We start from the raw sequence: 72,089 nt of genomic DNA on the forward strand, positions 1-72,089 counted from the left end.
ATGTGTCTTTTGTTGAAAATCTGTTCGGGCTTACCCTTGTGCCTCTTGTTTTGTGTCTCTTGTTTAGAATCTGTTCGGGCTTACCCTTGTGCCTCATGTTATGTGCCTCTTGTTGAGAATATGTTCGGGCTTACCCTTGTGCCTCTTGTTTTGTGTCTCTTGTTTAGAATCTGTTCGGGCTTACCCTTGTGCCTCTTGTTATGTGTCTCTTGTTTAGAATCTGTTTGGGCTTACCCTTGTGCCTCTTAACAGGGTCTTTATTACTGGAGTTACAATAATATTGTAATATTGATAATGATAAACATATAAGTATGACTGGGAGTAAATGTTCCCCTTGTGTTCAAGTGGGTGAGGGTTGGAGTCGCCAAACTGAGTGCTTCCAAAATTTACCACAACAACCAGGCTTTTTGAAATGAAATGCTATTTCTGATCATATATGACATATGAACAATGTCTTTACTCATAATTAAAAACAGCATTTCATTCATGCTGTTTGGTGAAATATTATGTTATTTTCACTGCTGTTAAGGATTTTGTTTCTCAAATTGCTTAACCTTTACTATTCCGTGTTGATTTTTTATGACCACCAAAATTAGGTTTTGCTGTTTTTCGTCTCCAATTATACCGATTTGCTTCTCAAATTTTAGGATATGAAAGATCAAGGTTTATTTCATGGGTGTTTATAGAAAATTTTACTTTCACGAGTGTGAGTGTGTGTCACTTGGGAAAATATTGCTTTCTGTAATCACTTCGTTTAATAAATTTAGACTAAACAGCACATTTCACAAAAAAATAATTTATATTTCATTTAAATATTTCTAGTAACTTTGAGGTTTCCTTATAACATTTTTGGGGGTAAATGTTTGTGTTTCAAAAGGATTTTAGACCTAATTTAAATGAAATTTAAATGACATTCCTTCCAATCAGATAGAAATGACCTGCTGATGTCTAAGTGTTAGGACGTCAATAGCATATTAAACTAAAAGTACCAATGTACCCTAACATTTCTGCTTTTCTTTTATTTGGTACCTGAATGTTGATAGATATACATACATGTTTACTACAGTCTGCTCATTAACTTTAATAGTGTTTCAAGTATTTGAAGCACTAAATGATCGCGGCTTTGACTCCACACAAATCCATCTAGTGAATTTTAAATAAACGCAAAATCTACAGCCTGTCAATTGACTTCACACATCCAAGAACCAGCCGTTACCATCAGTTGGCATATTATTCTATGTATCCCTTGGAATTTACTACAAAAGAGGCACGCTCATACTGCCGAAAAGAATCCATACATTTACAGTTTGCATTGGTTTCTCTTTAATCAACCAATTGAATGGTAGATTTAAAGTATACAGGCTAAGTCCTACCAGCACGAAGTTGTACCATTAAAGTAATTTTATAATTGGAGAAATCCTCTAATGTATACTCTATTGTTAAGATGCTAAGTGTACACTTCAATATGTTGAAAATAGCAGGCAATTTGACTATGTTTGGACTATGTAGTGATTACAATTATTTCACTTCTTGTTCTCAACCTTTTTATATTATCTTCGGTAATTAACTATGTTAGTTACATATTATATTGGTTAATTCTATTCTAAACCTGAGAAGAATTCATACTGATACCACGAGGCCAGTACAATTTTGTGCTGGTAGGAATCTATTTAAAGTCTGCTCACAATATTAAAATGGCATTATCACATACAAAACTCTTTGAAACTGTCTTTTCGAAGCTGCTGTTTAGCAGGTACAAATAAATTCCTGTCTCTTTGATGCAAAATGTCATTGTGATCATGGCATTCATGCTTTGTTTAATTAATTTGAGTGTACTATGCTTATTTCACGGCGGGTAATCATTGGAGCCATAACATTTTGTTATGTGTTGAAAATGTTTCAACACGTCTTCCGTTATAGTGCCAATGAGTGGAATATGGATGTAAACAGTAAGTATGGTTTCTTATTCTTCATTTTTAGAGGTTTATACGAGTAAATTAAAAAAATTGGAGAATGTAGTTCCACATAGGAATGGCCATGAGTTGTTCTAAAGGTAAAAGTTCTGAATACAATTTAATATCTGATTGTCTAGAACTTGCATAACTTGCTAGATGTTAGTGTTGACAACGTAAAAATCTGGATTTTCGTGAGAATTGTTTACATACCGTAGGTTTAAGCATTTTCTTTACATATGTGTGGCTTTTTTATTGACAAAAGGTTGCCGCGTTACAAATTTTAGATTTTCTGAACGTTGTGGTGCCAATAAATAGGTTGTGATGCCCATGAATAGTAATTTAGTAGGAAACGAATTGTGAAAAAACTGTAGTAATTTCATAACATGAAAATTAACAATTTTATATTAATATCATTTTCGATCTTTTTAAGTATGACCTACTACCACACAGCTTCGCGGACTTTAAGGTTCATTTGGTGTCTAATAAATTAATACTTGATAGCAAATGGTCGTCGTAATTCTAATTATGTATTTCCAAGTATTTTAATTTTCAACACTTTCATCAGGTAAGGATTATTTGAAGTTAAATAACAAAAGTTTCAAGCTGCTTACAGAATTATAGTGAACTTCTGCTGGCTCTCCATAAAGCACCATTTTTTGTACACACAACTTAATAAAAAAAAAATATCAAAAAAAGCTAATTTCACAATTGATTTCATGCAACAAACAATGTACTTCAGCCTATATGAATGTCGTAATATGACAATGTATACATGCATATGTTTAAATGGTGATTAACATATTAAATATGAAAAACTCATGAAATTAATACAAGATTAACAAGCAAAAGCATTGATTTGATATCCCCCCCCCTGATTATGCCAAGTAGATGGAATGGAAATCTAGTGTTGGTGAAATAATCCAACTGAAGCATGCAATACAGCTGCAGAGTAATGGACTCTTATGAACATTTGATAGTAGATAGGAGTTTGTTTGAAATAAAATAATATTGTTTACAGTGATGCATTTAGATTTGAACTAGTTACATTTTTATTGACCCCACATTACCCAGTTTCAAACTAATAAAATATTTCATCAAGGCATATATTTTTCATCTCTCAAGTTTCATGAAGATTGGACCAGATGTAAAGGCGTACATATATCCACAATAATGCGCGTTTAGTGAACTTTTTAAAATTCGGATATTCATTTTGTTCCCTAAACGCCACAAGTCAACTGAGCGGTACCAATGTAAAATATATTCTTCAACTGTTACTCCACAATACTTAACACTTCACTGTTAAATTATAACACAAAAGTTACCCTTTAAATATTTTAGCCAATACCTTTTACTTTTTACACTCATGAGTTTTATGAAACACAAATAATTAGTTTAATTTAGGTCGACTTCAGTCATAAAGCATTGCATTTTTGAAACCAATTAGCAGGTGCCTGTTATCTTTCCGCTCAATATACTTAGCGCTGAGATCTGTCATCCTTAGCTAGGAAAACAACAAGTGGGATATGGATGCATAGAGTTGCCAATTCAAAAATCGTCAAAGACTCTGAAGCGGCTGTTTATATGGACTAGGCGTGCATATAGTCTAAAATAATAGAAGTGGTATATGGGATTCTTAGTTTGCCATATCAAAAATCGTAAAAAAAAAACGTCAACGTACAATTATTTGGACTAGGCTTAGATATTGCCAGTGTTTATATTGGCCCAACTGTACTCAACAAAAGATCAAATATCAAACTTTTACACTTATTTATATTAAAATGCTTCAGGACAGGATTCCTGTTTTTGTCTTTTATTTTAGAAACTGTCTGTAAAAAAGGAAAACCGAAATTGGACTCTTTTTAAACACATCATTCAGAGCAAAAGAAAAATAATTGAAAGTTAATTAATTTCACTTAATTTTCCTTTATTTTAACATTAGAACTGAAGTATACTATACAATAATATATTCAGATATCATCAAAAATGAGGAGAATATCTCGAAAAAAGTGTACCGGCATAGTTTACAGAACAGAGAAGGAAATTGACTTTTACAAAAATCTCAAGTCTTACTGGTAACGTTGAATTTTTTTTATTGAATTGTCAGGTACTGTATAACCAGATTATCAAATTAAATAAAGTACAATCACCATCACTTTACCGTTAAAAACAATGTCCAAAGCGTGTTCCTTTTCCTTGACAATGTCCGGGAATGAAATGTTAACAACATACATATACAACAGAACAATTGTGCAACAACAAACTTGTTGTGAAATTGCTACTTTCGATTTCACCCGGAAGTTACGCCAAGTTACAGGGTGTTTCAATTTATGTGCCAAAAAGTAAAGGTTACACACCACCATTATTTAAATGCTTTAAAGTTAGGCAACACTTCTCTGACACATCAACATTTACTGTATATAGATAGTCAAAAGGAAAGCTCACTGAAGGATATCATGACTTTTGCTGTATGGCAGAGACTATTGATTATGTATATGTACAGCAATAATATTATACCAGTATCAATTAACATTTTAGCCACATTCACCAAATGTTTATAAATGTTAGATAAAAATAAGTTAGTCACTATATGTATATTATGTATTTGGGCCGAATTTTTAGCTTGTACTTTGAGATCCCAACTGCATACCTATCTTCATGAAACTAAGCAAGTATGTTTATATAAATTGTAGGCCAATGCCCAATATGGGTTGATTTGGTCAAGTACATGTAGATCCCAGGGTGAAATGTTTAATCCAATCTTTTTGAATCTAAGAATATGTGTCTCAAAGAATTCTTCTTTAATTTTGATAACAGGTCATGTCTGGTAACAAATAACTATAGGTCAATACATTCTAACACACTTTAGAGACCGGTTTTTTACTCAAACTTGTGCATCTCATATGAAAATTTTCAAATATGAAAAAAGGGAGACAACCTAAATTTCCTTGTTCGGTTTGTGGAAAAGGTGTAACTGCTGTCAACTGTGATTTTTGTGAAATCCGGACACATATAAGATGCTCAGGTTATATAAGTGATTCTTTTTACTCAAACGTATGCAAATCTAATGGATCTTTCTATTTCACTTGTCGGATATGTACTTTTAAATTATTACCTTTTTATCTTTGTGATGATTTAAACGATATTCATGATAGAATTCTGCCAGATTTACATGACAATAGTTTTGCTGAATCTTGTAGTAATTTTAACTGCTTTGAACTTAAAGGACTTCATTTTATTCATTTCAACATACGATCTCTATTACCAAAGTTGCCAGAAGTGAGACATTTAATGTCAAAATATAGATTTGCAGCCATAGCGTTTTCAGAGACCTGGCTGGACAATTCAGTTATGGACTCGGAAATACAAATTCAAGGATACAATGTGATCAGAAAGGACCGGAACAGACAAGGTGGTGGAGTATGCTTATACGTTAATGAAGATCTGGCGTTCACCGAAAGACGGGACCTAGAAAATGACAATCTTGAAGCAGTGTGGGCTGATATTTTATTACCAAAAACCAAACCTATTTTAATAGGGTCATGTTATAGACCACCTAAACAAACAGATTTTGTTGATATTTTTGAAAATGTTTTATCTATGGTTAGATCTGACACAGAATGGTACATCCTTGGTGATTTTAACATTTGTTTTTTTTGCAAAGAAATCAGCTCTTTTTAAAAGGTTTGAACAAGTTCTTAATATCTTTAATCTAAAACAGATCATAAATGACCCTACCAGAATCTCAGAGTCCTCCTCTTCTGTGTTAGATCACATTTTATGTAGCCATCAAAACAAGATTGTTCAGTCTGGTACTCTTCCGATAGGTCTCAGTGATCATTTGCCTGTATTTTGTACGCGTAAAACACAGAAAGGAAAACGGGGGTGTTTTGAAAATATTGAAATTGTTTTAAGTGAAGTATTTTATGGTTGAAATTGATCATTAAGAGTTATATTCATATTTTACCATGTAAGTGAAATGTAATTTTGCACTAAACAAGCATTTAATGCATTAAAACAAGTTGTTTACCTTTCCAATAAAACGAAAGTTGACTGACACAGAAAACAATTATGCGAAGGGGAACAACTCGATACAATCGTAATAACTCGGCCTCCTCCAAAGCTTCGAGATAGACCTCGTTATACAATCGTAACAACTCGGCCATGGCCGAAATGTTCCGAGCGATTTAAAACTGTGCCCTGAAGCCTTGCAGGTGCCCTTCATGTATATATCGTTATGTTTTGACAGAATGAAATGAAAAAAAGCCGTCAAACTCATAATTATAAGTTGGATATTTATTTTTTGTGTATGGAACTAATATAAAATAACATTATCTGGTAATATTTCTTGTTTTTATGATATTTTATAGACTCTATATGCTTTAACCCGGAATCCTGATCGGAACAACTACCCACTTTTGATACTAAACAATTTGTACGTGAAGGATTTGCCATATCAAAAATCTAAAAAAAAATCCGCCAACGTACAATTATTTGGACTAAAGAATGTTGTTGTAAGGTCTTTGAAACATTACAATGTAGATCATTTTATTCACAAACTTAAACTTTGCGATTGGTCAAACATGTTTATTGCAAAAACTGTAGAAGATTCATGGCTGTCTTTTTAAGAAACATTTCTGTCAGTTTTGAACACTGTTGCTCCTGTTAAGGAAGTCAGACTAAAACAAAGAAGTGAACCATGGTTAGATTCTAACATTCTGGAACTCATCAGTCAAAGAGATGCTTTTTATTTCAAATTCAAAAAATACAAACAGAAGGAGATGTTAGATAAATATCGTTTTTACAGAAACCTTGTTCAGAAAGAAGTAATTAAGGCCAAATCGGAATATATGTCGAACAAGCTGGAAGAAAATAAAAATGATCCAAAAAAGCTGTGGTCAGATTTAAAAAATCTTGGATATAGTAGTAAAAGTAAATCTTCTCCAAATATTGTTTTGAACATTGATGATGAAAATTGTTTTGAACCATGTAAGATTGCAAATCACTTTAATACTTTTTTACTACTGTAGCCTCAACTTTAGTAAAAAACTACCTTTGCCCTTCAATTTGTTTAACTATGAGTCTGACTGTTTTAAACGATTTTATAAAGATAGAAATCCTGACTCTGTTAAATTTAAACTTCACACTGTTAGTGAAGAATACATTTACAAGGAACTATGTAAACTAAATTGTTCAAAAAGCACAGGGTTAGATAACATTCCTGCAAGATTTTTAAAAGATGCTGCACCATTTTTAAAGATACCAGTAACATTTCTGATAAACAGTTCTATCACAAGTAACATTGTACCATCTGAACTCAAAAAATGCTTAAGTTAAACCATTGTTTAAGAAAAACAACAGATTTGATGTTTCAAACTATCGACCTGTAAGCATACTATGTATAGTTTCAAAAATCTTAGAAAGAGTTGTATACAACCAACTAGAATCTTTTCTTGTTAAACATGGATTATTATACGAACTTCAGAGTGGTTTTAGATGTAACTATTCAACTGACTCCTGCCTAATTCATTTGACCGACCATATAAAAGAACAAAATTCCAAAGGTCTATATACAGGAATGATTATGCTGGATCTTCAAAAGGCGTTCGATACCGTAGATCACAAAATTCTATGTCAGAAGTTAAAAGAAATTGGTGTGGATTCAATTGAGTGGTTTCAATCATATTTATCTGGACGTAAACAAGTTGTCAATGTAAATAATACAACGTCTGAATTCATGAACATCTCTTGTGGCGTTCCTCAAGGAAGCATACTTGGACCGTTGCTGTTTTTATGCTATGTCAATGATATGAGTATAAGCATAAGTGAAAAATGTAAATTAATATTATATGCAGATGATAGTGCTATCCTTTTCTCACACAAAGATCCGTCTGTTATTAGTAATGTACTCGGCAAGGAACTTGAAAACTGTAGTAAGTGGTTAGTTGACAACAAACTGTCTTTGCATCTTGGAAAAACAGAATGTATTTTATTTGGGTCTAAAAGAAAACTAACAAAAGTTGATAGCTTTAATGTAAACTGCAATGGCCAGATCATAAAGCCTAAACAATATGTTAAATATCTTGGAAATATACTGGACAATGATCTCAGTGCTGCATCTATTGTTAACAATATTGTCAGTAAAGTTAATTCTAGGCTAAAATTTTTATATAGACAAAATCGTTTTTTAGATATGAATCTAAGAAGATTGTTATGTAACTCCTTAATACAATGCCATTTTGACTATGCATCGACATCTTGGTACAGTGGTATATCTAAACAATTCAAGAACAGATTACAGGTCACTCAGAACAAAGTTGTCAGATTTATTTATGGCTATGATTGTAGAACTTCCCTGAAAGTCTTGGCTTTCAGTGATATTGGATGGCTTAATATAGAAAATAGGATAAAGCAACTACGACTAAACCATGTACATAAAATATTTAATAGCAAATGCCCATCATACTTACATGAACATTTTACTTTAGTCTCATCCACACATTCTTACAACAGTAGACATAGTGCTGGAAATTTTAAAGTGCCACAGGCTGACAGTTTTATATTAAATACTTTCTTTTATCAAGCAATCCAGGACTGGAACAGTCTTCCAATAAAGTTAAAAGAATTGAAAAATAAGAATACTTTTAAAAAAGAAGTGAAATCACATCTCATTGTTGGTATGAAATGTGCAGAAATGGAAGATTTCCTTTTTTATTAATTGTTATTTTTAATCTTGCATATCAGTCCAAAGATTTTTGTCATATTATGCTAAAGTGTCATATGGTTTTAACAGTCGGTTGCATTATAACTGTAAAAGTTCGATATCAAACATTTAATCATTCTTTAACTGGTCAAGAGTACATGCATGTTATTTTTGTATAAGTAAACCTAATTTAAACAGCTTACAACTGAGATCTTGGCAAATAATTATATTTGTCATAAGGACCCCATTGGAAATAAGTTGAATAACTTTAATGGGTTATCCTGTGTAATATATTTGTCACATTGAATTAAATCTTTGTTAACGCACGTATGTATCCAAAGCATTCTAATGATGTTGTGCTTTAGTATAGATATCATCACTAATACTTTGTTAATCAGTCTGTGTTATAACTTTATGAGATATTTGGTTTTTACAATGACATATATATGCACGAATAAATCTATCTATCTCTGATTAATCTAGATCAGGTTTCATTATTAGGAAGTAATTTGGACAATGGTCACTTTGACCGCCCCTATGACCAAAGGTGGCAATCTACTCATCAAGACGAATCTTCTGTATTTGAAAATGAGTTGAATTTTTTAATGCAAACCATTTACAGTGTTAAAGGTCACTATTATTTTGACCTTTTGACTCGAAAAACAATATGGGTCATCTTCTTGTCATGACAAACCCTCTTCCGAAATTTGAGGATGCTGGCCTCTGTCATTTATTTTTCATTAGATTTTGATGATTTGATTAAGGGTCATGTCATGTTCTAACGAACATTGTAAACACTCAAGTGTCTGATATTTCTACTCAATCATTATGAAACTTGGATAACGTTTTGATCCCAAAAACCAACAGGGGTCTCGGCTAACATCTTGTGCTATTTAAGGAGCCTGGGCTCAGTCATTTTTTAGTTATTCCCAAGAAATCAGTGGACAGACATCAGTGCCACGCCATCATATGTCCCATTCATAAGAAATAATAGTTTGGAAGGGGAAACTACTCCACATGCAGTCATGGAAACTAAACCTTTCCAAAAATAGAAATAACTTATATGACTGTAAACAAATGTTGAATGTTTGAAGTCTTTAAATACTTCCATAATTAAGAAGCATACAAATTTTGATGCTACCATACAATAAATGATCTGTAGCTTTATTTCAATTTTTAAAATGTCCTGTGAGTTTCACCTAGTGACCTTCACATATTTTTTTCTCGTTACACCAAGAATGAAGACTACTATTCATAGTTTATAATAAATTTATTGCTTCATCCCTCAACAAAAACTAGGAAAAAACAGTTTTTGTGTGTTGTCGTGTATAACCCTGGCCAGGTCTTCAATGTTTTCATTCCTGGCTCCAGCAAGCACTTCCAGGACTTGACTGTAACCAAACAAAACATAATGAGTTTTATTGTGTAAAATACACTTGTCAAGTTTATATACATATGTGTTTTACAGAACATGGAAGACAAAAATCATAGCACAATAATTTATTTCACTACAATTGCAAAAGAAGTTATTACAACATTATATCCAAGACATATAGACCATATTTTATAGGTCCATGATTATATGAATCAATCTCATTGACAAGCTGTTAAGCGACACTGTGGTCTTGTATTGTGGGTGAGTGGGGAATTAGAGTATGGAGTAACTCACTTCAATGGTGATCACAAAACAAACTCACACATTCCCAGACCGCAAATCAAACCAGGCATGCTTTGGTGAGAAGTGGGGGCATTAACCACAATGCATACCAGACAATGAAAAAATATCAGGAGTAAACATTGGCGAATGAGGTCAAACTCTAGGAAAAAAATCCTGTAATTCTTACATGATGGTTGCAGGCTCATTTCTGCTCTTTACGAAGTTTCCTTTTTCCCACTTCTCCTTCTTCTTGGATGGAAACTGTGTTTGCACATATTTGCTGCTGGCATGGGTGTTACGGATATCACACCAAGGTGCATCTATAAAAACACAACCATTAGTACAATAACGCCATGGAGCAAACACCAGTGCTCGTCTGTTGTTTATTTTCAAAGTCAAACAAGGGACATAACTCAACAATTATTTAGGCGAGAGTTATTGGCCTTCCTATAAAAAGGTGTGTTTTGTTTCTGGCAACATGAGTACCAACTTATTTCAAGTATCATTAGAAAATCTCAAATGTTTTCTCAGGTAAATTTAACGACAGTGACTCCAAGGCTATGACATTACCTCAACTTTTTTATTTGTTACAGATGAGCTAAAAACAGTACATAAAAAGGTGAAGATACATGGACAGGGTTATTTAATTGCATTAACCAACAAGTAGGCTTTTAACCACACGAGAATAAAAAAATCATTCACTTAGAATGTCTCATTAGACGATCTCGATGAGATTCTTATGTAAAACATTCTTGTAAACTGCTGGTGTTGTACATTCATACTTGTAAACTGCTGTTGTTGTACACTCATTCTTAATTTCGGTTTAAATGTATTGAGTATAATTTTATTATAAATGTGCATTATTTTATTAAAAAAAAATAGCACCAGAAAAAGTCTAGTTATACAGTAGCACATTACAAAGTCCTACAACTATTATAAGAAAAAGTGTAAATGATGTAATATATTGAATCAAAGTCTGTATGATATGTTTATCCAGGGCTATCACATGACTAGTAAATATTTTCATTGGATTGTAACTTATAAACATTTATATCAGGGTAGATTGGCACCATGTTAATTGTATGAGTGCACCCATCACCTAAGGGATGGGTTTAAGCACCTCTAGGGACACATTCTCTTGACCTCGCAGGACACCAGTGCTGGTTTCCCTGTATGCTCACAAAACCAATTTGAGAAATATTGAAATCAACCTTATAGCTATAATCACAATCAAGCTAAGATGAAGTATGAACTTAATAATGTACCTGTTTCTTTTATAAGCCTGTCAGTCAAGCTGATATAAAGTTTGAATTTAACAAGAGCAGTCACATAGACAGCGTGCTCGACAATTCCGCCGCTATTAAGATAAGAATTGCAAAGTTTTAGTGAAACATGCATGGATCACTGTTAAATAAGATTAAATGCGAAACCTTAACCAGAATTTCTAAGTCAAATAATAAATGGGCAAAATTTGTATTATATGCAAGATAGAGTTATCGAACTTGATTGTTTAAAGTTTCAATGCAATACATCAAGTAGTTGCTGAGATATTAACCTTTGTGTGCTTACATGCAAAACCTTTACAAGAATAATAAAGGGCAATTATTTGTATAATATCCATGATAGAGTTATCTAACTTGAATAATTAAGTATGTTGGATAGTTGGAAACACATGTCTTAAGTTTCAATGCAATACATGTTGTTTATGCTGAGATGTTGACTTAAAGGTGGTTTCATGCAAAATCTTTACCAGAAAGTCAAATAATAATGGGCCATAATTTGCATTTTATGCAAAATAGGGTTATCTTAGTAGGTTGGATGGTTGAGTACCATTGTATAAAGTGACTAGTCCCAATGCAATACATCAAGTAGTTGCTGAGATGTTAACCTGTGTGCTTACATGCAAAACCTTATAAACCAGAATTTCTACGTCAAATAATAAAGGCCCATAATTTGCATCATATTCAAATTAGTGTTATCTAACTTGATGAATTAAGTAGGTTGGATAGTTGGGAATACATATCAAGTTTCAATGCAATACATGATGTATTTGCTGAGATAATGACCTAAACGTGCTTGCATGCAAAATCTCAACCAAGGTGTGATGCCGATGCCTACGCTTGGGTGAGTAGTATAGGTCTCCTTATTATTCGAATAGTCAAGCTTAAAATGTACCTGTTTTTTTAATAAGCCTGTCAGTCAAGCTTAGTAAAGTTTGAATTTAAGAATGTACCTGTTTTTATCACAAGCCTGTCATTCAAGCTAAAATAAAGTTTAAGTTTAAGAAAGTACCTGTCTCTATCATAAGCCTGTCTGTCGGTATTGAACACATGGCATCAATGTTCTCCTGGGTCTTCAGAGAACTGAAAGGGAAGAATCTTAAACATTATTGCTAAGAACTTAGGCCCCAATATCTCAAAACAATTTAAGCTTTACAGGCTTAAGTAGCTTATTTAAGTTATCTAAAATGCAAACAAAAATATGATTTGGATTAATGAAAAATGGTTTATTGTTATTATCATAAACAGTGTGTGTATGCCATGTAATAAATTACTTTATAAATGTCAAGTTGGAAGGCAACATTTTACTTCGACTAATAACTTTAAACAAAGATAACTTTGAAACCACCAGTTTTATTATTTTAACAAACCTGTTTCTGAAATAATGTTTTGACAGTACTCCATCAGGGGCATACTTCACTGGACATACTTCAAAGACACCTACATCAAAGGGGCTTACTTCAACGGGCATAACTTCAAAGGGGCATAACTTCAAAAGGGCATAACTTCAAAGGGGCATAACTTAAGACATCTACATAATATGTTTAGGACATTAGAAGCATACACACTAAGTTTCCTTCAAATATATTAAACAGTTTTGAGACGCCTAAAGTTTCAGGTTTTGCACAACTAAGGCTATGACAATAATTTTATATTTTTCTAGAAATAACAGACAAGCTAAAGGCATATGGCATCTAGGTGTGGACCTACCATCCATTTATTCCTATAAAAAGACCCTGGTCTAAAATGTCAGCAGCTTCTTCTTTTGTGCCTGTGAATGAGTGAACCTGAAACATAGAAAAGTTGTATTTCAAGTTTAAACAGGTCAGAACTATCAGAAATAGTGGTAATTTTCTAAAAAACCTTCATACTAAACTAAACTAGAGATATTACTGGTTGTGATTAATACCCCTACCACACCACCTTTTTGTAAGAAGTATCACTGGGAGTGATGTATGCTCATTGAATGCCCTATGTTGGTGAGAAGGCATCAATTAAGTTAATGGTCCTACTATATAAATAAAACATCTGTGAAATAAGGCATGATATTTTCTTTGTGTTTTTAAAAAAAATAATAGCACTATTCTTGAATTGAGTAGAGTGTTAGGATGACTATTGCTGTATTAATAGCAGGTCAATTGAGGGTCATATATTGACTATTTAGTATAACCTTCATTTAAGTTCAATAGTATTTGTACAATCAGTGTAAGGAGAGTGAAGGAAAATATAAAGAATAATGTTTATATAAAGAATAATGTTTCTTTTCTACTGTTTAAGTCAATACCTCGTAAACATATGAAATTATGGAGAAAAGTAGACTTGTCCTGATTCCCCCGGAAGGACAAATCGACAGATGGACGAAACAAGATGATTTCTATATAGCCCCCAAACACTGTATTCTGACCAACCCTATTTATGCATAGGCTTGTGGCAAATATCTACCTTTAATAAATTTAAATTACATATGAACAAAAGCAGTACTTGTTACTGACCACCCCTCCGCGGAACTTATCCCTGTGCCGCCTTATGATATCAGAGAAGTCACTAGCCGCATTTCTAGAGTGAAGGAACAACGGCAACTGTAGCTGCTCCACAAGCTCGAACTGCTTCTCAAAGTACCTGACAAACAAAAACTCAGATATATTCTAATAAAGTAGGAGCCATTTGTAGAAAACTGAATAAAATACCCACCAGCTTTTAGGGCTGAACTGGGTGAAAGATTTGGACAAGTCAGGCTCAGTCATTTTTTTACTTCTTTTTTATTTTGGATCAGGTGAACAACAACAATAATTTTACAATAATTCCTATTTTTTTTAAACATAATGCATGAACATCATCATACACTTGCTACGACATTCATAGATTAATGTCCATACCATATTTCTAACAAATAAAGTAGTGCTGTAGACTAACCATGAATTTTCCACAGAAAATGACTAGAATAAAATATTACCTATATTTCATAAACGTTAGTCCACCAAAAGTGACATAACTGAAGTGAGTTTTTTTAACATTTCTTTTCAAGAAGGAGTTAAGAGTTTCTAACAGGGAACTCATATTTAAAATGCTGAACTTCTAAAGAAATATCAGTCTATCATCACATTCACTTGAATGTTATGATGGACAAGTCTGAGCACCCAAAATACTGCCTGCTGTGAAAACAAGAGCTGCCGTAATACTGGCTATCTCTTATATTGTCAAAGAAACTTGCAAACAATCAAATCATATTGTATAAAACTGAACAAAACACCCAAAGGCCATAATTGCACACAGAGACATAAATACCCAGAGGCCATCATTGCATACAGAGACATAAATACCCAGAGGCCATCATTGCATACAGAGACATAAATACCCAGAGGCCATCATTGCATACAGAGACATAAATACCCAGAGGCCATCATTGCATACAGAGACATAAATACCCAGAGGCCATCATTGCATACAGAGATGAAAATACCCAGAGGCCATCATTGCATACAGAGATGTAAATACCCAGAGGCCATCATTGCATACAGAGACATAAATACCCAGAGGCCATCATTGCATACAGAGACATAAATACCCAGAGGCCATCATTGCATACAGAGACATAAATACCCAGAGGCCATCATTGCATACAAAGATGTAAATACCCAAAGGCCATCATTGCATACAGAGACATAATACCCAGAGGCCATCATTGCATACAGAGACATAAATACCCAGAGGCCATCATTGCATACAGAGACATAAATACCCAGAGGCCATCATTGCATACAGAGACATAAATACCCAGAGGCCATCATTGCATACAGAGACATAAATACCCAGAGGCCATCATTGCATACAGAGACATAAATACCCAGAGGCCATCATTGCATACAGAGACATAAATACCCAGAGGCCATCATTGCATACAGAGACATAAATACCCAGAGGCCATCTTGCATACAGAGACATAAATACCCAGAGGCCATCATTGCATACAGAGACATAAATACCCAGAGGCCATCATTGCATACAGAGACATAAATACCCAGAGGCCATCATTGCATACAGAGATGTAAATACCCAGAGGCCATCTTGCGTACAGAGACATAAATACCCAGAGGCCATCATTGCATACAGAGACATAAATACCCAGAGGCCATCTTGCGTACAGAGACATAAATACCCTGAGGCCATCTTGCATACAGAGACATAAATACCCAGAGGCCATCTTGCATACAGAGACATAAATACCCAGAGGCCATCATTGCATACAGAGACATAAATACCCAGAGGCCATCTTGCGTACAGAGACATAAATATGCAGAGGCCATCTTGCGTACAGAGACATAAATACCCAGAGGCCATCTTGCATACAGAGACATAAATACCCAGAGGCCATCTTGCGTACAGAGACATAAATACGCAGAGGCCATCTTGCGTACATAAATACCCAGAGGCCATCATTGCATACAGAGACATAAATACCCAGAGGCCATCATGCATACAGAGACATAAATACCCAGAGGCCATCTTGCATACAGAGACATAAATACCCAGAGGCCATCATGCGTACAGAGACATAAATACCCAGAGGCCATCTTGCATACAGAGACATAAATACCCAGAGGCCATCATGCGTACAGAGACATAAATACCCAGAGGCCATCATGCGTACAGAGACATAAATACCCAGAGGCCATCTTGCATACAGAGACATAAATACCCAGAGGCCATCTTGCGTACAGAGACATTAATATCCAGAGGCCATTTTGCGTACAGAGACATAAATACCCAGAGGCCATCTTGCATACAGAGATGTTGGGTATTTGAGGATTGAATGGGAAAATGTTTGAATTGACAATGAACTTGCATAAAACAACGGTCTTATTTTCATCCCTCATAATGCAAAATTGACTGGGGCCAATTGAATATATCTGGATGAAATTTAAATTAAATTATGTTGCAAAATAATTTTGAATCACACAGAATTTATCCATTTTTCATTAATCGCATCAGCAATACCAACTCATTCATGTTGCAGTTATTCATCATATATTTTAGTTTTTACCAAAAATTTCAAACAATTTTGAATACTCACTTCAGTTGCGTTTGTTTTGGACAAAATTGGAGTCTGTCATAATCTGCAATGAAAACGTATCTTTAATAAAAACGGTCAAAGTAACAAATCAGAACAAATTAAAAAAAATCTGGTAACCTATGAAGCAGAACTAAGGAAGCGCTTGAACTTCTTAATACAGGATATTCAATACTAACATGCTCTTTTTTTCAATGCTATAAATCAAGTCAGATACATAACACAAGGAGTTGAGTAATGCATAACACAAGGAGTTGAGTAATGCATAACACAAGGAGTTGAGTAATGCATAACACAAGGAGTTGAGTAATGCATAACACAAGGAGTTGAGTAATGCAAAACACAAGGAGTTGAGTAATGCATAACACAAGGAGTTGAGTAATGCTGGCTTTCACGTGACCAATAACAAAAAGTAGGGATATAAGTAGCAGGATTGTTTTGAAAAATTATGGTAAAATAGGGATAATAAGAGCAAAAAGCAGGGACAGTAGGGCTCTTTACTACCGTTTTGGATGCAAATAAATGACTACTAAACCTATTCATCAATTGTTATGTACATGTAGTTATCATTGCTTAGAAACCAGTGCTTCAAGAGGAAATCAGCCACAGGATGAGGAGATGCGCCTATAATGGGCGTCTCTGACTTGTCCCCATGCACCACTCATTCTCATCATAGAAACCCTCTTGCAGTACTGGAGACTAACAGCAACTAATCATACAAAAATACTAGAAATGGCTTCTTATTTAAATCAAGATTAAGATTATACCAATCAAGGCATCAAGTTAAATCTTTTTCTATTATTTTTCGAACTATTTTTACAAACAAGAGCTGTCGTAAGACAGCGCGATCGACTATGCCACTTTGACTTAGAAGTGAATAGGGGCCCAAAACACAATCTCATGAAAGGTCTCTAAAAACTCTTTATATATACCAAGTTTGCTCGCAATATGTCAACCCTTACTTAAGTTATTCAATACCAACCATTTTTCTATTAATAATAACTTTGACCTTGACCTTGATCATATGGGCTTCATACACAATCTCATGAAAGGTCTCTATTACCTCTTCCTATAAATATCCCAACCTGCCCTAAAACTTTAACCTAAGTTCCATAGTCAATCAGGGGCCATAATTTGTATAAAGGATAATATGGAGTTATCTAACCTCATTATGCAATGGTCCTGAACAACTGTGTGAAACATTGAGTCGATTGAATGAAGGGTATAGAAGTTATTATTAAATATCCCAACCTGCCCTAAAACTTTAACTTAAGTTCAAAAGTCAATCGGGGGCCATAATTTGTATAAAGGATAATATGGAGTTATCTAACCTCATTAAGTGATGGTCCTGAACAACTGTGTGAAGTATTAAGTCAATTGAATGAAGGGTATAGAAGTTATTATTAAATATCCCAACCTGCCCTAAAACTTTAACCTATGTTCAAAAGTCAATCAGGGGCCATAATTTGTATAAAGGATAATATGGAGTTATCTAAACTCATTATGTGATGACCCTGAACAACTTTAACCTGCCCTTAAACTTTAACCTAAGTTCCTAAGTCAATCAGGAGCCATAACTTGTATGAAGGATAATATGGAGTTATCTTACCTCATTGTGTGATGGTCCTGAACAGCTGTGTGAAGTATCAAGTCAATTGAATAAAGGGTATAGTAGCTATTAATAAAAAAGGTATTTAGGGAATTGGAGTATTAAGTGAAAATCCCAACTTGCCCTAAACTTTAACCCGACGCCAATGCTGGGGCGAGTAGTAAAGCCCTCCTTATTCTTCGAATAGTCGAGCTAAAAAAGTAGGGAAAGAAGGAGCCTAACTAAAAAGTAGGAAAAGAAGGGCCCGCTTGAAAGCCTGGTAATGTAGTTCAGTAATAACAGAAAATGCACATGTATGTCATTATAAACTGGCATCATAGTAATATCATCATTTTGAAGACTTGATGCCTCTAAAAAGTCTGAATAATTCTGAACAGGGTTCATCAGCAATCGTGAAAGCAAGCCAAAGGCCTTGAGTCATGCAAAAGTGACCTCATTTGTTCACAATCTGAGGGGATGCTTCATTAAGAATCCTACGAGCAATTCCATACTGCCCTGCTGAAGATCTCTACAATTCACTCCTAAGAGTCTTGCGCTCTCAATTTTAACTAACAAAGCTTGGTACATCATATTTAAGCCAATAAGTCTACTTATGATGACTATTGAATTATTTCAACATATACCTAGTCCAAACTCTCCCACTGCCACCACTTTGCCTTTATTCTGCGCCGCGATGTCCAACAGCTGGTTCATGTAGCCATCAGGGTCTCCTGACTTCTCAAATTCACTACAGCGCGTGGGGTGACATCCGATAGTTGTGTATAGGTGATCTGAAACACAAAAACTGTTAAAAATTGTCGCGAGTTTATATTTGGTTTTTCAAATGTCTGGGCAATCAGATAGAAGAAGTAGTACGTTATGTAGTTACATATGTTGAGAAAAGAAAATTGTCCAAATATTGTGATACTTCAAAAAATTACCTTATTATTATATATTGTGGTTATCAGTTCAGCTGTTTAAAGTGAAAATCATTTCAGAGCTTATATCAAATAGTGTTAAAGCAGAGTGGTTACATTAATCTTTATGTTAATAGAATAAGCAGTGAATGCACTTCAACTAATATATGTGGTTCCCACCTAGGCGACCCGAGTTCGATTCCAGGCCTAGCCACATCTGAGTTTGGTTTGTGGTCACCAAACTGGACAATGAGAGTGATTAATTTAAGGTTGAAATAACTTGTTTCACAATCGTTGTAAAAATAAATAAGTTTAAACTAATAAAACTTGGATGAAGCTTTTAAATCTTCACATAACAATTCTGTAATAGCATCAATCAGACCCATATGTTCCATTATTTATTAACAATATTGAACTGATTATATCATTATGCCATTTGAACATCTCAAGCAGATGGTCAAGAGTTCTACAAGCAGATGCCATTTTCATAGTGATCATGTGTACCAAGTTTCATCTACATATCTAGCCATTCTAAAGTAATAGATGCATGACAACAACTTCAAGGCTAGGACACAATTTTAATCTTCTTTTAAAAAATAATGAAGGGCTTAAGGTCATTGAACCTGAAATATACCATGACTTTTGACAAGTTCTGTTGCTTCTTTGACATCTTCCATGCAGCCAGCAGTGACCATAATCTGAATTATAATACAATATCCAGTTATTTTATTACATACAAAATGTATATGTAACAATGCATATCAATAAGAATAAAATAAACCACACAAACACGTAAAGTTCATTATCTTAAACGTTTTGGCGTAATGCCTTCATCAGTAGATATAAACAAACAATATAAAGAGGAAGTTACGTCAACGTCATATACCTGCAGCACATCGTTTGGTGGCAAAATAGGTGACATTGCTAAATATATATATATATGACAAAGAAACATACAAATAATCATAATATTATTATGGATCATTAAGTGATACAATAGCCTATTAGAAAGAGTGTTGTAAAAACAAGAGCTGTCACAAAAGTTTTGGCGAAACATGCATGGATCACTGTTAGATTAGATTTCAATGCAATACATGGTGTTCTGAGATATAAACATAAATGTGGTTCCATGCAAAATATTAACGAGAGTTTCTAAGTCTAATAATAAAGGGCCATTATTTGCAAAATACAGTTATCTAACTTGGTTATTCAATTAAGTTGGGTGGTTGAATACCATTGTATAAAGTCTCAATGCAATACATCAAATAGTTGCTGAGATATTATCCTATGTGTGCTAACATGCAAGACCTTAATCAGAATTTCTAAGTCGCATAATAAAGGGGCAAGAATTATATATTATAAAAGATAGAGTTATCTTACTTGATTAAATAAGAAGTTTAAATAGATGGGAGCCTGTGTGTAAAGTTTCAATGCAATACATGATGTATTCGCTGAGGTATGGACTTAAAAGTGGTTACATGCAAAACCTTAACCAGAATTTCTATGTCGAATAAAAAAGGGGCCATTATTTTAATTTAATGCAAACTGGAGTTATCTTACTTGGTTATTTAAGTAGATGGTTGAGTACCATTGTAGAAAGTCTCAATGCAATCCATCAAGTAATTGCTGAGATATTAACCTATGTGTGCTTACATGCAAAACCTTAACCAGAATTTCTAAGTCAAATAATAAAGGCCCATAATTTGCATTATATTCAATAAAGTGTTATCTGGGAATACATATCTAATGTTTCAATGCAATACATGATATATTTGCTGAGATATTGACTTAAATGTGGTTACATGCAAAACCTTAACCAGAATTTCTAAGTGGAATAATAAAGGGCAATTATTTTACATTAAATGCAAACTAGAGTTATCTAACTTGGTTAATTAAGTAGGTTGGATGGTTGACTACCATTGTATAAAGTCTCAATGCAATACCTCAAGTAGTTGCTGAGATATTAACCTATGTGTGCTTACACGCAAAACCTTAACCAGAATTTCTAAGTCGAATAATAAACGCCTATTATTTGCATTATATTCAAATAATTGTTATCTAACTTCATTAATTTAGTATGTAAGATAGTTGGGAATACATATCCAAAGTTTCAATGCAATAACTGATGAATTTACTGAGATAATGACTTAAAGGTGCTTACATGCAAAACCTTAACCAAGTTGTGACGCCAACGCCGACGCCAGGGTGAGTAGTATAGCTCTCCTTATTCTTCGAATAGTCGAGCTAAAAATGCAATGCATACATATCCAAATTAGTTATATCATTGCTTTTCATTATGTCATGGTATTTGATTTCTGGTTATAGTACAATTTTGATAAATAGTTATTCATAAAAGAACACAATGGAAATCGGCCAACTAGCATAATAAATGTATTATGCAACTTTAGAAAATAATGGAAAAGTGAATTTGATTCAGCTGTTTAATATTACTTAAATCCCAAGATGTTCAAGATAAGCATCCTTAAGTGTAACTATGAATATGAAACTGATAATGTATTAGATCAGAATATTTACATGAAAAACATTGCTGAATAAATATGTATGTACTAGCAAAATTAAATAACTGTGCATGCAACTTTCTCTCAAATATAAGTTACTCTGAAATTAACAAATTAAATTCAAAAAGTTATTTCAGAATTGCATTGATGTTTTATCTAATGAAGGTGAACAACATGTTATTTTAACCAAAGGTCATACGATCATTTTCGGTCAAATACTTTTCAAGCACAGCTACTTTTTCAGCTACAGTACATGTAGTATACAATGTAGCAAGCTGAATGATCTGACATCTCACCTTTTCTACTCCAACATCGGAGGCACGCTTCAAAACATCTAGGAAGTCATCTAGGAAGGTGAAAATGGGTAAATATAGTATACATACTGCTAACATATATAATTTAAATTACATAACAATAAGCATGATCAAAATACTACACATAGAGTCAGGTTAAAAAATAAAATGATCTATATTTGCAAATAGCAATACGCACCAACAATCAATACTTAAATAGAACCAAATATATTTTATGGACATTTTTTAAATTTTATCCATGATTTTAAATATTCATATAACATATCAAAGTAAAGCTACCGCTTGAAGTAGAGAAATTATTAATATCACTATTATAATTATTATCAAAAAAAGAAATTTGGTACCTTACACATTAAATGGCAATTGACCAATTTTACCAAAAAGGATTTCAAAAGGTCCAAGCATCAGTACCTTCATGGTGTGTCTTTCCTCTGTAAACACCCCTGAACACTGGGTCTATAAAAACATTTAATATGAGTGCATAATAATTGGCATTGTTTAAGTTATAAATAAACTGTATCAGCTCAGTATAGAATAAATTGGTGGTCGGAACTTTTGTTTAGCAAAATCATATTATCATGCCTTTCAAGCTTAGTCAAAATACTTGTATCTTACCATAGCCAGGCTTGTACAAGTTAAATATAAGGTCACTAGTTACACTAGATGTTAATGTAAATAAATGAATGAAACTTATTGACTGCTACAGGCCCATTCCAATCAGATTGTTTGTCAGACTCATGATAATTAGATATTGATCATACTAGCTACAACACATCGTAAGATACCCCCGATACACTTCTACGCTAGGCTTTGTTGTGTAGTTTGGGCAATTTGGCTAAGAAAATCTCGTAATCATGAATCTGGACAAAGCTTAAATTGAACTTGGTCCGCCTGATCACTACAATTTTAAACGAGCTGCTTAGACCACTTGCCTGCAGAGAAAACTGACAATAAATGTCTATATATTGAAGGGTATTTTATCGTAACGTATGATTTTATTGAAAGAAAAGCTGTCGCCCCTGCCTCATGCAATAATAGTTTTGACAATTAAGGGGTCATTGCTCTGGATTAAATAGAGCCATATGGTTGTTAAGTAAGTCAATTGACATTAAATGTCAATAAGCCTTGTGAATGAGTTGGTTTAAGATTGGATAATGCTTATGGTAGAGAGTGGACTGAAAGTGTGACACCGCAGATGCAGAGACAAAGTAGTCATACTGGTATGGTAGTCTAAAATAATAGACGTGTTATACGGGAGTCTTCCAATCCCTAACGCCTAAATGGGAATGTGCCAAAAATGGGGTAGTTCTGACTTCCATAACTTTAATGTTGATATTTATTTTTTTGATGTTTACAACACATTAAAGTTATGGTGTAACCCCCATAGTAAAGTCAACCAGAATCAATTGAGTGTGATGATGCAATGCAATCAAATGACCATGATGACGTCGATGGATTCTACTTATAGTATCGGTTCATTTAGTTGAATCCAATTGCAGTAAGGCTGAAAATACCTTTTGATAAGTAAAAACAATTGATTTATTTCAAATTTGTTATTAGTTATTTACTAATTATACAAAACAGAAAAAATAACAGTAAAATAAACACTACATTTTTGAGGTCAAATGTAGGTCACATGGGTATTTTCTGAAAATCTTGGTGTCACGTGATTAATTTGAACACAACTATGACCTAGTTAAGGAATGCTTATAATCGGATTTATTAAAATGATAAATTAACTATCTATAATGCGTTTTTTGGTTTTGAAAATGTGTTTTGTGAACTACATTTTACTTCATTTACCTAAGGATATAGTTATTTTGTCTGTACAATGCATACAAGTGAAATAACAGCGTGACATAAAAATGTCACGAATTCTGGTAGGGTTTGGATATGGTGTTCTCTTCAGCTAACACGTCGAAAAAGGTAATATATACGATAACGTGTTCGCTGAAGTTCTTTAGCTAAAAACGGGGGTGTTTTAAAAATATTGAAATTGTTTTAAGTGAAGTATTTTATGGTTGAAATTGATCATAAAGAGTTATATTCATATTTTACCATGTAAGTGAAATGTTATTTTGCACTAAACAAGCATTTAATGCATTAAAACAAGTTGTTTACCTTTCCAATAAAACGAAAGTTGACTGACACAGACAATAATTATGCAAAGGGGAACAACTCGATTCAATCGTAATAACTCGGCCTCCTCCGACAAAGCTTCGAGATAGACCTCATTATACAATCGTAACAACTCGGCCATGGCCGAAATGTTCCGAGCGATTTAAAACTGTGCCCTGAAGCCTTGCAAGTGCCCTTCATGTATATATCGTTATGTTTTGACGGAATGAAATGAAGAAAAGCCGTCAAACTCATAATTATAAGTTGGATATTTATTTTTTGTGTACGGAACTAATATAAAATAACATTATCTGGTAATATTTCTTGTTTTTATGATATTTTATAGACGCTATATGCTTTAACCCGGAATCCTGATCGGAACAACTTCCCACTTTTGATACTAAACAATTTGTACGATGGATTTGCCATATCAAAAATCTAAAAAAAATCTGAAAAAAAATCTGTCAATTATTTGGACTAACTTGTATGGTAAAAAAAAGTCATTTACCTGTCAGGTTAGCTCCAATATCTATAAAAACAATTATAAGAAATATGATTATAAAAAAATAAAAGATAACTGTATCTGTAAATTCACTGAATAAAAAATGATTGCTTAAATCGAAAAAATCACAGAAATCATCAGAATCCTGCTACTTTCTTGAAACTGTTGTGTGCTCCAACGAGACTGTCAAAATTACAAAAAAAATATTATTCAGTAGAATATGAAACAATAGTTATTCTCAAAATACAATTACTTAAATGAATGTTAAACTGACATTATGAAGTCACATTTCCTGAAATAAACGAGAAAAATACTTTCCTATCATTCGTAAACATCTTCTCATGGGCGCCGCCATCTTTATTTACCAGAAAGAAAAATGAGCAACAAGTGAAAATTAAAAATATCGCATAAGTGCAAATTTTGTTTCTTAGATCCAACCCTGGCATATCGACTGACGTTTCTAATACGAAATTAAATACCAACATGTCGGTGATGGTTCAAGCGATATCAACATTTACGGGCTGTTAAACCCGACCAAGTCTATATTATATATCTAGTCTGTCAAAGCCGACCGTTCGAGTGTCGCTCAATCTCCCGATGCTTTCTAACGAACCATGGTATCATTATCACAACTTACACCGCATTATAGGGCAAACTCTAATACAACTACATTTTGTTGTTTATTTACCATGATCTATATATACTGTTACTTAATAGCATACACACAGTTTAAACAAACGTTGGTACATGTACATGAATATACACCCGTTCATATATGATTTGAAAATAAAAATGTCGTGTTTATCAACTCATCGGTTTCGTCGCGTGGAAAATCCATCGCATGGATAAAAAATATATTTTCTGCTGGTAAACTAGAACAAGCCAGCAATCGATCTATATAATGCATATAAACCAGTTCTACATTTCACGGTAATGTCTTATGCACGTCTTCTTTCACAGAAGGCACCGGCGAATCCGTGTTGGCACTTGCACCGGTTTGGCAGCAGACATTTTCCACCATGTGCACAGGGCCGGTCACACACCGCTGTAAAAAGGAAAGAGAAAAATACTGTGCGGACTCTTCCCTTTCCCTTTTGTCACAAATGAACTGCGGAAACTTGACTGTGCAAATATAAATAAAATTATATAAAAATGAAAACCACAACCTAGTATAACAAATGTTTAATGATCAGAAAACGAATATAATAACGTAAATATCAATATCATCATAATCAAAGGGTAAGTGCATCTAACATACATTTATATATGTTTTTAAAAAGTTTTTACACATCAGCTCGGATAATATTATCCCATTAATTTGCTATCATCATATCGAAATACGAACCATTCTGGCAACGGACCCCTTCATAGCCACGTGGACATGAGCACATATAGGGGGCCGTACACCTACCGCCGTGAAGACATGGCAGGATGCATATGGCTGAAATGTAAGCCAATACATGGTATGATAATAACATTTACCCAATGATATTACGTTTATAGAGGTACAGTTTATAAAGTAATTATTTATCATTATAACATAACAATTTATTTCATTTACCTAATAATTCATTCACAGACAGACACCTGATCAATTACATCATACACAGTACATTGTTGTTATTTACATAATTATATGTCATAAATATATGTAACGGAATTACCACAGTGCAGTATTTAAAACATAAGTTTTATATTTATATTTAATTTTTTTAAACCTCTTCTCATTTCTTTTGTCATCATATCACCAAACTGCAGTAAGAAAATGAATCCTTAAACTCATTAGTTCGTGCTATTTCCGTTAAACATAAGTCATGTTTTGAAAGCGTTCTAAGTGAGTAATGTTTGCGAAAACAAGCACCTCTGCCATACAACAGGTGTCCGCACCATTACGCGTTTTATATAAAAGAGTAATTACATGAGATAAATTTGACGTGATAACGTGATCGTGTGCTATAGGGGGAACAAGAGTGTCCGGAGGAGACTCCTTTGGCTGGCTTGGTGACCAGCAACCAAACTGGAGCCTTTGTGGCAAGCAAGTACGCTAAACACAACTGTAAATGTATGTTCACTTTGAAACACGTGAGTACGTACCGTGTTCGCATATTTCTCCCACATAACCCGTGGGACACTTGCATCGGTTTAACCCCAGACAGATCCCTCCGTGTTGGCAAGACCGCTTACACGAAACTGCATTTCGAAATTAAATTAAATAGAACTGAATGAAAATGTTAATGTATAGAAGGCAAACATCAAAACGGATGTAACATGGCAAAAACGCCATTATCGCCTTCTGTACTTACTTTTCAATACTAATTAATTTGCTAAATGTTTAGTGAAAGATATATCAGATGTTTACACATTTCAAGTACCATATTATCATACTTCTAATATAATTATTTTTAAAACACTGAACTCATTTTTTTAATATTTACGTGTCGAAAGTGACCCTTTTCTTTATAATTATACTCGTCTGACGTACTAGTAAGTAGCGACTTGTAAAGCCCATAATGGAACGCAAGTTGCATTTAATATGAACGTTTCTATAATTTAGTACACTATATATACCTCCACATGCAATATCCCCATCCCACGTCCCATCCGCGAGGCACGTGATGGACGGAGGGTAGCGCGCAGGCTGAACGCCCGCGCGACAATGGTATGTAATAACGTCACCGTACGTATATGACGCCCCTGTGATGCGCACGACGTTCACAAAATCTCGCAGTCTAGGTTTGCCGCATACGACCTCTGTAATGATCACAAGTACATGTACTCCTTTAGTATAAGTTGTTTATCAACGTAAACACAATCTAATAGTGGTTATACTACCGAAGCGGGTAATAGTTTGTTTCAGTGTAAGATAGCAATATATTTTACCGAGTGAGCACCAAATGTTATATTTCACGAGTGGTTTTACCTTTCGGTGTATTTATTTATCAGGATATGTTATCAATAAAACACCAAAAATCATGAAATATTAGTCGGTGTTCGAATCCAAGTGAGCTACATTAGTTTTAAGGCTGCTTGAGCGTTCTAATAAAGAAAGAATGATTTCTGAAAGGAAAAAAGGTGAGCTTTTCAACTATTTGAAAGAAAATATTTACAAATTATATTAACTATACATCACCTCAATGGTTTTTAGGGGAACGGGAACAGTTTACGAGATGGACAAAATATTACATACTTGTGCAGCTACCACTTGGCGTTGACCACTGGTTGTACTGTCCGCATACGACTGTCAAGTTGGCTACGGAGGGCCGGTACCCTTCCTCACACTCCACTGTTGCCCGACCGCCAAACGGTACTCCCACCAACACTGGCAGCGAATGCTCAATATCCACGGCTGGCGGGCACGTCAGGCCGGTCGGCACTTAATAAAATTATTAAGAAAATAAGTTTGTGTTTATTTACTCATGGCTATTATAATAGCATAATCGTATACAAGAAAAACAACATCTTTTACGCAACTGTATTTAAAATTAAACTTATACCAAGACCACTGAATCATGCTTCTGTCCGATTAAAACATGTTTGTGGCGTCATCGACTGCGTTTCGTACTAACTGTCCAATATTTAAGAATGACCTGTCCAAATTTTAAAACGGATAGTCATTTATCAAGTAATGGACAGTCAGTATTAATAGTAGAACAGAACATAATAGTGATTCACATGATCAGTATCTGGCCAAAGAGTGGACAATAGCGCCATGAAATTAATGATTAGGACCTCGTTGTAAACATGTTTTAAGTAAGTGAAACGCCTCAAATTGTCAATTATGTCACCGAAAAAAAAAAAGCCTCGGCACTGCACTGCGAGCTCCGGACTGTTCTTTCTCTGACACAAGGGGCAGTTTTCGGCCACTCGCATTTACTAACATACAGACATATTTCTTAATAATTATGAGTCAAATGAGGTTGCGGCCGTTAATGATCAAAACTGCCATACCTTATCATATTTACAATTATATTTTACAAAGTAACTACCTACCTTAATAAAGAGCATATGTGCATAAAGTTACACACAATTTAGACTGTCTTATATGACCTTCAAATTGAAGCAGGTAAAACAGGTCATCTTAATACAGAGTCACTTAAATTTATCCCAGAATGAAATAAATTCCAATGAAATACCAGGTAGACACTTGGGAAGCTGCGAGCTCCATTGACCATTCTCCATGCACTCGAGCCCTGCATCTCCCACCATCCTGAACCCGTCTGCACACCCGAGCACGATCCTGTCCCCATAATGGTTGTGCGAGTTCATGTTCCCGCTGAGGGTGATTCCGTTCTCGTGTATTACTAGCTCTCTGCACTGTATGCCTGTTTGGGATATGTGTCAGTATTTTTTTCACGCAATATCAAACACTTTGTGCTATTAGCTGATATACGGATAATACCATTTCAGACACATTCATTACTCGGTTCTATTAAAATTGAATATTTTTTAATTATTTCGGGTTATATTTATAATGATTTGGATGACTGGTATGGTATATAAAACAACTATATAAACAAGAGTATTTTCTCTTTATAAGTACAGTTAACAAGTAGTTTATACGCTTACGTTGACACTCCGGCGTCGGGTTGCTCCACTGGCCCGACTCTGTACACACTGCACGACTTTCTCCCTTCATTGCATACCCGGCGTCGCACTCAAACTCCACTACGCCACCGAACGTCCAGCTGAGATATTGAATTCAGTAAAGCAAGTTATTAAGGTAATGTGATTTAACAGCCATTTTTTCTGCAAATTGACAATACCAATAATTAAACGATCAGTGTTCTTATGACTGGGTTCTTTCCCCATTGGCCCTGTGTGACGGACTGCACAAATTGCGTTGTGCATTTCGTAGTGATCGAACCCACGATCCTCGCTCTGGAAGCGGACACTTTAGATACGTCTTTACCGAGACAGTATGAGTACAGCTATATACCTATCTTATACCCGGTTACGTTTGCGTGCATATTAAATTGGACATACAATAGGCTCTAGGTTGTCGTTGAGTCCGGATTTATGGAAAACCAGTCTTGGATAAGGTCTAATTCACAATATTACCTAAGTTTGTGTAAAGAAAACCCTCTCTTGAGTAAGTCAGAAAATATTTTTCAAGACCTATGAACGAATATACAATGTACAAACCAGCCAATAATACACATCCAACAAAATAAATTCATTACCTTATTCCATTAACTTGTATATGGTCTCCAAGCCCCGGTTGTCCGCAATTCACGGGTGCACACACGGCGGCTACTCCCGCCCACTGTCCAGTTGCGCCACATCTCAGTTCTCCCTCTGTCGCCATATAGAATCCTCGATTACATTTAAATACCACTGACGAACCAAATGTTGTCCTTGTATAAACAGATTTTCCATTTGAAATCTGTGACGGAAGTCCACAATCAATTGGTACGCAAAACGGTGCTGAAGCCTCGTAATGCCATCTTTGGTCTTCCATACAAGTGGCTGTAGCGCTTCCTATCAATCGGTAACCGTCGTTACACACAAAGGTAGCAATACTTCCAATATTTCCATCATGCGTCATAGACGTAGTCACGTGGTCGAAGACTGGCGGAGGACTGCATTGCAACAGAATACACTCCGGACGTTCCCCTGTCCAAGAACCATCATACGCGCATTGCAACTCTGCGTTTCCCTTTATTTTATAGCCGTCGAAACATAAGTAAGTCACTTTGTCAAGATAGCGATGACTGTTTCCGGTGTAGATAGCATTGTCGATTTTCGGCGGCGTTCCACAAGATATTGGTTCACAAATCGGCGCAATTCCCGACCATACTCCAGTCTCTAAGCATTTATGAACTCTTTCTCCTAGAAGTCTGAATCCTACTTCGCAGTTGTAAGAAACTTCATTGTTGTATGTATGGTCGCCTGAATCAGTTATGATGGAATTTGCAACTAGTGGCGGGTTTCTACAATCAATGGGAACACATGCAGGTATGTTTCCCTTCCATTGTTCCTTCTCATCACAAACCACATTTCTTGATCCCTTAAGTCTATACCCTGGGAAGCACAAGTACTGTGCTTCGCTTAGATAATCATGTGACGCTACAATAGCTCGACCATTGTCGATGGTGTTCGGTTCACCACACTGCACAAGAGAACAAGTAGGGACCGTTCCCCTCCAGGAACCATCAGTGGAACATTGCATCACCTTGTCTCCGGATGCGATTTTATATCCAGTATCACAAACATACCTCGCCTCAGAATTGTATAAATACTGTGGCAGTGAATCGAATTCCTTAGCATTTTCAACATACGGAGGGGCTTCGCAGAAAATCAAACGACAGTAAGGATCTGTTCCCTCCCAGATCCCACCCTCTCTGCAAACCCTTCTTTCTGTACCGTGCAGTCGATAACCTTCATTACACGTGAACACAGCCTCTGAACCGACTGATCTTGACTGAGCCAAAACGATCCCATTGCTAATCGGAGGAGGCTCTTCACATTGTCTCTCTTCGCAAAATGGTTGGTATTCGTCCCCCCAGTTACCGTCTGCCTCACATTTACGGGATGATTTTCCAACGAGATGGTATCCTTCATCGCACTGAATGTCAACTACACTTCCAAAGGTCTGTCCGTTCGATGTGATCCTACCATTGTGTACTTCCCCAAACTCTGGGCACTCGACGATCACGCACTCAAAATCAGTTTGCGTCCAAGACCCATCCGCTTGACAGCGTTGGACGTTCACTCCCCGTCCAAAATATCCTTCGGCGCAACTTAATTGTGCTGACTCATCAAACTGCCCTTCTTCCTGGCCATTAGACAGGGTGTACAGCGCATTTTCTGGTAGTTCCAGTTGTTTGCACGAAATTTTGTTGCACGAAATATCATTCCGACCAAACTGACCATTTGAAGTACAAACCGGCCGATTTCGTCCAAGTATGCTGAAACCATCAAGGCAAGTGTATTCAATTTCATCCAAAAAGAAATAGTCACGAGTGATTGGTGCACTGTTAGGCACAGAAGGGATGTTTTTACATTGAACTTTGCGGCACACTGGGTTGGGGTTAGACCATTCAAGATTTTGTTTCAAGCACAATTTAAAGGCAAGACCATCAAGCCTGTAGCCTTCATCACAGAAGAACGTGACACGCCCACCAGGAGAATATTTATCAACAGAGAAACCACCGTTTTCAAAAGTTTCAATCGTCGAACACTCGCTACGAACACACTTTGGCTCGTCACCAGACCACTGCCCAGAGCTTGTACAGTTTCTGAACATTGGTCCTTGGATCGCATAACCTGCATTACACCGATACTCTAGTACGTCACCGTAAGAGTAGCTCGTACCTACAATGATGACATTACCGGTCTGTGGGGTAGGACAAATAATCAGCTCACAGGTCGGTGCCACCCCTGACCATAGACCATTGTCCTGGCAAGTGCGAACAATCTGACCATTCAGTTTAAAGCCATCCTCACAGAAAAACTCTATAGTTGCATTGTACGTCAAATCGTCGCCAATAAACCGACTATGTGGTGCGACATATGGCGGGTAACAAGTGCTTATTTCGCATCTCGGAATGTTTGCACTCCATGTTCCATCTTTATAACATTCAATGTCCCTCCTACCTGCCAAAAAGTAACCCCTGTCACACTCAAATTGTATAACTGAGGTATAAGTCAAACTTTCGTAAATCATCCGTCCGTTTGAAAAAGGCGCAATTGTGACGTCTGGGCATTCAACTGGGTCACACGTTGGAGCTTGAGATGACCATGTATCATTATCCTGGCAAGTCGACTCATTCACACCGTTCAGAGAGTAGCCCTCCAGACAGACAAACATAGCGTGGCTATTTGCTTCAACAAGGACTTCACCATTGATAGGGGGATCAAACCGAGGACATCTGTACTTGGCACATTCCGTTTGTCCGCTACCCCAGGTACCATCTTTATTGCAAGTTCTTGTGGCTGGTCCTACCAGTCGGTAACCGTTTTTACAAGATATGGTTAGTGTAGTTCCGTATCCAGTCTGGAACCCTATTAAGAAAATATGTAAATTTTAAAGCAGTAACGTGCATATCTTCGAGATTGTTAACCTTTAACCTCAACGAAATATTACATGAAATAGTATACGTCTACGTTATTTAAGTTTATACTCGTAAGGCGTATGCGTGTAATGTGATTCTCTAGCGGTTTAAAGGCGGGGTAGAGTCTAGTATTGAAGATGGCGGCGAAAAAGTAGAAACGGTCATGGTTTGGTTCTCATTTCCACCAAGTTTGACTGTTTTCAATATATATTTTCAATATATGATGACGCCCTTTTCGGCTCTACTTGCTTTATGCTTCTCTTCAAAGTCCTAAATTTTCGCATTCCACATTTGTAATCATCACAATCCCTGAAACGTTTTCCTTCAATACACTTTTTGTTCCCGTACCAACAGGCTTGAAATAAACGACCGAGAAAAGCCGTACCAACAGGCTTGAAATAAACGACCGAGACAAGCCTTAAGACAATTAAATCGAAAAAGACTTCATCCATCTTACATAATTTCTAATAATAACTAGGTAAAAGAAGGGCACAAACACGGCCGATTCTACTATTTCGCCGTCATCAGAAATTAGAATACAACCTCACTGAAATCGTTTTTGACAAACTTTACGTGCACAACCTTAATTTAATAAATCCAACCACAGTAAAACAAATTGATATTCTAAACGTGGCGATAAAGATATGCCTGGCAGTATTTTACCTGATGTTTGTCCGTTTCTTATGGATAATCTTGGGCATTCCACTGCCGCACAAACGATAATCGTCCTGTCCCATTGTCCATTTTCTTGGCAAATTCTTTCATTTGAAACACCGTCTATATAATACCCAACATCGCAATCATAAGAAATTGTTGCTCCGTAAGAAAAATCGTCCCCAATCATTCTCCCATTTGATATTATTCTTGAAGGTCGATCGCAATGAACGATATCGCAGGTCGGCATTGCTTCACTCCATTTTTTGTTAGCATTGCAGAGAACTGTACTCTGGCCTACTAAATTATATCCCTTGTTACATCTGTAAGTCACAGAAGATTGGAAAACCGTGCTTTCAAAGAGAGTTTCACCATTTTCAATCAACTCGGGATTTCCACAATCAACGGGTATGCATTCCGGTTCGGCACCTGACCAGGACAAATTGGACATACACCGCCTTACCTCAAGACCTTTCAGTTCATAGCCTTCGTTGCACATGTAGCGTATCACTGAGCCAAGTTTCAAGTCTTTAAAGTCTGCTCTCCCATTTCGGAAAAGCTCTGAAACGGTACACTCCATGGCCCGGCATTCTGGGGTCGGCTCAGACCAACTACCGCTAGCATCACATCTTATCGTATCATTGCCCATAATTTCATACCCTTCCCCACAATTATAAGTAACAACACTTAAGTATGTTACTGACTCAAATGCTGGAATAGCGTTATCTATTGTCGGTGGCTGTTCACAAGACCTCTTAATACATTCCGGAAGATTCGCTTCCCAAAAACCAGTGTTTAAACATTCTATTTCACCTATGGGGTTTAGACTATTGAGAGAAATTTCATATCCACTGTCACAAAGGTAGCGCACTCTATACCCAATACTGAACAGTTCTAGATTTTCAGCGTTATTGTAGACCGCATTCTCAACTCTCGGTGGACTTGGACACTTAATTTCCTCACAAACCGGGGCTGGATGAGACCACTGTTTGTTTGACAAACATGTTAATGTTTCTTGCCCTTCTAGCTGGAAACCTTTGTCGCACTGATAAGTAACCGTCTCTTGGAAGAAAAACGAGGTCTCGGAGTAGAAACCGTTAGTCACAACTGGCGGAATGCTGCAATGTATTTTGTTGCACACTGGTGGATCATTTTGCCATTTACCAGTTTCTCTGCACACTCTTTCTTCAGCTCCGATTGGTTCATAACCCTCACTACAGACATATCGAATTATATTATTCAGTGTATAATCGCGGCCAATTATTTGACCAAAGTCTATATCGTCTGGTTTCCCGCAGGAAATTGGTTTGCAGACCGGTTCCTCACCACTCCATGAAGTGTTATGTGAGCACGATCTAGCTTCAGGTCCAACCAGTCTATACCCAAGACTACATACGTATTTTATTTCTACTCCATACGTGAACACTTCATTTTCAGGAATAATGATATTTCCGTGCAATATATCATCTGGCCTTTTACATCTGACTGGTTCGCAAACCGGGGGATCTTTACTCCATTCCCCATCCTCGAAACATTCTATTATCTCTTGATGACTCGGTTCATATCCCAGATGACACGTATACGTAACTTGACTTAGCCACGTCAGCGCGTCGTAGGTGAAGTTTCCATTCAGAATGTTGGAAGGAATTGAACAGGTAGTAACCTCACATCGAGGAAGAGAGTCGCCCCAGGCACCGCTGGCTTGGCAACTCACTACACCATTTGTGTTTGGTTCATCCTTGACAAACCGATGTCCAAAATCGCATTGATACTGCAAAAAACTGCCCACTGCAAACTCTGATTTATCCTGAAGTTCAACTATTCCATTGTCAATTGTTGGAGGCTTGCCACACTTTTTCGGGTCGCAAGTTGGGATGCTTATGTCCCATGTACCATCAGTCTGGCAAAAAACAGAGCTATGGTCAGTATATAACTTATTTCCGGGAGCACATTCAAAGAAGACTTCTGTTCGCGGTAAATACTTGTTGTCAGGTGTTGCGTCTTTGATCCGCGTGTTTGCCGACAGGAGGGATGCCGGTATAACACATTTGATTTCTGAAAATGAAAACAAAATAATTATGTGCTCAATGAAATTCTCGTAGAGGTTGAGAGGTTAATCGGATATTCGTCTACAAGAAGGAACCATGTACATGGTTTTTTTTTTATCTGTAGACCTGCTACATTAGCCGAATTACAATTCGTAGAACATGACAACGCCTTGATACAGTTTGCCGGAATAAAAAAACAACACTTGACCGTAGACCGTAGACAGGTTAACGTTTGTCAGTTCATTTAGACAAGAACCATGCTTATCGTCTGTTACAAATTTTCACTATTTACGGACAGAGATTTATTTCACCTTCACAGCGGGGTACATCACCCTCCCAAAAGCCAAACTGTCCACAATATCTGGTCTCCGGTCCCACCAGGACGAAGGCTCGCTCGCATACATACCGCACCCTGTTATCGAACGTATAGTCCGTACCCTCGATATAACCGTTTTTAACGAAACCAGGATGCCCACATTGAATCCCTGAAAAAGGTATTTGACTTCCGAAAGTCTAGATTATTTAAGACGTTTAAAGAATTATTAAAGATTTGATCAACGCTTCAAGGGTCAGATGAAGACTTAATCCTTAAAAGTATTACGCAATGAAAACATCTGTTTTTACATCAGAGCATTATCACTCGGTAGAGGTTGGTCCGTTGCACGTATTATATATCATGTCTCTTACAAGTTCGACAATCGGACATTGTGGGTAAATTGTGGGAGCGCATTTGTGTAAATGTAACTAGAACAACATCAGTGTACTTACGTGCGCATTGTGGGGCTTGATCTTCCCATTCGCCCGTAACGAGACAGATGGAGCGTGACTTTCCCGCCAGTGTGAAGCCAATCAGACAGCTGTAGCTAACCTGTGACCCCGCAGTGAGGCCCGTCCACAGGGGCTCATTGCCGTAGTCAATCGACTTTGGTTTAGGACACTCTGTTTGTGATGTTAGTAAATAAAAAAATCGATGATATAATTAGATATACAGAGAGGTGTTCGTTTTCATTTTTGCGTAAGTTTAGAAAAACAAGAGGGCAAAATGACCCTTTATCGCTCACCTGATTATAATACCAATTAACTAGTAAGTGGTAATTAAGGATGCCGCTGCTTGCTACGAAAGTAGGTGGTAGCCGAGAAATTTTATGGATGGCAAGGAGTTATGATATGTTGTTAACCTATAACAGAGTAAAACGGACGGCATAGCAAAAGGTGGTATTCAGACTCAACCGTACATGTGTATTCCATTATGCCTACCTTCAATGTCAAGAGAATTGTATTGTAGATAATATTGAACGAGTTTTAAACAAAGCATAAGCAAAAAGAGTATTACAAATAATTTGCATATTTTGACCTATTATCCATAGCAATATTATATGGAAATATGAACCATTAAAATGTTCATAAAACATAATACTTCTTTACGCAAGGGTGGAGAATGTGTCAACATGCACACAATTACAGAGCAGTGAAGAAGGGAGAACAATTGCACTGAATTTATAAGGTAATGTATATATAGTTCCCTCCTTTGAAGTCGCTTATAATTTCTGTTTAATTTTTATGCAATATAGTTCCAATGAGTCCACAACCAAAACTTTCACTTTCTATTACACATTCTTTCATCTGAATAAACATGTAATATTTTGTGAATCAAACATTATTGTAAGTATGTTTCACAAAACGATTTTATTGAAATCTGGTAAAATGTTGACGCTGAAAGACGGACAACATACGCTGGACGCTGATCATTGGACCATCACAATAGCTCACTCAACACTCAGTGAAGTGCTAAAGGAAAGCTAAAAATGGAGAAGTTATTTTATTCCCCTGTCACTTAAAAGGGCACATAGCAGAAAAGTATCGACCTTCATTCGATGTTTCATGAGCGGTTTTAAAGCTGTACTCTCACAGATCGAACGTTTTGACAACTTTTTATTCTTTTGTCTTGGAACGAGCTTATTTATGCGAACATGCATGGAAACCAGTCATATAAGACTGCTGACAAAGATAAGATCGCAATTTTTTATATTTAAGTTAAAAAAAATGATGTTTTATGCATTTCTTTGTTGGTAACACTTTAAGCCATAAAACATGAATTTTCGGACGGAAACATAAAAATCTGCGATCTGATTATATTTCAGCAGTCTTTAATCATTGATTTGCAGATTTGTTTTCGCAAAAATTGGTTCATTCCAAAATAAAAAAAATAAAAAAGCTGTCAAAACGGTGAATGTGTGAGAGTGCAGCTTTCAGGTTCTCGATATACAAACAAGCTAGCCACTTCACCGAGCCATGTCTAGTGACCTCATATAATGTTGGTATAATAAGTGTGGCTTACTGATACCTAAAATGTAAAAGTCAGAAACATTATAGATCAAGCAGTTGCAGTTTGTACTTTAGTTCTTCATTTTGACTGAAAACGGACGGTAAATACCATATTGTGCAATCTTTCAAGAACAAAAAAGCTTGTTTTGTAATAATGTTTTCGGATTTTTTTTTACATATTATTTTATCTACTCATAAACCCCTCATATGATACCGATATAAGATGGAGCCACCTGGCATGCAACACTCACATTGTTCACCGAACACCTTAAACATATGCATACAGTCGAATCCCGTTGGCTCGAACTCGCTTGGCTCGAATTCCTCGTTAGCTCGAAGTGGATGTAAAGGACCGATTTCAATATACTGAAGGTTAGCATTCCCGCTTGGCTCGAAGGTATTTTCGCCGGTCTATGGGGGTTCGAGCCAACGGGATTCGACTGTACTTAATTCAGAGTTAATAAGAAAGAACAACATGAAATGATCTAGCAAAAAGGCCTTAACGCAGTCAGACGGCGACATGTACATGATGTAAGCGTCTATTGAATTGGGTTAGTGTTACACCAAGTTAACCATAGAGAAGCCCATGAAAGCTGCAGCGTCTATTTAGAAGAATTCATCAAATGTGAGTCTATCGTTTTAAGCAACAAACACAGAAGGACAACGCAAAGCCAATCATACATGTATATTAAGTTTATTTGCATTTATAAAATGTATGCGAACAACAAGAAGCAATATGACAATGAGCTCAAACAGATCTGTTACATGGAAGCGGCAAGCACAATTTGCGACGTTTCGTTAAAAGCCTTGAGCGCATGTTACTTATACCTTTACAGAACTCTATCGGCGTCTCTGAGACCATTCCATACACGTGACCGGAAGTGTCTGTCCAGGAAATTACGTCACCCATCACCTTTTCACAACTTGTCCTAAGATTTTCAATGTCAGTGAGAGACAACTCTCGACTCCACACATTCAGCTGCGATAACTGTCCTATGAACGTCTCTGCACTGTTGAAGTCACCGCCCAAGGAGTCTTGCTCTTGGCCGATCACGAACACTCCACCGCCTGTAGATAACATAGAAATAACAATTCTTTCATTCGTTCCCTTACCGGCAACGATTTCAAATGTATCTTAAACAGGGCATACCAACAGAAACCATGACAATTTGCAACAAGGCACCATGCCTTGTTGCAAATTGTCATGGTTTCTATTGGCACCATGCCAATGGCGACACGCGTATCGGACTCTGGTTTAAAGGCAAAATTGCCTTTGCATGGGCATTGCACAACGTGTTTAGTGACACATACTAAGATTTGACTAACCTTTTATAGTCTGTCCACTGGCGAGACGCCGACCGCTGTCGCTAGGGAGGCCGTCCACGTACAGCCGCCACGAGCCCCGGTTTGAGGACCAGAGGACGCACACATGGTGCCATTGCCCGTCATTTGACTTCGCCCGCGTCGTCCGGTTTTCGCTGTTGACGTACAACACCCAGCTGCAACACGTAACGTTGTTTTAGTTGGGCAAGTAATATCATGGACGAGCAGAAGCGTTGGAAATTGAGCGGCTTTTTATTCAATCAAGAATAAAAAAATATTTACCGAAAAATAAATTATTCGAAAATGATTCAAAATGAATTTTACTATTTATCGTAAAACTGTGTGGTGCAAATGCAAGCCCAAAAAGAGAAGCAGAAAATGTGACAATGCTTTAAATAGTTTTGATTTTGAACTGCATGTATTTGTTCTAACGTTCCAAAGCCGGTATCAAAGTGGAAACAGTAAATAGTCGTATACCGCACAAGTAATGGATTCATGTGTACATGAAGTCAAAATACATAACGTAAAACACCGCCTACCCATCGTAGTTCGTGAGTGTGAAGATATTGTCCCCATCCTCGTTGGCGTACGAGAACGCCGTCCCCTGGTTGGTAGTATCGTCGGAGCGCATCCAGAAGCACGCCGTAGCGGAAGTGAGGTCAGGTTTCAGATCCAACATGGCGTATTCCGTCGTGCTCGCCGTCGACGGGAAGTCCAGCTGGAAGTGCACATCGATTACTGAAGAAGAATTGGAGATTTGTTTTATGGAAACAGCAGGTAAAACATTTGTTTACAACAAATATGGCTCAAGTCTAGGTGTACACAACAGCAGTACAATACCACTGTGCTCAATCATTTGAATCATATACACGCGGTTTCAGAAAGTTGCATTGAGCAATCAGCCATTAAAGATACTAGTATGCAAAACGCATATTGGCGGGTACGGGGAAATCGCGCACACGTCCGTACGATTCACTTACTAGACGAATATAACTGCTCAACCTTGTCACAGTTCCGGCGACTGTTAACAGCAGGACACTCGCAGGTGTAGTCGACCTGCACGATGTTCGCGGAGTGAACGGGAAACCGGCACATTTGTCAGTATAAATTTAGATACAGTAAAACATGCACGAAGTTTACTGCCTACCCTGATCACAGTTTCTGCCGCCCATGCCCGTGGGACACTCGCAGCTGTAGTCGGCCACGAGGTCCCTGCACGTGGCAGGTGGCGTGCACGGAGAGTTTGCGCAATCGTCCACGTCCTTCTCACAGTTCACGCCCTCGTACCCGGCCGGACACTCGCAACTGGAGGAAGATGGACATTCTTGTTGAAGTTGTATTATCAAAGAGCATTGTTGCACCTTTTATACAGCAACGGACTCGTCACTACCATCACTTGTGGTCGAATATTGAAAGTGACAAAATAGTTTCGAGGGAGTTTTCATTAAAGGAACGAGTTCTGGAAAAAATGACTACTTAAACTCGGCGATTCCATTAAAACGTTACAGAGCATGCAGGGGTGCAGCTGGGAATCAAGTTGCGTCAGTCAGTCTAGTTAAATGTAAATACTATGAGCTCAGCTTTAGCCTAACAGCTTCAGATCTAAACTATTATGTACAATTACATATTCCAATACAAACTTACATGTACGAGTCAACTTGGTCCACACACGTGGCCTCGTTCTGGCAGGGTCCACTAGCGCAGTTATCGTCATCAATCTCACACTGCTCCCCGCGCAGGCCGCTCCGACACGTGCACGTGTACCCACCCGGTCCGTCCACGCACGTGCCACCGTTGGAACACGGATCCGACACGCAATCATCGATGTCCATCTCGCAAACAGCGCCTGAGGGAAGATTGGAGGACTTACACAGACAGATAGACACCAATTATAATAAGCTAAAATCGGGTTATTGGAAGGACAATTTGATCAAACATGTTTGCTTTTACTTCTTTCGCATGTGTATATACAAGTTGAGATTTACATGAAAAATTCATGGTGCACAAACACTAAAATAATATACATATTTGTAATCTTAAAAATCTGTATTGCGTTCTTTAACCAGATCTCTATGGGAATTTCATAAATTAAAAGACAATCAAACCCCCGACCTGTGTAACCGTGTGGACAGCTGCACCGGAAGCCGTTCACCTGGTCAACGCACGTGCCTCCGTTCATACACTCCACTCCCGAGCAGTCATCTATGTCCTTCTCACACTTTTTACCTTGAAAAGGAAAGTGTTTAGATACTTCATATATTTCGCTCGAATTCAGTGGTGTGCTCAAATTGTACAGAAACTATCCAAGAGACGGTGTTACTTTGGGATGAAGAGACATTTTCTTATACAACTATGTATGTTACCGATGCATCAAATAGTTCTTTTATCAACTAAAGGGTTAACCCATAAATCCGGGAGAAGTATACCAGTATAACCCGGGGCACAGAGACACTTATAGTCGCCCTTTTCGTCCTGGCACGTGCCTCCGTTAAGACACGGAGCCGCCGAGCACTCATCCGTTTCCTGGTCACAAAACACGCCTGAAAACAGAAACCTTTCTGTCATTCTAAGGGTAAAATATAGATGTATAGGTGTGTCAAAGGAGGGGGTGTATTTGTATACCCAAGATAACAGAGACACTCGTAGTCACCCACGTGGTCACAAGCACAGGTTGGTAGGTTTTAAATAACTGGCAATCAAATAGTGTATTTTGTTATATATTGTCGAGTGTTTAAACCCGCCAGGTCATTAAATCGCATTTTTGTTTTGCAATTCTCGCAGACATTGTTTCAAGTATAATGAAGTTTTGAATTTGAAACGTTACGGAATTGGGAATCTTAACGTTAATAACCTTAAACAGACAGATGGATATTTTATTTTCTCTCATTTAATGTATAAACTAGATATACATAGTTAAAATAACAAACGTACCAGTTAAAATATATACAAACAAACATGTGGTAAAGAATATAAGTATCTTCCATGGCCGAGAGTGTAAAATAGGTTCATTCCGACCCGAGCGTAGGGTGTTTTGCGGAAACGAGGTTTACCGAGTTTCCACAAAACACCCTGCGCGAGGGTCGGGATGAACCTATCTTACACGAGCGGCTATGGTAGATGCTTTTTCTCCCACCTCAGTTAAACAAAATTAAGTGAAAATGCATTTTTTACCGGAACTCTTTTGTGCTTAGTGAAAATATTTGCGTATGGTTATGCGATAATTCGTGGTTGTTATGGATATGCGCGCAGTGATTCAAATTACGTTAATAGTCAAATCGATCTTTAAATAGTTCTAAGGAGGATGAAGCATTATTTCTTGATTACTTGATTTTATTTCTTATTTCTGTTTTATGGTGATAATTGAAGAGAGAAATAATTAATTTGCGTTCCAAATATTGCCACAAGACAAAGTTTCCATGATGCTACAGACGACAGTCTTCAACAAGGGAGGTAATTACAACAACCATACGGGCATTTTATCTTCGCCCATGGGCAAGATAAGAATTTCTACCATGGTTAAATTGTTGGATCTACTTATCTGAGGTGGGAGAAAGGCATGCCCTACCTATTGTATGATTTTCAACATGTTTTATACAGTTATCCTAAATTTGAAGTACAGTAACTGAGTGTCAATATCATTAGCACGTTATACTCGTAAATAATGTTGGTATTTGACGTCGCGTCACTTGTTGGCGTACAGTCGCAAAAAATATTAAATTAAAAGTAGAAAAATGTTAAAAAATGCGTTAACCTGGTATAAAGCACAAACGTAATAACCTGAGAATCCTGGGGCACAGTCACACTCAAAAGTGGCACCGAAGAGGCCGGCTTTACACGTGGCACCGTTCAAACATGGCTGGGAAATGCACACATTGAAGTCTATCTCTTCTTGTTGACCATCAGACATGAGCGCCGGCGCGACGTCCTGAGGGTAGTCGGACAGCTCCACTGAAGAACATGTATGCGAAGATTTTTGTGTTCGGCATTTTTATTTTTTGTGAACATTGGGTGTCCACGTAACGCTTCTATACCAACACCGCCTCTCTGACAACACAAACTAGTATAAGTGTATGTCATGTATACACCATTTATGAAAACGTAACAAAATTAGGTTATACAATGTTTAGAATGACATCAACACTTAATATAGTCGAAATGAACATAACACATCCCTTTTGGCCCACGGGCTTATATTAAAGGGTATATGGAAATCATTTAGGTCGTTACAGTTGTTGTCAAAGTGTAACTCAAAACTAAATCATGCTACCTAACAAACATCTGTGAAGGTGTTTCACTAAAGAAAGTACAAGTTTTATAAGTAAACAGCCAAACGGGTACTCCAGGTCTGTGTCCCGATCTCTGTGACCTACTGTGGCACTGTGCGAGGTCCGTAGCCCCCGTGTCGGATGTGTCGGTACCCCTGGGGCACTGGAGACATGATACCCTACCAACCCGTGGCTGGTACGACCCCCGGGGACACGGCCAGCACGGTGACACGCCCGTCCGCGACAGATAACCCGCCGGGCATTTTTCTGAAAATATTGATAAATAATTGACGTTATTTAGTAATATATTTTCAGCAAAGAATAACTGCTAACGTAGGTTCACTTAACACGTTCTTTTAACAACAACGGCCAAGGTGACAGTGTTTCCATGACGGCGCAGACGGCCACAAAGCTGACAACGACAATGACACTAAGGTCATGACTATGACTCGGCTTTTCTTTCTTTGAAAATCTGACGAGCTAATAAGAGTTTTAAGAAAACTTAAAACATTTGATACATTGGTTTTAAACGTGTCAATAGCATAAACAATAGCATGGACAAACGTGTTATTTAATGAAAAGGGTAGTTTGATGCTGTTTTCCAAGTTCAAATTATCACCGACACCAGTCAATAGCTTTAAAACTATAAAGAAAATGATACGACACGACCTTGACATGACAAACAACATAGATCCGCACACACAGTCGCCCTCAAAATGCGTGCATTTACCTTTACATTCAGCGAGATCCATGACGCCCCTGCGAAGCGTGGTGTGCCGTTTGGGGCAACTGATGCAGTCTGTCTGTCCGTACGTGTCCTGGTAGTAGCCCCGGTGACAGGTCTCGCATGGCTCTACGGTATTGTTAGAGAACGTTCCGGGCAAACATAGAGCTGTGGGTAACAAAATATACCGTGTGAATTTAAGGGTCAATCTCGGCTTTGGCGAGCTCATTTATTAATTTAAAGGGTATAGGTAGGCCCTTTAACGAACTAATTCATAGCAAAATGTGCAGATAAAAACGATACCTTTGTTTTAAAAAATCCATACAGTTTTCAAAACACTAACAATAAATGTTCAAATGTTAGCAACTTCCGTTTCAATGTTTGAATTGTGTTGATATCTTTTGAGAGCCCCTAGTTCGTATTTATTCTTTACTTGACCCTTGCGAAAACAGACTGCGTTCCAAACGGAGCACCTCAGCCATTTTCCATCGAAAACAACCTCGGATAAATATGGACCGATTACAATTTCAGAATTATTTTCACTTAACTTCGCTGCAAGTTGATGGCGTAGTAATTTCAATTGAGCTATTAAGCCTAAGGCCATTACTTTTAGGAGACTTAATCATTTACGCAATAATGCACCTCACTGGGGATCAATTTGAATCAGTTATACAAATTGCACGTTAAGATATTATAGTTTTTATCAATTCTATTATTATTAGTTTGACGAACTACTTTTACTAATGCACCGGCATACATCCGAGGATGTTTTCGATGGATATTTGGCCGAGATAACCTATGAAGGGGTTCATGTCAACACTAACGATCCTTGTGGCGGATCGGTGGTCTAGTGATAACACACTTGACTGTCAATCCAGGGGTTGCCGGTTCGATTCCCCACCGCACAACTAAACAAAAAATACGAATCGTCTTCCGGGAGGGACGTTAAATTGGGGTACATATTGACAGTGCTATACACTGGTGCACGTTAAAGAACCAGGGTAGCTCTAACCAGGGTTACAGTCTGTCTGTGCACTCTGCTCTACAAACATACAATGACTAACAATCTTATCCGGGAGCACTCCCCGTATGGGCCTTGCCCGAATGCGAGTATAAGTAAGCTTAATATCATAGTAACACAATCAACATATTAATATATCCCTACATGTGCAGTTGTGTTGGCTCGTGGCGTGTACCTCCGTGGTCGAGCTGTTCGCGGGACAGTAGAAGCACGAGATTTGACCAACCTCGGGTTGGAACGTGCCTCGAAGGCAACTCTCGCACTCCCGCTTGACGATGTTGAAAAACGTTCCCACCGGACACTTCGCTGAAAAAAATGTATAATTATCAACGACCAAAATGTATGTTATTGTTGTATTTATCTGCTGTGTGTAAATGTCCAAACGAGTATAAATGCAATTTAATAATAACAACTTTATTTAACGAAGGTTACATACTAAGTGTACAATTATTACAGACATACTACTTATTTCCAGCATGGCCTTCACACAAAAAGTATTACAAAAACACATATACTAACTTACATATTAAGCAACATACAAAACATACAACACTATCACTAACATACTTTTCTCATGTAATTCAACATAATTATACAATGATGTGTATTCAACATTTCATCGACAAACACAACTCAGTTTAATATGATGATTATAAATTCAATAATTTCATCCTGTAAATAATGTAGATATATTCAGTAGAACCACATTTATATATAAAACGTCTTAACATGACAATATCACAATTTGCATATCGAAAAGGTTCTAGTCTCTGTTTCTATTTCAATATCACCAAGAATATTTTAGACTTCGACCCTCGATTCATGCATTTATTAAACACGTTCCTTGGAATCCACCTACCACATGACTTCTCCCGCCTGACGCTTCCTTCCTTACACGTAAACTCCGCCGTGCCTTCCAACTGGAAGTCGTGGAGCGCGAGCTGGCGGCCGTCTACCTCTAGATGAAGGTCGCCCCTCTTGGCATCCTTTTCCAGAGTCTTCTTTATATTGTCGAACACCGTCACAAGCTGCTCTTGGAGCCGCGTCACCTCAGTGCCTGGGGCCGCCGTGTTGTCCTTCACCTTGCCTGCATTGAAACACTTAACATGCTTATTTTAGGACAAATATTGGGTAATATAGTTGAGGGCGCTCTTAATCGAAAAGAAAACCCAACTCAAAATGGACTTACACAGCCTGAAAGTGAGAAACAACTAACAATGCTGACATCAATGGCAACATTAAATAAGTGATAACGACATGCTTATGCATCCGATAATGATAATGACGATGCCATTTGTGAAACTAAATAATTACCAAGTGAGTTCTATTTGTGTAAGAAAGAATATGATATTAAACCAGATGAAATCTAAAACTTTGCAAATCATCTCTCCATTACCAGTCAGCACATAGTTGAAGGTCACTATGGCGTCCTTTGTCTCGTACGCTGCTATTTCCGGTTCCGTCGCCTCACGTCTCTGTCGGCTCTGGTCCGTCATCGACCGCTTGTCCCGACCGAGGACAATAAACACCCCGTCCTCTGAAAACAGCGTGTGTAATTTCCACAGGTCAAATTTATTTTTATATTTTAACACGTCAACTGTTGCGGGGTCACAATTGGAAAGCGATTCCAAGTTGTTTATTTTTGTTAGTATTACTCATTTGTAACTTAACAATGCTCTATTTATATCAGTTGAAAAATGGTGGCGGGGGACGGTGGTGGGGGGAGGGGTGTTGTGCTTCATTTCTGCAATGCATGCAGCGCGTGAAAAGGCATTGTCATGTGTTGTTGTTGTTGTTGTTTTTGTTGTTGTTGTTTTGATATGGAATATAATCTCTTAAAGAATCTCATAGAACTTCCATTACATATAGTAATTAATTTATATCAGCTCATGCTCATATTTTCTATTTTACACATATTTTTCAGGTTTGACAAATTATTTATATCTACATATTGACATTGTATGCATTTACTCTATAGTTTGTGACATGTTGAGTTCACGTTACATTATTAAAATATATTCATATTCTATGACTTCCAGGATTTGAAATTTTGGGTATGCATCTAATGAAATAATGTACTGTTCTGATAAAATTAAGCTGCCATTTGTTATATTCAAAGTCCAGGAATTGTGTTAGTAAGTTCGCCAAGGGCTCGTTGAATACATTTGTGTATTATATTATGCCAAATCGTGAAGGATCCTTCATAGACTGTATGATTTGTTTATTTGCAGAAGCATGAGCCATGTAGAGCTTTCATAGTGACGAAGCTCCAACCGTGACCCTCTGTTCCAGAATCGGTCGAGACACCAACAACTCGGTCATCACCGCCGACAATAGTTTGTTTCGACATTCATTATACGTTTATTCGTCATATATATCTCTAGTGTCAACCATAACCGTTTCATTAAACTGTGGACCCATGTGTACCTGTGTTTTGGCGGCAGGTGGTTTCCATATCCCGAACGCTGCAGTCCACCCCCTCCTCACATAACTCACGGACCTGTCCCAAAATAAACGAAAGGCAAAGTTTGAAGAGAGACAACTGTAAACTGGAATGAATTACTCTCGGATGTCATTTAACGCAAGGCAAGGCGAACGTTCACATGACTTTACCACCTGTTGGGTAAGAGTCATCACCTAGACCACTTGACCTCTCGTCCATTTATGCATGCTTGTTTTAAGTTATATATCATCACATTATGTTACATAGACTCAAGCAAGGGCCGTTTGTAAGCTATGCCCACTTAATATTTATTTTACAATGTCGATCTACGATCCAGGTCGACAATATTTGTATGTCGTTGGCATGGCGTAAAGCGAGGGTGTGTTTTTTGTCTTTCGGAAGAAAACGGATCAGAACCAGAAGGATATCAACTTGTCCGGCTTGTTGACAACACACCAAACCCATAAATCAGGTCGAGAAACTTATTGGTAAAGCTTGACGGCGTTATCAACTGCGCTAGCGGAACAACAATATGAAGTCCTGTTCCAGATGTTAGATCCGCACCCGTGATCAACAACCTCAAGGTTGCAGCAGATACCTGCAGGCCGTATTTACCCGTTTGGTGATCTTTCTCTCAAAGTCCTTCTCTAGCCGGGCGAGCTCAACCCTCTCCTGACATGCCACGAGCCCCGCGAACGTGAACGATGCAGGTTGAATGAGCTCGTTGGCCAATTCAAGAGCTGTTAAAACGTAAAACATATTATAAGGTTTGCGATGAGTTTATATTAACAAAACAATAGCGAATCATTCAGGTTTGCGTTACATTCAGGACCACAATTGTTATACATGCAGCCATTTCAGGGCATCTGCTATCATGATTGACAGTTTCATATTTATAGTACTGGTGATGTGCACGAAACCCCCGTTTAAGTGGTGATTTATATATCTGCAAGTTTATAAGAGTAAACAAATTCATATTTGGGATGTTTAGGCAATGCCTGTAGATACATTACATTGAGAGTGCTGGACTACTGATCTAATCTACTAGTATAATTATGGTAGTGACCTACCGGAGCAGTCCGAGATGGGCATCATGTCTTTCGGCTCCCAGATGTTATCAAAGGCACATGTGTACTGGCGGGCGGGCTGCACGGCGAAACCGTAGCTGGGCCTGCACGTGAATGAGCAGATCACACCCTGACTGTCCTCGTAACACGTGCGGTTCCCGTTCAGGGGTACGGGCGGGTACTCGCACGGATGGGCTTTAAGTATAGAGAATACGTACATATAATTATGCACTCTGTTCTGTAAGTTTGGTTTTGCAAGTGATCTAATTCGAAAATGTGAGTATATTGTACATCTAGTGGGAAATATAGCTAACACTACTACCCTATTTCCAACATGATATTGACTTAAATTACATTGTTCAGTTTTGGCAGACATATGCCGACGATTCGAGTTTGAAATGCTCGTGTTCATAATAATATCAAAATGATTCTTATGTAACACAAACGAAACATACGAATAACGTTTATCTTGAGAGTGCAGTTGTTGCTATTTCCGCTGGAGTCGTACGCCGTGTAGACGACCTCTGTAACGCCCTGAGGAAACAGCCCAGGCGCATGGGAGCGCCGGATACGAACCTCCTCGCCCGAGTTGTCACTGTGGTCGAAGCAAAAAAGTTACCGCGTATAATTAAAAAACAACAACATTGAAATGATTCCTAATCTAGTTCGTGTGTAAATGTCATACTCTCCATTTAAACCGATAGTACCCAAGGCTATTTATAATAATCGTATGGAATAACAAAACTGTGTAAAATTCATAAATGAACAGTCAGCTTGACAACATGACATAATCATATTTGGAACAAACATTGCATAGACATTTACTTCTAAGTCAGTACACATTACATTTTGCATCTACCAACCTGAAGAGCGGCTCTTCCCAGCTGACGACGCCGTACTCATCAGGGGAGACAATCGGTAAGGGAGAAAAACAACGGTCTATTGTCGGCTTCTGGTGGTCTGCCAATGGTTAAATTATTGATTTTCGCAATGCATTTGATAGTATTTACAGTTTTGATTCAACCGAAAGTTGGTGTGAGTCTTTGTGGGTTCATGTGGCGATGTTATCATGTCGGCTTTTAATTAATTGTTTATTTTTCTTGTGTTATTTGTGAGAGGAAGAACATGCATATATTACGGAATGAGACAGGGATGTCCACTACGCTTTTTTTTGTTCCATCAGTCCAATATATATATATATATATATATATATATATATATATATATATATATATATACAATTATCAGAACAATGTTTTTATTGTAATATACTTGTGCATCCAGAGTTTGGAAAAAACATACCTTTGACCACAATGTAGAAGTGGCAATCGGCCTTGTTATTGTTCAGGTCCTCTGCAATGTACGTGACCTTAGTCGTGCCGACGGAAAACTTTTCTGGCGGCATCACTGCAGGTATGGAAGATAACAGGGGCACGCAGCCGGAGTTGTCTACTGTTAGCGGCACCTGGATTTTTTATGTTTATATAAATTGCGTTTACTGCTAGAAGCTGTTGTTTAAGAATTGTTAGAGTGCCCGCGCCCATTGGCTTCATTTTACACTGCCGTGTGTTCCATGATCACTTAACTGTTTTGTATATGTCAATACGGACAAGCGTTATACGTGGCTGCAATTCCAAGTAACATCGAGGGTATTCTAAGAATTGTTTTTGATGAATTTGATGCTTTTTCTTGAAATATTTTTCTAATCTTACCTACACATTCCCGAAATAAGTTTAGCTAAAAGCAAAACTGTGATATACTATCTCAATATTTAATTATGTTGTATCATGTATAAAAAGTCGTGTGTAAAACATTAAATTTTGGTAGTTGGAAAACAGTGGCGGATCCAGGACTTTCTAAATGGGGGGCACAACTAATTATAAACATATCAAACCTATTTTGAATGCATTATTTTAATCATATAATGACATGGTATTAACATTTGTCTTCACTGTCAATGATGTTTGGCAGAACAATTGAATTAAAAAGATAGCATTTACTAATCTAAGATAAACCTTTCAAAAACAACAAAGATATCTAGCCGGTTTGGGGTATCGAACCAGGGTCGACGGATTAACAGGCTAAGTCGTAAACCACTCGTCAACCTTACACACACATACATGCCTAGAATAAATGCTATATAAACCTACAGTATATTAATTGCACTCAACGATACTGTAGGTACCTCGGATGTCATTTAAGTTAACTGAAGTAAAAACAACTTGACAACAAATTCCAAAAAGGGTTTCAAATAAATTACTATGTATTAATTTACAAAGGCTCTAGCATAATTCCGAGAACTAGACGATAATAAAAGCCGAAATGGAAAGCTTCAAGACGGTAACGTTTTGAATTTAAACTTTTGTTAAATGCACGTCATGCACACACATATCTTGTTGACACACTGACATTATTAAAAGCAATGGCGAACATATAATGTACACATGGTAACAGTTTAAAACAACTTCTATTTCTGGTATATAATATATTCCGAAAACAGTAAACTTACGCGTATAAACTGCAGCCATATTTGTCTATTTTTGATCAGCTGTCTGTGTAAAATGCGGCGCCGATTTTTTTTATCGAACGTTCGGGCCCCGATGTTATTTTCAAGAGACTTTTTCGTTTCGTATACTTGGGATTTGGCGGGGAGGGGGTATGTTGTGTTTTTTAAGTGTCGTTTTCAGGATAATCATTTACAATGTATGCAACAGTAGCACTATACCTGCCAGGAGACAGTAGCAGTGTTCTCGTTCACGTCTGTGTCAGCCTCAATATTGTATGGACACGTGATGAATGGTGGTGACGTGTCTACAAACACAAATAAACAGCGGGTAAATGTTTGGTAATAGACCCAGCTAAAACGGTAATGGGGAAAACAATGTACGTTGCTATCAAAATCATTATCCCTTCAACAAATTTCATCAATAAAAATGTACTTCAAAATTATTCAAAAACTAAAATAGTATTAAATGGAGTTCAATATGATGTTTATGTTGTTTTAAAAGTTGAACATTTCTGCATAACCAGATGCTTATATTGAATTAAATGTTTCTGACTTACCAACGCACTGGCTGACCTCGGTTGCGGGCGTCCACATGCCTTCTGGCAGACACTGTCGGCCATATGGCCCCACGAGGCTGTATCCATGGTGACACGTGACAGAGCACGTGGTACCGAACGTGACGTCACCAGCCACGCACGCTGGCGGATATACGCTGCCGTCACGGACCACCGGTAAAGGGCGACAAGTGATCTCTGCAAGAGTTAGCCGAAAAAATCGTTACTGAAGGTGATTATTTCAGACGTTTTATCTTTAATGATCTCATGACGTGTGATGTCACGCATGTTTCGAGAAGAGAAGAGGGGGCATAACTTGTATCTAAATTTAAGGGAGAGGGTTGTACCGCTATTCCACTATGGGAGCATTCAATTTCATACGTCATTTACCTCTACACCTCGTGTTAATTCCCGTCCAGTACGCGATAGCAAGGCAAGTTCGTTTTCTCGAGCCGACTAGCTTATATCCGGTGTCGCACGTGAAGCGGCAGACTGTGTTGAAGCTGAAATCGTCCGTCGTGCAGATCATGTTCCCGTTCTTAGGTTTCATGAGCGCCGGACACGTCTTCACTGGGAGAACAGATGTGAGTTAATAATGTGACTTAAACATTTGGGGTGCCATTATAATATATGTGTAGTATATAACCTGTTGTAGTACAGAACCTGTGTGTAATCTATAACCTGGATGAAGTACAGAACCTGTGTGTAATCTATAACCTTGGTGAAGTACAGAACCTGGGTGTAATCTATAACCTGGGTGTAATCTATAACCTGGGTGTAGTACAGAACCTGTGTGTTATCTATAACCTGGGTGTAGTACAGAACCTGTGTGTAGCATATAACCTGGGTGTAGTACAAAACCTGTGTGTAGTACAGATCCTGTGTGTAATCTATAACCTGTGTGTAGTATAGAACCTGTGTGTAATCTATAACCTGGGTGTACTACAGAACCTGGGTGTAGTACAGAACCTGGGTGTAGTACAAAACCTGTGTGTAGCACAGATCCTGTGTGTAATCTATAACCTGGGTGTAGTATAGAACCTGTGTGTAATCTATAACCGGGGTGTAGTATAGAACCTGTGTGTAATATATAACCTGGGTGTAGTATAGAACCTGTGTGTAATATATAACCTGGGTGTTGTACATAACCTGTGTGTAGTACAGATCCTGTGTGTAATCTATAACCTGGGTGTAGTATAGAACCTGTGTGTAATCTATAACCTGGGTGTAGTACAAAACCTGTGTGTAGTACAGATCCTGTGTGTAATCTATAACCTGGGTGTAGTATAGAACCTGTGTGTAATCTATAACCTTGGTGTAGGACATAACCTGTGTGTAATCTATAACCTGGGTGTTGTAAAGAACCTGTGTGTAATCTATAACCTGGGTGTAGTACAGAACCTGGGTGTAATACAGAACCTGGATGTAATCTATAACATGGGTGTAGTACAGACCCTGTGTGTTATCTATAACCTGGGTGTAGTACAGAACCTGTGTGTAATCTATAACCTGGGTGTAGTACAGAACCTGGGTGTACTACAGAACCTGTGTGTAGTATATAACCTGGGTGTACATAACTTGTGTGTAGTATAAAACACGAAGAACATTATGTTTTAACCATACGTACAAACGCTGAATATCGTTTTAATAGGCGGTAAAAGATACTTACTGATGCATTTCGTCTCCGTCCCGGACCATGACCCATCCTCCCGGCAGATGCGGAGACTGGAGCCCCGTAATTCGTAGCCCGGCTTACACCGCAGTCCGCACGCCGCGTTAAACACGCTCTTACACTTGTCGTTCACGAAATAGCCATTCTTAGGTACGTACAGGGTTGGGCACTTCAGAACTAGCGTAGTGATACATACGTATAACTTTATTTCCAAAAAAGTAAGAAAAAAAATCAGTCATATATCAAAACAGTTATCATCATCAGCAGCAACATCATCAGCACCACAAGCACCATCATCACCACCACCACCATCGTCATCATCATCATCACCATCAGCAGCAGCAATATCCGAGAAGGAACTAGGAAGTAGCTTGCATTTTTTAAAATATTCAGTGTAAGAAAATGCCATTTAATACTAACACTAAGTTACTATAGAAAACTAATCAAAACCTGCACATCCATCAACGAAGTTTCGATAGCCCTTCCGGCATACACACTGTTCCATGGACGTGGCGCCCGGTACCGTCACGTGGTTTTCATCCGGGCATTTGACACATGTGCGTACGTCACCAGGACGGTCATGAGATTTGTACGTGCCCGTGGGACAGGCTGAAATGCACCTTCAATTTTAAAATACTGGCATGAGAAACTTGCTATTAAGTAATCGATCAGCCAATCAAGAGGTACGTCCGTCTCTCCCTTCTTCCCTCCCTTCCTCCCTCTCTCCTTCCCTCCATCCAAACTCCGCGCAGTGTTACTTCCCTTGCAGTACAGTAATCACTGCCTTCACAAATATCACGTGATGATAGATAAAACGGCACGTGATTGCAATTTACAAAATGGACGGAACACCTTTAAAAGAAATTCCAGCAACATGTTTCATTTGTTTAGAAAATAACATTCGATTTGTTTTGGTTTTGCTTGCAATCCTGGTTCAAAACGTTCGATACATGTCTGAATAGCTAACAACACATCCATGTTGATATTGTAATTTGTAAATCCTACTTTCAATTTGAAAAAAGACCGAACATTTCCGAATGTTTTTTTTAATTGTTATTTTTTTATAAAACATATTATGCCTATCAACTGGCGTAAAGTAATTATTTAAGAAAGGATATAAGAATAAATATATATGATTAAAAAAAATGCCATTAAAAGTTTTCATCCAATTTTGGATGAAAATCTTGTGGTGGCAGTGATTACTGTACTGCAAGGGAAGTAACACTGCGCGGAGTTTGCCCTCCATCCATCCATCCATCCATCCATCTATACATTCACCCATTCATCAGCCAGCCATTAATTATTTTTAAAACCAGCTAATACATTAATAAATCAGTCAAGCAATCATTCGATCGTTCTTATACCAACTATCTGCCAACTAACCAACCAACTATTAATGATTATGATCTATATATGAATACACTATACTTTTTGAAAAGGGTTAGCTGATATTCACTTACCATGGCATCCTCCCCGTAGCCCGTTCCCATAGTAACCACGCGGACAAAGACACTCGTATTTGCCGGTGTGGGTGCCACACTTGCACGTGGCAATCGAGTCACAGCAGTCCCGACCCACACACAGTCGGTTACACTTCCGGACCGGCTGGTCAACATACTTCCCACTGCTCAGATCTGTTAAAAGGTATTGAAGTATGATTTCGGGAACCGAGACAACAATGCATAACTGCATTTGTATCACAACAGGTTTCTTAAATTGATTTGCTAGGCAGACCCCGATATGATCCGAGTCAAATAAGAACAAAAAACAGTGGTAAGCGCACCCGCTTCTCACCAAGAGTAAGGGGCTGCGATTTCTGGCCTGGACGCGTGGGAGGAGGACGTGTGGATATCAAGCCGGACATTGATCCGCTTAATCCCTCAGTTCAAGGGTACTCAAATGGCTAGTCCCAAGCCGAACACCATAGATGGAACACACGTTATAGTATGGTAATAACTTGTATCACAGTCGATGTAATCAAAATAAGCATAAACAAATTATTCAGTAGTACCTTCATGCAGCGCCCTGTTGGCGAGCGACTCAAACTCCTCAAAGCTATCTAAGATGTACGTGGACTCGTTCTTCGGCGTGGATGCCATGTCGTACAGCTCGAAGACGTTTCCGTTCTGGATGCCAAACGTAAAAATCTTCACGCCGCTCGCGCGCAGCTGCCGCGCTTCTCCACGAGGGTCGCCGCCGTTGGAGAAACCGTCTGTCAGCAGGAAGATTGCCTTACTAGCTTCCGGTCGGGCGTTGCGGAGCACTTTCTGCGAAAGAAAGAATACGTTTACATTTACAAAATTAATCGGTTTAAAGGAAAACTAAGAGGCATCCCTTCTCTGACAGCATATAGCAATAGCATGAAAATTTGCGTCATTGATCGCCACACGCACATGAATTGATTAATTTTCGGCAGCCGTCATTCAGATTTAAATCAGATTTTACACTACAATTGTTAATATTGGTGACATCTTAAACGTCAAATGTCCTTGTTTCAGTTGTGAACTTTAGACAACATCTGCAATTTACAAGAAGCCATATAGTTGCCTGAGCTTCACCTCATAGACAACCAGAATATGCATTCTTTCTCCTAATGTCCTTTGAGCATTCATCGCCCTTCCTTTCCCCGGTTGAAAAAACAAAAATAACATGAGTATAGGTTCATTTCCTTTGCCTATACAATATTTTTTCACTATTTCTAAATGCCGTGGCTATCATCGCCACCCATTCCGATTGTGGAAGTAATTTTTAGATGCTATACCTGTGCCTCCAACAAAGCCCCTCTTGTGTACGTGCCGCCTCCGCTGTAATCGATCCTCTTAAGATCGTCAACGAGGGAGCATTTGTGCCGGAAGTTCTCCGCGTCGTCCAAGTAGTCAATGTGACGTATGACGCGCTCTCGTGACGAGAAAGTGATCACGGATACGCGTGTATCATTCACGTCCACGGTAAAATCAGACAACAGTTTCTTGACAAATTTGACCTCCTCAACGAAGTTATTTTTGCCGACACTGGTGGAGCTGTCCACCAGGAAAAGGAGGTCCAGAGCCCCTCCCGATCCATCCTTCAGGTCCTGAATATGACCTAGTTGAGATTGTTAAGATACAGATGTAATAATATGCACTTAATAGATTCGTTATATATACACAGTAACAGTAAAATACAGAAGAATTGTATAAATACCACCTTTAATCATTTGCCTCCCGCTGGTTTATAGATATTTATTAGTAAAATAAAGAAGTGATATTTCACTGTTTTATTCATTGAAAATATCAATTTGCTATTTCTTACTTTATTGAAAATTTCATCCCGCCCTTAAGTCCCAAATCAAACGTCAGCGCGCACAGAGCTGGGACGCAATTTCACCGATGCCAGATAACCAGAAGTGATCTGTCACTCATGGCTACGCCATTCGTGAGATGTACAGCTATTGGTGCTCGATCGGTGAAATAAATATATTGCGATCTAAACTAAATCAATTTAATTCCCTCTATGACTGTTGGAAATCAGTGCAGAATCCTCAAAGCTTGCAAGTCAACTTCTTAAGTTTTTATGGAACGTGAAACTGCGCAAGTTCACTCTCATAGACTCGTAAACAGTATTTAAAAAAAATGAGTATGGTTCTCCGTGAAACTACGTAAAAAATGCTCCTTCGAAATCAGAGAAAACCTCGATATAAAAATTAAATATAATTCATATGTTGTTTCTTCATTCGAATGATTATTTATTCAATTAATTAACAGTGGCACTCTGACGTCACACTACTAAACTGTATATGGTATACACATCGACAAAATGTGTTCGAAAATGTATACCATTTAGACGCCGCGCGATCCCTTATAACCTGTATATGGTATACATATCGACAAAATGTGTTCGAAAATGTATACATTAAAGACGCCGGTCCTTGATAACCTGTATATGGTATACATATCGACAAAATGTGTTCGAAAATGTATACATTAAAGACGCCGGTCCTTGATAACCTGTATATGATATACATATCGACAAAATGTGTTCGAAAATGTATACATTAAAGACGCCTGTCCCTTTTAACCTGTATATGGTATACACATCGACACAATATGTTCGAAAATGTAAACATTAAAGACGCCGGTCCCTTATAACCTGTATATGGTATACACATAGACGCCGGTCCCTTATAACCTGCATATGGTATACACATAGACGCCGGTCCCTTATAACTTGTAAATGGTATACACATAGACGCCGGTCCCTTATAACTTGAAAATGGTATACGCATAGACGCCGGTCCCTTATAACCTGTATATGGTATACACATAGACGCCGGTCCCTTATAACCTGTATATGGTATACACATAGACGCCGGTCCCTTATAACCTGTATATGGTATACATATAGACGCCGGTCCCTTATAACCTGTATATGGTATACACATAGACGCCGGTCCCTTATAACCTGTATATGGTATACACATAGACGCCGGTCCCTTATAACTTGTAAATGGTATACACATAGACGCCGGTCCCTTATAACCTGTATATGGTATACACATAGACGCCGGTCCCTTATAACCTGTATATGGTATACACATAGACGCCGGTCCCTTATAACCTGTATATGGTATACACATAGACGCCGGTCCCTTATAACCTGCATATGGTATACTGGTATACACATAGACGCAGGTCCTTATAACCATGTGTTCGAAAATGTATACATTATAGGCACCAGTCCTTTATAACAGAATAAAGCTCCACATAATCCTTTTGATTGGGTATGAGTTGTGAAATTTGGCTTTTTTTTATTTATTTCTAGGACGTTTGTAGGAAACAATATTTGAGATATATTAGTAGTAACTACTTTTTGTTCTGTAAAGGTGAATAATTTTGCTATATGAAAATAAGATACTTAATTGAATTACGCTTAAGAGTTATTGCGAACTTAGGGCTAGGTTTCCTGTATACAAGTTCAATAAATGAGTAATTCTGTTCTGTTCTGTTCGTCCTTGATAAACTACGTTCTTACCTTTGAAAACGCGGCCTAACGTTTCTACTTTAGATTTCGAATCAACACGCACGGAATGTGGTTTCTTCAAAAACTGGTTATAATTAAATATCACAGGCCCATCGTCGTCCTCGTCGTCGTCGTCGTCATTATCTCCAAAACTGAATTTGAACACTGTAAAACAGTGTCCAATCAGCACACTCAGAACAAGTCCTCTTAAAAGATACATTATCTCAACACTTAATATGAAATTCCAACATCCACTTGAATAGTTGCTGTAACAATTGTGTTACAATCCATCTACTTCTTTGATAATAACATCAGAAAAATACTCTTACAGAACAAAGTAAGATAACGCAATATAACATGGAATAAACAAGTAAGGTAAACATTTGAGCAGTACTCTTCAACCAAAAGTCAGTAAAATCCTCAATAAATTAGTTCAAATGATAGCTTCTTGCAGAGCTTTCAGCTGATAAGCCAGCGTTATCTCGATTCATCTGATATCGTATGTCTATCATGATTTATCTAGTTTACTTCGTCTCATATTTCATTCTTACAAACATAACATAATCTGTTCGTAAACGTCTTTCTGGAACTCTATCTACATTGAATTGATATATTTCCAGTTCGAACAAGGAACAGCATGAGTGTAGCCAGTTAGGAAGGGATACAATTGAACAAGTATAAGAGCCAGATTTATTTGTCCCTTGCATTGTCTCTGGCAGACTGTGTTCTAGGTTTCATTTGACCATCTTAAAGGGACTAGACACCAGATGATTTACAATAAAAAAGAATATTGTCAAAATCTTACATAAAATCGATGCCGCTATTGTGTACAACGCATTGAAATTTACTGACTGATGTATCATATCGCTTACGACACATGACTTTCGCAGTTTTTGCGTATTTTTCCAATTCGAAATTTTCTGGGGCTGTTCTAGATCCCAGTTAGTTTAAAAAAACATTGATATATGTATCTGTACAAATGACGTGATTTTCACACGCTAAATTTACACACTATATACTGGGAAACTAATCACGTGATTTTCACACGCTAAATATACACACTATAAACTGGGAAACCATTCTGCGCTAATTTTAAACGGGTACACTTAGCTGAGACAGCGACAAGATATTCTTTTAATCATGTATAATGATATATTATTGGCATCCTTCAAGCCCGCATTAACAATTCTAGTCTTGTTTTGAGGAAATAATTTATTTGCCGATTGTTGCACCATCTGGTGTCAAGTCCTTTTAACTCTGTTCGGGTTATGGTCAATGTTAAAGTTTTTGCACGACGATTCAGACGTCAATAACGACGTTGACGACGACGGCACCGAGGCTTCGAATCACAGACGAGAAACAATTTCCTGTTGAGTGACGAAATACTGATGTTGAGTTACTGATATAAAAGGATAAAATAACCGGCTATATTATTTCAGCAAAACCAATATTTCCTTTGCGGTACACGATTAATACACTTTATCATAACTGTGTAACCCATATTTATTAACGTCTTTTTTCCCATCTTTGATCATGGGCCCTAGCTAAGTCTGACTTGGACTGGGCAATACATATAACGTTTTTCATAACCGTGGATTTCAAAGACACAATTTAAGCATATTCAACTTCAACAATTTTTAGTTCTAATGATTTGCCTCACTTTCTTTCGTAATAACCCCCCCCCCCGTAAAATGTGCATTATACAAACCATGACATAGTTCCTTTAAACAATAGTTCTTTTCCATTCAAATAAAGATTTGTACCTTGTTTACGGATGTTTTCCGAAACCACCTGGAGCGAGCAGGGGTAAAAAATCTGTGTCGTTTTAAAATAGTCGCGGGTGCAGACGAAACCATTTTTTGCTTCATACTTAATCATTTACAATGGTAGTCCTGACTAATCATTACCTTATTCTCCCTGTTAGTGTTAGTGTAATGCAAATACCTCACGGAATGTCCATGGCATATAAATGCTTTTCAGGATTTTCCAGAGACATAATTATAATAACATGTTATGTGTTTTTTTCGTTGCAACATGGTTTTACAAGAACGTGTATTTTATCGTTTTCTCGAATTCTTGTGAAGAGGAGCGGTCGCTTAATTATTTGTTTTCTGCATTTCTCAGAAATAGGTGCTGTAATTCGGTCGAACGAAACATCAAATTGTTACGGCCTAATTTTGAAGTAGGAAAACTTGACTTAAACTGTTTCAGTTTTGTTTTGTTTCACTTAAACTTGTACTGAATGTTTTTTTAAGATCACAACTTACATTAGTAACATCTGGAACAATTTTAAACAGCCCCAGGAAAAAAATGCGCTTTGCTATTAAATCGTATTATTCTCAACTTTCGGTTGTGTCTCTGTCGCCATCCCTCATAAAACGCAATTAAAATGAATTATTTTGTCGGAACAAAATGTATTTAACAGATTAAAAAAAAAAACAGTATTTCATTTTCTTGCCAAAATCATGGGTTGAAATACCGTCTGCAAAGTTTGGCAGATTAACCCGTCGTACGTTAGTTTCAGTAATTTTGCATTAGACTTGAAAAGGGTTATATTTTTAATATTGCTATGTAATAGTAAGTGTTAATTTCTGGTCTTCTGAACGATTAAGTCGGCAGGCCGGGCGCAGCTGCGTGACGTCTTTTCGCGCAGACGACCAAAATGATATGCTAACTTTGTAAGTGTTGAGTGCGAAATGCCGCGTGAATGCCCTTATATTATTTTCCATACGAACCCATTGTCTATGTCCTTGAAGCACTGGGAACCAAGCGGATTTTTTTCTGCTTTGAAGAAGCGTTACAATTACTCCGCGCTCGAGTCAATCTCCGCACACATGTCGATTATATTAACCAATTGTAGAAGATAATCACGTATACACTGTATATGCAAGCGTCTTAAATCACACTCTGCACGTTTATAGGACTGATAAGACCCATGGGCAGAGTCATAGGGTTGACCGGCGGCACTACAGGTAGCACGCACGGATCCCATGTATGTATGTATACTTTTTCAAATAATCAATATTACTCACAGCTGGAGCCCTCAACAAATGAAGATATTTGCTCAGATATTGTCTTAGAAGACACCCGTTAGCAACGCGATATGCCAAAGAGTTTTTGTGTGATTGGTTGATCACATTATCACGTGATGTTACCAATATCTTTGATAAAGGTAAAACTATCCATCATATGTTTATCAGTCCTTCTGATTCTGATGGCAGTGGCGTCATTTCGAATGATTCAGAAGTTATGGACGATTTCCGAATCAAGAAATTCAAAACCAGAACCCTAAATAAGTCGAGGATTTAAGCCAAAGCTGCTGACAGAGTTGAAAACACTCAAAGATATCCTCAGTCTCAATTGAAGTACGAATTATAACACCTAACATTGGTTTCGAAGATTTTACTTATTTCCAGTTTTACCGTGTCTTCCAAGCGCCTCTTTATTTGTAAGTTTAAGGCTTTTCAGCCAATAACCCCACATAGTACCGAATCTGGACTCAAATTGCATTAAAACCTCAAATTTGGCAGTTCTACGAATCTTTGCACACATTTTGTGTTATCGCAGTCAAGTTTTCACCGATTTTGGACATTTCGCATGCTCGTAGAAGTTATATTTAACAAACGCAAGTGACTCTAGCACACAATTTTGATGGAATTGTAAAGGTAGAATTCTTTAGAAAGGCCCTTCATAAAAAGATTGCAACTTGAGCATATAGACCATGCCATAGATCGTTCCAAACCAGTAAAAGATGTTAGACGTCAATCGTGTAGGGTGGTTCTATGATTGATATAAACATATTAACTGAAACAAATGATGATATAAGCGATGCTACCCCAGGACAGTCATCAGTCTTGAGGCAAGATGTCCATCCAGTACGGTTAATGCATTTCCATATCAAGGCGTGAAGCTCCGAGTCCCAACAAGATCACCACATGGTTCATGGCGAACAGTGCAACTCAACACGGACTTAAACATGAAGCTGAAACGCGCTCATGGATTGAACGTGCAACAGGGAAGTTACTAAATCAGGAATAGTAATTGAATAGCATGGATTGAACATGCAACAGGGAAGCAGGTGTCTAAATCAGGAATAGTAATTGAACAGAAGCTATACTTTGCAGCCAGTCCAGATGGAATTGAAGATAAAACTAAAATGTCCAACAAAGTCATTGGCTGATTAATTTCTGGTGGGAAATATGATGTTGTGATAATAAGTGGTTTTTATATCCTGAACCCATGGAAGGAATGGCTTTAAAAAGTCATGCATTGACAAAAAGAGCTATGTGTAAATTCGTTGTTTGGACATGATACATAGGGTTTAATAATTAATGTGCCTTGTGATTATGCTTTTTTTGTAGCTGTCACACTTAAGAAAAATACGTAAATTTTATTTGAAACATTTACTGCATAGGAACCACAGGAACAAACGACTAAAAATCTCAAATATCTGTGACCAGTACCATCGTTATTGAAGAGGTACGGTTACAAAATGAAAGATTTTGTAAATGTATGAAAAAAAATTGACACAAATCAAGTTGCACTGTAGTATTATTGAATTTTCATTTGAACATTATTCATATAATGTTGATGGATACCTCTTGCTTTGGGGTTAATTCAATTATTAAGTCATCATATAATTTATTTCAATATAAACAATGAACTTTTCTGTTAAATTTGAAATTTTACATTATAAATGTAAAATAGATTCTTAATTGTATCAATTCCTGATTTGTTGTCCTATCTCCAGAGTAAAGTAATGGCCAAGTTTTGTGTTATGTAAATTCAGTGTAGACGTATGTTAGTTGTGTTTATACCAAGTTATTTTAAGTCGATTCTGTAGACAATGGCAAGTTCCAACACAATAATTTGGTATATATAAATGTATACATAAGTTCTCATTATCAGCAGTTTAGAACAGTTATCCAACACAATAATAGTGCACATGCATTTATGAACACATTTTTTCAGTATCCGTATGATATACTAGGTAAAATACTGCCATAGTAAAATTATACAGTTTTCAAACTAGTAGGCGAAAGGTATTTCATCTTTGATCAATGAGCTTTAATGATTGCAAAGGACAGAAATGACCCGCATGTTCTTGTCAATTGATTGTATGTTTACTGTAGTGTTCAGAGGACGTTGACTGTAGTACTAAACCGCCCTCCAACGCCATGGAAATTCAGTCCCAAGGCGTAACCTTATCAATACAGACAGTATAGACACTCTTAACTTCTAAAATAACTAAATGGAGCAAGCATTGTCAATAGGGTCATTATTAGTTCAGGCGAGCTTAAAATATTGCATCCGATTCAGAAAAAGTATTTTCTATGCTGAAATCTGAGGTAACACGCTGTGTAACCACCCTTCTGCTGCTTTTGGCATAGATGGGTGATCAAGTTTAATCAAATCTTGATTTCGTGTGCTCGTCTCCATCATCTCAGGGTGTCTTTGTGCTGATTCATTTGTGCATTCCACACCAGCCGGCTTAGAGTTGATATGTTTGTGAAGCCCATGTCCAAAGTCGGGAGCGGATTCTCAAAATAAATGGAAACAAGAAAGACCATTGATGCAAAGCATCAAAGGGCGCCGTTTAATAGTTTATGCATTTGTTATATGTTGAAAAACAAGGAATGTCAAGGCCAACAAGCATATTATGGTGCATTGAACCGCATCCATGAAATTCTCAAAATATTTGTAGTATTCTGCTTGACAACATAGGCAAAAGCATTGAAATTGAAGAGTTTTAAGTTGAACATTTCATTAGGGGTGTGGTACATTAATGAACACGACAGAATTAGGGTGCTTGTGCACTGTACTTTTTGTCATTGCCACCTACCCATATACCAAGTTTTATTTCAATACCATAAGTAGTTTAAAAGTAATGCTCTGGTCAAGAAAAAGCGGCAAAGGGCAATAATTATGTAATTAGCTGAAATACAGCTATAGTCATTGTGCACTGCACTTCCTCTCGTTGTGCTAAATACCATTGAATGATGTTTAATGAAATTCCAAAAAAAGAAGTTTTCTAGTTATGCCCGGACAGGAAAAGGTACAAAGGGAATAACTCTTGCAATACGCTGAAATAGAGTTATTGTTCATGTACACTACAGTTCTAATCATATTGGGGGAGGGGGCAACGTCACCATGCTGGAATGACAACTTGTAGGGAAGAATAAGTTTCCTCATTCATCATGAAGAAGTGATATGAAATAACAATTTATTTTTTTTGTAGTACTTTAATAAACATTATCATTTCGTCTGAAAGTTGCAAACATAAATAGAACATAATTTTTAAACTGTTATATAAAAAGTGAACATTGTTTACTAGATGAAATGCATTTATAACATAACATGCCTTGTCTTTAGCTGTTTAATAATACTAAAATGTAATGTAAAAATTGCATAAAAATCTGGTCAATGGAGTTATAACGTTAACTTCTTCATTTACATGGTAAAGAAGAGTTGAAAATGGATGTTTTTAGTTGATAATGATATTGACACAAAAACAGCATGTGTCTTATTGGACAATGGCAATTTTTAAATATGATAAAAATAACGCATTCAAACTGAATATGTATCAGACTATGTATGAAAGAAATAATACTGTTTCTTTTTTTCACAAAGGTTTTGAAATACAGCAATGCACATATAAGCATAAATAGGCCAAATATGCAAAAACAAAGTAAACAATGTGTGAAAGTGATACTGAACACGTAAAATAATATCTTTGTGCATTAAATGAATATATGCCAGAAAAGCAATACTAAATCAAGTCCAAAATGTATAATAACATGAAGAACACCCCTTTATGAATATCGTCATAACAAATCAGAGTACATGTAAACAATAATCATTTATATCATAAGTATCAAATGTGTCTAGTTTAAAGTGTGTTTTCATTTGCATTAAATAACATTGTAATATATACCAGAAAAGCAATTATAAAAATCCTTAAATGTATAAGAAACTGAAGACAATAAAGAATAACACCCATTTATGAATATCTCCAAAACAAATCAGAGGTCACCTAAACAATAATCATTCATATAATTAGTATCAAATGTGTCTAGTTTTTGTGTGTCTGTTCATTATCTTTAAATGAGCATCTTTAAAGTGAAACTCTTATTTGAAATCAATACATATAATTGTATTTATAACACACATCAAATTGACAGATAAAACAATAACTACTTACTAAATAATGCATTTACTGAAATATTGTTTACTGATAACAAGCTTTTGACCCTGTTTATAATAGCAGAAAGCATGACAAATATTAAATGATTGGTGATTGCTAAAAGATTTACTGTGGTCTACTATAGTATCACAAGGCAGAAATACCATGTTTTATGTTCATTCTTATTAATTAGCAAATTGAACTCAAGATCCTTCATTAGAAACATTGTTGTTGACATCTATCAACCCATTTTAAAAAAATCAAAACAATAATATTATTTGTGATAAGTCTTATTTGGGAGTAAGATAATAAATAATATTATTGTTTTGATCTTAAATACAATAGTGTGTGCTTTTCTTCACTTAAATATGTAACAATTCAATTCGACAAATGAGACAATTTTTATTAATTTAGAAAATAGAAGTAGTAATTGTACATAATACAAAACAACAACAAAAATTGACAAAGCTCAATATAACAGGAAATCTATATGAAAACACAAATCCTTAAAGGCTATAATTATTTAAACTGAATTAACTTCAGGTATAAGTAATACACACTTTTATAAAGCTCTTACCCACAACATAGTTATTATCATAGTACACTATGGGACTTTTATCCAAATGTTGAAGATTTTTTACCGTGAATTAAAAATATTTTGTCTATATTTGATTTTTTTTTCACATTATCAGAGATTATGAAATAAACACAACAGTTTCTGGTAAAAAAAAACTTCAGTTAACAGAAAACTTAAGTTCAACCGAACATATTATTGATACACATGGAAAAAAAAATCATTTTGATTGATCTTGTAAGTCTTCGGAACAGAGCAGTATTTCGATGTTTGAAAATATATAGCAGTTTTATAAATTCATAAAAAATAGTTAATAATAAGACAACCTGCTGAAATCATTTTAAATATTTTCTATGATGTCTAATGAACAATTTAAAAGACAATTTATGATAGTTTACCATCAGTTTTGAAGAAAATATACATAATGTCATGTAACTATACATTTTTATAACTAATAAAATGCTTAAAAATCAACCTTTTTCTTGTAAAAATTGATAAAGCTTAATTGGACTTATTCATAAAATGTAATCATTCAAATAAATGAATTTTATTTATGATACTAACTCGGAATTCAGATTTAAAAACAATGAATGTACTTTTAAATTAAAATATGTAAAGAAACAAGAACACTAAGTAGGCGGTAATGCCCCTCCAAAAATGTCAGAGTGAAAGTTCTCAACTAATGTCTTTTTAATATTATAACATGTAAACAGTCTCTGTGGGTAATCGATGTCTATTTGTTTATTTAGTCAATGGTATTCTAACATTTAGATTTTTTCACAATAATTCTTCACTCTTCAACATTTGAAGTTTGGTTTGTTCCCATGCGTTTGTACTTGTAGTGTGTGCACAGATGATAATTACTCAATGCTGAGTCAATGCTGATTTGGTTTTCATGCCCCTTCAGGTTCTTTACCCATCTAGAATGTTTAGTGCTGTAAAAGAAAAAAAAGTACTTTCTAACTAATTAGTATAGATAATAATACTGCCATACATATAGAAAATAAAATAAAACAGTTTAATATTTCTCGACATTATTTAAAAAGCAAAACAACAAGCTGATACATAGTCATGTATATAATATAAAGAAAATTACTAAATTTCTCAATAAAATTCATCATCATATTCACCACCACCACCACCACCACCACCACTACCATTGGATTACTGAATACAGTGAGTTTATAAAACAACAAACACCAACTCAAATATGTTTTATATGAAATACTCACATCATCTCTATCAGATGTGACTGCCTTGTGGATGACATGGATGTCAAATCTGTCTCAATGATCCAACAAAGTATTTAATGCAGGCTGGAATTCTTCATATAACCCCGATTTGTTGACTTAGTAATATTCAGTCATTTTCCTGCCTGAAAGAAATTAGACTTCTGATTATCAACCAACAGAAACTACAACCGTAAAAAACAAATGCACATGTATTAATTATACATTCTGCATTAATATCCGTTTTAGCCAAGAGTAAGGGTTGGTAGGCACACATGTGTAGTTGTTGTGCATATGGTTGATAATGATTCACAAATGTATGGCGTTCAACGAGACCTACACCAAGCAAACGAAGGTCGCTTGTATCCAAGCAGTCATGGCTTCCAGCCCGAAACCATGTACATCTTTTCTTACAGGTTTATTTTGAAAATATGCAGTTTGTAAACAAATAATGGGTATGTTCATGTATTATGGTATGTTAGAAATAGGTCACATACCAAAACACATCATTTTTAAACAAAATTTTAAGTCTAATATTTTTCTAAGATAAAACAATCAAATAAAACATTACATACTCATATCATATACATAAATGATGTACATAAGTACATTTAAAAATATGTAACATGTACATAATGCACCAGTCAATTGTAACCACGGCCCCCAGGCCTGGGGATATTCCGGGGATAGCCGGGAAATGGGCTGTGTTTTTACCTTTCAGGTGGCCTGCCGGGTGAATGCGGTGGTTTTGTCTTTGAGCAAAATATAGCAGGGCATATATGCCTTACCTAGGCTCCCTGGGGTACGGGGGCATATGGCCGGGATTTGACCATCAGTTCATCCCCACAGGACGAGGATTTTACCCGGAGTTGGCTGGACCCAAAGTCAAAGTCCCAGTTATTCCTCGACCGGGGGGGGGGGGGCGTGGTTACACATTGACTGGTGCATTATAAGTAGATGTAAAAATATTAACACGCTGTCTTAACATTTGGCAAATAAAAATGATTTAAGATTTCCAAAGATAAATTTAAAAACAAACATTTTTAAACACGTAAACGTACACAACTACTCAAGGATACGAATAGGCTTTTGATACGAATATCCCAGTTCCATGCTGATTGTTGACATTCGTTTTTTCGACAGAAAATCTTCTCCTACGCGTATAATTCACTTATAATCCATGTTTTACTGTAATGACTCAAATTGTTGCATGTATCGTAATCAACTGTCAGTGTGCACTTTTAGTGTTTACTTATTTTAAACGTATATTCATGAGAAAACATCACCTAGTTTCCAACTATTAAACGACAATGTAGAAATTCCATTATTGACCTATGAATAGCGGGAAAATACCTTCTGGTTATAAAAATAGCAATATCCGGATATGTGTAGTGTTCTAAAATAAAACAACTCGGGGGCAATCGTAATAAAATTTTACTAATGTCACCTTCAACACATTAACAAATAAAGTTAGGGGAACATTTAATTCCAATATCGATTAAATTAAAGAAAACAGCTTACCTCATGGTTTATCAATGCAGTAAACATAACAAAACAACATAAAACATAATTATTCCCATTCACATAAATACCGGTCTATACATTTTACATTTCATTCGGAACTCCTCCGAATGTTTATATTTCCGGCACATGATAATACAGGTAACCAATCGGAAAACGTAAACGAATCGGGAACAGTTATTAAACTTATTTGTCGTTCTTCCGATATAATGTTTTGAAGATAAATTGAAGACAATCTATTCAACCATAAATAGCATTGTTAACACCCATGCAATCGCCACCCATTTGCATTTTTTAATCATAATAAAATAACAGTAAAACCCAATTGTCAATCAACTTAAAAACCGCTCCTACCACTAACTAAAATAAATTCCCATTCCATAATAGGCGCGCACTTCAGTGTGGCGCCAACCAGACTGTGCCGAGAAAGCGGATACTTGCTGTATGAGGAAAACGTGTGGTACAGTTTATTCATAAATATTTCTACAATATAAAACGTAATGGATGTACTATCCGAATTACAAAATGTCCGAAGCGTTTTCGTTGTTTATCCAAGTTTGTTATCATTTCGTATGTCTATGCTTGCTTACATACAATAAAAGAATAAAACTAATTACGATTTCTGACCAAAGCCTAGATTATAATCCTTCCTAATAATCACTGTCATCCACTCACATTCTTCTGTAAACAATGTTATTTAAAAGTGGAAATGCTTGTGTGTGTCACAAACTGTTCTCGCTGACTGTTGGATAGTTTCTCTCTGCTGCCTTTGTATGGCTTACTTATTAGATTTTCTGTTCGTTTGTGTAAACATTTCGGACAAGGGAGATAATTCATACGCATTGTCTATATGTATACACTAAGGGGTCGGCACTGACGACATAGATTGCGAAAGAAAGACAATTTCAAGAACATTAATTGGCAAGTCATCGCATATTTATACCCAAATGGACTTCAATATTGCTCATCAAAAGCCTACCGCCCTTCAGTCGCATGCGTTCGCCACTATTTTGTAAAATGTTCACAAATTGGTGTTGACTCTCAATAATGTCATAATCACCGATGTTTCCATTATATTATTAAAGACTGGGATGAATTTGTCAATGTATTGTGCTCGTAGAGATTCTTTCCACCTAAACGGGGTATAGTTGGACAGATTTTGGTGTAGATCGACTCGGCTCAGGTCCATCTCCTTCCAGGTCAGCATTAAGTCTTACCCAACAAGTAAGAGGGAAATGGTCGGAAATGTCTAAAAACTCGACACATAAGTCCGTAATAAATTCAAATAGATTCGACGATGCAAGAAAATAATCTACAACACTTTTCCATTATTAGCAGTACACGTATAGTTACCAACTAAATATCTCGAAATCCGGCCATTTAGAATGTGTACATCTATTGTGCGGCATAGCTCAATAAGTGACTTGCCGTATTCATTGCATTGGGAGTCACAGTTTTGACGACGATAGTCGAAGATGTCACCAGGATATTGGACGTCATTTGTACACGTGATCTAGGTTGTCGTCTGGTATGAACGCCTGCATGTTTCCTGTTCTTGCATTTAAATCTCCCGCGACTATAAGAGATATATAATTTAAATCCGATAAAATACAATTAAGTTTCTCAGACAATATTTCAATACCGTTATTTGAGCTGTCTTCATATATTGGTGAGTGTTCTGGTGAAACATACGTAAAAATAGAACAATATGTTGATGCAATCTCCTTAACTGTTTATCAATGAAAAGAACTAAACATTTTTTGAACTCTCTGTAAATTCGTTTCACAACCCCAGGGTCACAAAGTTTGCTTCTTAACAAATGCAGTTACTTCCCCTGAACCGCGTGTGCCTTTCGATGACCTGGGACAGTCATAGTTGATATAGTTTGCTGACATCAAGTCAACAAATTCTTCATCCGCGGTCTGCCACGTTTCAAAAAATCCTACAATGTCATATTGGGTACAAAAAGCAAGAAACTCATCGTTTCCGTCGAATTTTCTCAAACCTTGTAGATTTAATGAACATGTGTTTAAAGACGACTGAATTTCAATGTTTGGGCCTCGGCCAATTTCCTATTTATCAACGGTAACCGGTGCCTTGTGCTCTTTGTCGTTCATGTAACGTACTCCGTCGACAACTAATAAGTCTTGTTTGAAATGTATATTTTACCGGAATCTCTTCACTCCTTAAAGAACGGAACTAAGTCCGTGCGTGCTCGGGAGTTTTTTTCTGTGAGATCTTCGCTTATTCTGAATGTCATTTCGTCGGAGCTCTTCCGTTTTGTTCTAAACGCCCTAAGAACAGTTTCCCTTTCGGCATAGTGCGAGAACTGTACAAGTACTGGCTTCAGTGAGGTTTTGCGTAGGGATTCTGTAAACGTTCTCGAAATGAGTAATTGATGGGCTGGTGTAGTTGGTATATAATGGCATATTTATACCATCTAAAAATCAATTAAAATGTATATCTTACCAAATTAGATCACTCACTGGACCTGCTACCGAAGGATCCGGTAACCAACCTGAGGATATCTGGATCGGTAACTTTATTTTGAATACATGCATTTGTTGTCATTTTGTTTTACATGCAAAACGTTGTTTTAATAAAAAAATTTATTATAACAAGTTATTCGTCATTTATTCTAAATAATTCAACATACATGTATTCTGAACGATCACTCAACCAAATGTTTATAGCGTGTTGCTGACATATTAATCTTAATAATGACTTAATATTTTACGTGACAAATTATTCGCCAACGCTGTCTTTGTCTAAAAATTGTTAATCCGAAATATCATTTATCCGAACTTTTTATTAGTTTTTCGACGACTTCGGATTAAAGGTGTTTAAATGTTTATTGTGACATCCGCTGACTGGTTGTTGCCGTAGTAGACACATACAATAGATATGATTGTACCGAACTGAACTGAACGGATCATATAGTGATCTCCGCCATGACCTGACGCCCAAGTAGGCTCAAATAACGGATATACTAAACCTGAGCTGAACATTATAACTGTTTTAGGCGATGTACAAAACAAGAGTTTCAAGAACTCTGTTTTGAACAAGGCACACCGGCATGACCTTGGACCCTAGCTTATACCAAGCCTTATCTGAACATATGGTGACCGCCGCCTACTGGTTGTCGCCCAAGTATACACATATTAGGGAAAATACTAGACCTGAACTGAATGTACTTAGGCCATAGCCCGGTGCCTTAGTAGGCACTTATATGGACATAAATATTTTGGGCATAGGCTGAAAATATAGTAGCCTCCGCCAGCTGGTTGTCCATCGAGTAGGCACATATGAT

The 72,089-nt window shown here is 36.9% G+C and overlaps 2 protein-coding genes and 1 long non-coding RNA gene across 4 annotated transcripts; all 3 read right to left on the reverse strand.

Annotated features, from left to right (window-relative positions):
- Nucleotides 1–5,004: 5,004 nt before the first annotated feature.
- On the reverse strand, nt 5,005–6,044 carry LOC128214029 (uncharacterized). The gene is made up of 2 exons (XR_008257857.1): nt 5,691–6,044; nt 5,005–5,420 (listed from the first exon to the last, which is right to left on the reverse strand). It is a non-coding gene; the product is annotated as an uncharacterized LOC128214029 (long non-coding RNA).
- A 3,862-nt stretch (nt 6,045–9,906) lies between these two features.
- On the reverse strand, nt 9,907–24,995 carry LOC128214028 (deoxyribonuclease TATDN1-like). 2 transcript variants are annotated; one of them, XM_052920243.1, is made up of 12 exons: nt 24,937–24,995; nt 24,625–24,645; nt 22,410–22,454; nt 21,981–22,030; nt 19,800–19,863; nt 18,893–19,039; nt 16,664–16,706; nt 14,085–14,211; nt 13,303–13,379; nt 12,605–12,675; nt 10,500–10,632; nt 9,907–10,046 (listed from the first exon to the last, which is right to left on the reverse strand). In XM_052920243.1, the coding sequence occupies exons 1-12, from the start codon at nt 24,971–24,973 to the stop codon at nt 9,941–9,943; spliced, it is 921 nt and encodes a 306-aa protein (XP_052776203.1). In that variant the 5' UTR covers nt 24,974–24,995; the 3' UTR covers nt 9,907–9,940. The 2 variants fall into 2 exon arrangements, with proteins under 2 accessions (XP_052776203.1, XP_052776202.1); XM_052920242.1 differs by lacking the exons at nt 24,625–24,645; nt 24,937–24,995 and adding an exon at nt 24,120–24,273.
- A 290-nt stretch (nt 24,996–25,285) lies between these two features.
- Nucleotides 25,286–58,677, reverse strand: LOC128214027 (sushi, von Willebrand factor type A, EGF and pentraxin domain-containing protein 1-like). Its single transcript, XM_052920241.1, has 39 exons — nt 58,285–58,677; nt 56,036–56,358; nt 55,286–55,541; nt 54,735–54,908; nt 53,725–53,883; nt 53,272–53,451; nt 51,993–52,172; nt 51,606–51,800; nt 51,268–51,353; nt 49,845–50,007; nt 49,406–49,502; nt 48,998–49,137; nt 48,546–48,737; nt 48,091–48,215; nt 47,460–47,532; nt 46,429–46,569; nt 45,892–46,119; nt 45,177–45,338; nt 44,018–44,179; nt 43,393–43,554; nt 42,800–42,970; nt 41,449–41,562; nt 41,135–41,248; nt 40,667–40,868; nt 40,170–40,327; nt 39,562–39,760; nt 39,026–39,198; nt 38,528–38,767; nt 36,143–36,313; nt 35,686–35,859; nt 33,336–35,381; nt 29,799–32,622; nt 29,185–29,303; nt 28,752–28,940; nt 27,806–27,991; nt 27,187–27,369; nt 26,713–26,808; nt 25,964–26,059; nt 25,286–25,663 (listed from the first exon to the last, which is right to left on the reverse strand). Exons 1-39 carry the CDS (start codon nt 58,490–58,492, stop codon nt 25,557–25,559), a joined length of 10,968 nt encoding a protein of 3,655 aa, XP_052776201.1. The 5' UTR covers nt 58,493–58,677; the 3' UTR covers nt 25,286–25,556.
- Between the last annotated feature and the right edge of the window lie 13,412 nt (nt 58,678–72,089).

The sequence above is a fragment of the Mya arenaria genome, chromosome 13, assembly GCF_026914265.1.
Source record: "Mya arenaria isolate MELC-2E11 chromosome 13, ASM2691426v1".
Lineage (NCBI taxonomy): Eukaryota > Metazoa > Mollusca > Bivalvia > Myida > Myidae > Mya > Mya arenaria.

What these genes read in the sequence shown, in the direction of transcription:
- LOC128214028 (XM_052920242.1), bottom strand. Translation starts at nt 24,258, where the DNA reads ATGGCCGAGTTGTTACGATTGTATAATGAGGTCTATCTCGAAGCTTTG. An exon ending in CCGATGTTGGAGTAGAAAAG is followed by an intron (nt 19,864 to 21,980) that starts GTGAGATGTCAG and finishes ATTATAATTCAG; the next exon opens with ATTATGGTCACTGCTGGCTG. An exon ending in CAGGCTTATGATAGAGACAG is followed by an intron (nt 10,633 to 12,604) that starts GTACTTTCTTAA and finishes GTGTTTTTATAG; the next exon opens with ATGCACCTTGGTGTGATATC.
- LOC128214027 (XM_052920241.1), bottom strand. Translation starts at nt 58,492, where the DNA reads ATGTATCTTTTAAGAGGACTTGTTCTGAGTGTGCTGATTGGACACTGT. An exon ending in GACCAAGTTGACTCGTACAT is followed by an intron (nt 40,328 to 40,666) that starts GTAAGTTTGTAT and finishes ATCTTCCTCCAG; the next exon opens with TTGCGAGTGTCCGGCCGGGT. An exon ending in CCCGACGCCGGAGTGTCAAC is followed by an intron (nt 28,941 to 29,184) that starts GTAAGCGTATAA and finishes TATCCCAAACAG; the next exon opens with GCATACAGTGCAGAGAGCTA.